This window comes from Triticum urartu, chromosome 7, assembly GCF_003073215.2.
Source record: "Triticum urartu cultivar G1812 chromosome 7, Tu2.1, whole genome shotgun sequence".
Classification (NCBI taxonomy): domain Eukaryota; kingdom Viridiplantae; phylum Streptophyta; class Magnoliopsida; order Poales; family Poaceae; genus Triticum; species Triticum urartu.
In genome coordinates this window covers 50,435,092-50,507,180 of record NC_053028.1, presented here as the reverse complement: position 1 = coordinate 50,507,180, position 72,089 = coordinate 50,435,092, and the positions used below count along the sequence as shown (strand labels likewise).

The 72,089-nt window shown below is 44.0% G+C and overlaps 3 protein-coding genes across 3 annotated transcripts in view; 1 reads left to right on the top strand and 2 right to left on the bottom strand.

Moving 5' to 3' along the window:
* Positions 1 to 40,809: 40,809 nt before the first annotated feature.
* LOC125518321 (ABC transporter G family member 50-like) lies at positions 40,810 to 47,352 on the bottom strand. The gene is made up of 8 exons (XM_048683199.1): positions 47,231 to 47,352; positions 47,010 to 47,133; positions 46,807 to 46,892; positions 46,570 to 46,654; positions 43,877 to 44,036; positions 41,720 to 43,779; positions 41,481 to 41,634; positions 40,810 to 41,098 (listed from the first exon to the last, which is right to left on the bottom strand). Exons 1-6 carry the CDS (start codon positions 47,350 to 47,352, stop codon positions 43,481 to 43,483), a joined length of 876 nt encoding a protein of 291 aa, XP_048539156.1. The 3' UTR covers positions 40,810 to 41,098; positions 41,481 to 41,634; positions 41,720 to 43,480.
* Positions 47,353 to 64,021: 16,669 nt separating this feature from the next.
* Positions 64,022 to 66,133, bottom strand: LOC125519012 (4-hydroxyphenylacetaldehyde oxime monooxygenase-like). The gene is made up of 3 exons (XM_048683895.1): positions 65,629 to 66,133; positions 64,966 to 65,412; positions 64,022 to 64,851 (listed from the first exon to the last, which is right to left on the bottom strand). Exons 1-3 carry the CDS (start codon positions 66,109 to 66,111, stop codon positions 64,237 to 64,239), a joined length of 1,545 nt encoding a protein of 514 aa, XP_048539852.1. The 5' UTR covers positions 66,112 to 66,133; the 3' UTR covers positions 64,022 to 64,236.
* Positions 66,134 to 67,759: 1,626 nt separating this feature from the next.
* The window catches only part of LOC125519013 (L-type lectin-domain containing receptor kinase SIT2-like), a 6,824-nt gene continuing 2,494 nt past the window's right edge, over positions 67,760 to 72,089 (top strand). The window contains exon 1 of the mRNA XM_048683896.1: positions 67,760 to 69,946. Within this exon, the coding sequence (XP_048539853.1) occupies positions 67,955 to 69,946 (1,992 nt within the window). The 5' untranslated portion in view covers positions 67,760 to 67,954. The remainder of the gene's footprint in view (positions 69,947 to 72,089) is intronic.

The following is a 72,089-nucleotide window of genomic DNA, read 5'->3' as shown; positions in this document are numbered from 1 at the left end:
ACGAGTTGGTGGACTTGGAGGAGCGGGAGTCTGCTGACTCGGTGGCAGACTTCGACGAGGAGTAGCCTCACGCGGTGCTGGTGGCCTTCGAAAGATGATGCAATCCTTTCTCCATAGGATGATACGATAGTTGGCCTCTCCCAGTGTGTGCTCCTCGTCATCTCCAGGAATGTCAAGTTCTAGCCCCGAATATTTGTCCACCACCTCATCAACCAAGACACGAACATAGCCCGCTGGAATCAGGTTGCAATGGAAGGTTGCCTCGGGGGGATTTGTAAATGCAACGGCGTCCGCCACCTTCATTGATATGTTCTTCATTTTGAAGTCTAGCTCGCAGTTAGTGTTCTCCATGATGTCATCCACTGGGTAGCTATCCAGCAATGCGTCACCCGGGGCGGAACCCACGCTGCTTCTCGGCATGGATGGGACGGTGCTATCCAATGTTGGATCATCTGCTAGCTGCTGAGACCCCCTTTGCTGGCTAAGTGAGTCGATCTGCTCCTGCTGCCGCTGGAATTTGACTGCCAAGTCCGTGTGCGCTGATTCTAGGCCTTGAAGGCGTTCATAGTCCTGCTTCCTCTACTCCTCCTCCATCTTCCTCTTCTCCTCCTCCACAATCTTCCTTCTCGCACGTTTTCTGTAGTCGGCGTTCCAGTCCGAAAACCCCTCATACCACGGAATAACGCCCTTGCCTCGTGTTCTTCCAGGTGTTCATGATTTCCCAGGGCACACGTAAGCTCGTCGTTCTCTCTGTTGGGATCAAACACCCCCGATCGAGCCTCTTCTATTGCAACAAGTATCTTATCTTCGGCTCCGTTCAGACAAGCCTTCCTCGAAACTAAGCCTGTCTTCGGGTCCAACTCCCCCCATGTGCATAGAACCAAGTCCTGCACCTGGGGGCCAGCTCAATGTAACTGGAGTGACACCTGCATCCTCCATCTCTTTCTCGGACTTATCCCACTTAGGCATTGCCACCGCGTAGCCACCTAGCCCCAGCTTATGGAACTTATCCTTTTTTGCGGCATTGGCCTTGTTTATTCTCGACCGTTCCTTAGATAATTCCGATTCCTTGGATTTCAAAAAATCGTCCCAATGAGCACTTCGCTTCTCTAGTGTTCCCTTGAATACTGGAGTCTTCTTTCCTCCCTTGACGTACTGGTCCCATACATGATTTTTGTGGTTGTTGAATGCAACCGCCATCTTTCTAAGAGCAGCGTCCTTGACTTTCTCCACATCTGCATCTGTGAAATGATCTGCTAGGGTGAAATGTTCCATGAGCATTTCCCAAAGTAGAATTTTTTGTCTGTCGTCGACAAAAGTAAGATCTGGACGTGGCTTTGCTGGCTCTCTCCATTCTTGAAGGGAGATCGGGAGTTGGTCCTTCACAAGAACTCCGCACTGACGAATGAACTTGTCCGCAATCTTCTTAGGCGCTAATGGTTCGCCATTAGGTTTGATGGCCTCGATATTGTACTTTACGCCCTCCTTCAACTTTTTGTTCGGGCCTCGTACTGTCCTCCTGCGTGAAGATTTGCTCGATCCAGATGGCTGAAAGAAGAAAGATCGACTCGCTAATATATATCTTCAAGCCATTTAAAACATGTGATGATCACCAGATGCCTGTTTACATAAATATACCTTGCCGGTCCTTGTTGTTTCAAGATCAACATTTTCTTCGTCATGTTCATAGTTCATGACTTCATCAATTCGGTCGTCACGATCGAATATCATATCACCCTCCCCGGTGTTGTTTAGATATTCGGAGCCATCATAATCTTCTTCATTCTGATCATCATCTGGCCCGCGAGGATTGCATATGATATTGAACAGGGCCTCTTCTCCCTCTCTGCCGGTATTGTCCGCCATAGGTTTTATTAAACTAATCCAAAAGAAATATATTCAAATTACAATGCATGGATGCAATCAATTAATAAGGAAAAACTGAATCAATCATAGTACATAATAAGCATCATTGAATATAATCTCGAATACGTCGTCTCGAATAATAGATATAATCTCAAATACATCGTCTCGAATAATATATATAATCTTATATATCGAATACATCACTAGCTAGCTAGCTAGCTAATAAAGATCGAATACTAGAGGGTAATCTAGGCTACTCGCGGTTCCTGAGGCGCGGGCGGTGGACAACCAAAGTGAAGGAACCATCACTGGATCATAACTCGGGTGATCTCCCGAAAGAACCTGGCAGGTATTGGAGAACCTGACGTCCATAGCAGCCATGTAGCGATGGACGTGCTCGTCCTCCTCCCTGACACGGCGACGTACCACCTCCGGCAGGGCCGGCTCCCTCCGCACCGAAAGTGGCCCACACGAACGCCACCAAAGGAGATCAGGGTCGATGACGGGACCCGGGGCCGGATTCCTCACCAAGCGCCGCGCCCCTGAAGGTAGCACCTCCCAGTGCCAGCCCGGCGGAGCCCAGTCCCAGACATGGGTCCTCTAAAGCAGGACGTCGTCGCGAACTGGTCGACGGCGAGGATGCGGGCTGGGCATCGTCGACAACAAATACTATATGCCGCAAAAGTAAAGTAACATTTTTTAAATGATGCATTGTGATTTCATATATGCAAATTCTAAATTTTATAACTAAAACTAACATTTCTAATATTTCTATAACTAAAAAACATTTCTATATAACTAACATTTCTAATATTTCTATATAACTAACATTTATATATAACTAACATCTCTAATATTTCTATAACTAAAAACATTTCTATATAACTAACATTTATAATATTTCTTTAACTAAAAAACAGAAAAATTGCTAACATTTCTATAACAATGTGTTTGTGTGTGTGTGTGTGGACATGACGGCCGGGGCAGGAGCTCACCGGCGAGGCGCGGCGACGGGGGGCGGCGACGGGGACGGAGACGGGCGGTGACGACGGGGACGGGGACGGGCCAGGCGGGGACGACGGGAGGATGGGGCGGGGCGCGGCGACGGGGACAGCGGCAGGCCGGGCGGGGACGACGGGAGGACGGGGCGGGGCGCGGCGACGGCGACGAGGGGCGGCGGCGACGGGGCAGAGGAGAAAGAAGCAGAGGGAGATATGAGAAACTGAATTTTTTTGAAGTGTTTTCTTATATAGAACCCACCTTTAGTACCGGTTGGAGCCACCAACCGGTACTAAAGGTCTGTTTTGGCCAGGCGAAGCGGCGGGAATCGCACCCCCTTTAGTACCGGGTCGTGGCGCCAACCGGTACTAAAGCCCCCCCCGCCCTTTAGTACCGGTTGGAGCCACGACCCGGTACTAAAGGGTGTGCACATTCTTCTTACAATTAGCCAAATATATACTGTCGGTATCGTCAAAACAATGCGTGCATGCGCGGTATCCCTTGTTTGTCTGTCCTGAAAGGTTACTGAGAGCAGGCCAATCATTGATCGTCATGAACAGCAATGCCTTTAGGTCAAATTCTTCCCCCATGCGCTCATCCCACACACGTACACCTGTTCCATTCCACAACTGTAAGAGTTCTTCAACTAATGGCCTGAGGTACACATCAATATCGTTGGCGGGTTGCTTCGGGCCTTGGATGAGCACTGGCATCATAATGAACTTCCGCTTCATGCACAAGCAAGGAGGAAGGTTATACAAACATAGAGTCACAGGCCAGGTGCTATGGTTGCTGCTCTGCTCCCCAAAAGGATTAATGCCATCTACGCTTAGACCAAACCACGCGTTCCTTGCCTTTTCTCCACTGCGACCCGTCAGCGGCTACTCTCAACTTTCCGTCTTTGTTACGGTCTTGTCTGTGCTATCGCATTGCCTTGGCATGCTCTTTGTTTTGGAACAAACGTTTCAACCGTGGTATTATAGGAGCATACCACATCACCTTGGCAGGAATCTTCTTCCCGGGGCGCTCGCCCTTGACATCACCAGGGTCATCGCAGCTGATCTTATAGCGCAATGCACCGCATACCGGGCAAGCGTTCAAATCGTCGTACTCACCGCGGTAGAGGATGCAATCATTAGGGCATACATGTATCTTCTACACCTCTAACCCTAGAGGTCAGACAGCCTTCTTTGCTTCGTACGTACTATCGGGCAATTCGTTGTCCTTTGGAAGCATATTCTTTATCATTACCAGCAACTTTCCAAATCCCTTGTCAGATACACCATTCTCTTCCTTCCATTGCAGCAATTCCAGTGTGGTGCCCAACTTTTTGTTGTCACCTACGCAATTTGGGTACAACAATTTTTTGTGATCCTCTAACATGCGCTGCAACTTCTTCCCACATGGCCCAACCTAGATCATCAACGGGCTCATCCGATGCCTCTTCTTCAGCTTCTTCCCGCATTGCCGACTCAGCTTCTTCCCGCATTACCGGCTCAACTTCTTCCCTCATTGTTGTATCATCGTATTCAGGGAACCCATGGCCAGGATAGCTATCGTCATCCTCTTCTTCCTCATTGTCTTCCATCATAACTTCTCTTTCTCCGTGCTTGGTCCAAACATTATAGTGGGGCATGAAACCGGACTCAAACAGGTGGACGTGAATGGTTCTTGACATAGAGTAATTGTGACCATTCTTACAGCCAACACACCGACAAGGCATAAAACCATCCGCCCGCTTGTTTGCCTCAGTCGCAAGCAGAAAAGTATGCACGCCATTAATGAACTCGGGAGAGCATCGGTCATCGTACATCCATTGCCGGCTCATCTTCAATACACAGCACCAAAAACACCAAATTAATACAATACATAAAGTTCATACATAAAGTTCATACAACACTTAAATGCAACAAACAAATAACTCTCTAGCTAAAGAATTTAAATGCAACAACAAATGCGATCAAGATCGCAACTAAGGTAACAATTGATCCAACAACATAATGATACCAAGCCTCACTATGAATGGCATATTTTCTAATCTTTCTAATCTTCAAGCGCATTTTCTCCATCTTAATCTTGTGATCATAGACGACATCGGCAACATGCAACTCCAATTCCATCTTCTCCCCCTCAATTCTTTTCAATTTTTCTTTCAAATCCTTGTTTTCTCTTTCAACTAAATTTAACCTCTCGGCAATAGGGTCGGTTGGAATTTCCGGTTCAACTACCTCCTACATACAAATATCTATGTCAGCTTGATGTGAATAATTTGTCATAAACACGAAATGCAACAAATAGTTTTAAAAGAGAATATACCACATCCGAATCATAACAAGGACGAGGGCCGACGGGGACGGATATCAAAACCATGGCACTATGTATAACAAACAACGTATGGGTAAGATAATTATACGAGTAACTATATATCCAAATCACACAAACATCAATTTTTTATATAAAATTTCATGAACAAAAGGCTCGCCACAAGGTGGTGCCGGCGACGGGACGGTGCGGGTGATCGACGGTGGTTACGACGGAGATTTAGAAGGCACTAAGTAAGCCACACCTACATATGCAAACTAAGTGTTATTTTGACCTCAATTTGCATATAAATCAAATACTACCACATATAATTCCTCCCAAATTACTAAAACCCACAATTAATCACTATATAAACCAACGCAAGAGCTAATCTAGCAATGAGAGATGAAAGGATAAAGTTGCTAACCTTTGTGATCATTTGAATGGATGGGGGCCTGCAAATCTTGACAAATTTGGGGCAAATTTTTTGATGAACTCGAGAGGAAGAAGGGAAGAACAGAGGAGAGGGAGAGGGGAAAGGGGGGAGAACAGAGTGCTGGTGGACGAAGGGTTTATATAGGACGACCTTTAGTACCGGTTCGTGGCACGAACCGGTACTAAAGGTGCTGGAGGGGCCCCACTCTGATAACATCCTACCACCACTCTCATTAGTACCGGTTCGTGACACGAACTGGTGATAAAGGTTCGCCACGAACCAGTACTAAAGATCTCCTCCCGCCTAGCCGTTGGAACCGGCACTAATGGACACATTAGTGCCTGTTCTATTACAAACCGGGACTAATGTGTCTCATATTTGACCCTTTTTCTACTAGTGAATATGAGCTGCAAGAAAATTTACTACATGCATTAAAGGCAACTTTCGACTACAACTAGCCCTATAATAAAGAAAATCTATACCCTTTTTGTTACTGTAAACAGAGAAGTAGCAAATATAAACTGTCCATAGTCACGTCGATTTGTGATAAACATATAGTTCAGAAAACCAAAAAATATTCTATTTGGTGACTTTCCAGTATAAGCCCTCAAAATTGATTTAATTCTGTAATCAAGCCCAGAAAGTCCAAATTTTGTGCGATGACAAATTTGTGTCGGTGTGGGCACTTAGCTCAAATAAGAGATAAAAATCAACTGACATTGAACACATAGAAGTTCAAATAATTAAGAGATCAAAACATGTCATTGCATGTTTATACTTTATTCTTCATGCTGACTGATATAATGGGGTTGTTTTTATACACAAAGTATATGCCAAACGTTTAAGGTAAGAAAAGTTCTCCCGAAACAGAAAAAGGCTGCTAGATGCTCCCTGTGTCTCAAAATGTAAGACGTTTTTTGACACTATGATAATGTCAGAAAACGTCTTACATTTTGAGAGAGAGGGAGTAGTAAATAGTTGTTAAGCATCTTACTATGATTTAGATACCAATCCTACTTAGCTCAAACCAATGTTTATATCATAGATATATTATTCAAAGGGTCAAAAACGTCTTACATTTTGAGACAGAGGGAGTAGTAAATAGTTGTTAAGCGTCTTACTATAATTTAGATGCCAATCCTACTTAGCTCAAATCAATGTTTATTCATAGATATATTATTCAAAGGGGTCTGGTTAGGTATTTTCAGTAGAAAATGCTGGATCTAACAAACCAAATAATAGAAGGTTTCAGATAAGCAAAGTTTAAGTTGAAGGGTTCTGTTGCACATAATTGATCATTTGAGGGGACAAAAGTGCAATTTGAGGTCTAGGTTGCGCAAAGTAAAATGGTTGACGCGCTTATATTGCAAATTTCCATACTATTATTTCCTATCATTATTATTTACTAGAAAGGCAAACACGTTTTAAATTTTGAATAACTAATAATGTACTACCTCTGTAACTTAATATAAGACGTTTTTGCAAGTGAACTGCAAAACGCCTTATATTTAGTTACAGAGGTAGTGCATATTAAGCTCCTGCTCTGTTGAAGGCAAGGGCTTTATTTAATCCTAATAGTTTTGAAACTAAACATATTGATGTTTCTCGAAAAATGTGTTGATCGTACTTGATATATATAATAAAAATGTATTTGTGTTCATTGTGTTTAATATACTAATACATTTAGAAACTTAAATTACCTCATCAAATGCCTCAAAAATTTTAGTGGTACAGACTACTGTCCTTCCTGTTTCACAAATATTTTTGACTACACAAATAACAATGGCTGCTGACCTTGTATCTAAACCTATTGTTGGTTCATCCATTAGTATGATTGATGGGTTTGAAACAAGCTCGACTGCAATCGTTAGCCTCTTTCTCTGCTCCATAGACAATCCATTTTTCTGTGGTGACCCCACTAAGACATCTTTTATTTAATCTAGTTCAACAGTTTCAAGGATTTCAGCAACAAATTTCTACGAGAGGAACAAGAAGAATATTGTTAGTTTCTTAGGTAAGCCTCTTTTTTATCCATCTAGTGCTATGCTTATTAAATTCGATATATCTTTGAGACTGATAACATACAGATCTTGTTAGTTCGTCGACATGAGAAGGCAGACGAAGCCACGCAGAATAAGTTACAGACTCTTCAACTGTAAGCTGTGGGGAATGTATGTCAACTTGTTCACAGTAGCCCAAGATTCTGACAAATGTTTCCTGCACCTTGGGATATCCACCTATTCTTGTGTCCCCTTCAATATAACATCATGTTTTCCTTCCTGCTAATACATCTAGTAGAGTTGTCTTCCCATCTCCACTAACACCCATTAGAGCGGAAAGAACACCGGTACGTAAAGCACCAGTTATGTTATTAGTCGAAGTCTTCTTGCTGGATAACCTTGTTTAAACATTTCCTACAAGAGAGTACATTTCTTACATACCTTCATCATCAAATATGAACAAGAAATATATAAAACTACAAAAAACATGCATAGGCACTAGTGTAGAACCGAGCAATAGCACCGGTTCGTAAGGCCCTTTAGTGCCGGTTCGGTAACCGACACTAAATTGTAGGCACTAAAGCCCCCCCCCTTTAGTACCCTTCAGCACGAACCGGTGCTAAAGGGCAACCACATGGCACAATCTAGCTCCGTGGGCACGGAGGATATTAGTACCGGTTCGTAACACCAACCGGTACTAAATGTTTGGGTGTGTTTTGGTTTTATTTTTTATTTTTACTTTAATTTTGTGTTTTCAATTTAATTTAGTGATTGTTTTACATTATAATGAGTTGTTAAATCATTAGGTGAATGTACCACATATTAGTTTGACTGGATGCGTGGATCCTAGCTAAGTCATAAAGTATATCTCATATCCATATTATATATACTTGATCACCTACTTAAGTGATCGAGGTAATATGGATATGGCATATACTTGATCACTTAGCTAGAATCCATCCAGTTGAAACTAATATGCAATTTCTTTCATAAATGATGTAATAACTAATCATCATCATCATCATATTAATATAAAAACTCTTGCATCATATATATCATCACCAACGGTTTTCATAGCAAAGATATCATCGAGTTCAACATGGTAATGATATTATAAGCGTTCATAACACCACAAAAGCAAATCACTTTTTGAGATTAAGTTCAGGACGAAGAACACAGACATGAGAGGACAAGTACTAAGAGCATGAACTAGCTAACTAATCACTCCTGCTGCTCTCTCTCAGGTAAAATAGCATAGAACATGTATAGCTTTGCTGATTCATCATATTGGAGCATGTAGATGAACCTGTCTCCTAATCGTAGGTTGCGCTTCTGATTGCTGCCCCCTAGTACTTCTCTGTGATCGTTCACAATTTTGCTCCAGTCTTTTACTATTAAGCATTCCTCGCTATTAGAAATCCTGAATGCACTAAAGTGCATTGTAGGATATCTTGGCCGTAAGCTAACAATATTCATGGTACCTTTAGTCTCGATCCAATCAGGCACAACATTCATCGGGAGTCCCTGTTGAAGAACATCGTATAGTAACATACTTAGCAATGAAGTTTAGCTTAAAAAATTATGTATGCAAAAGATGCACTGAGGAGAAATAGTAGAAATCTTACCATCTTTCCTAAATATATGTGACCGTAGTTCAGTACGAACACTATTGGTCGCACGTTTTGAGTACTAACATTTCTAAGTGCAGGAAAGAAATTTTTCTTGACAACATCAAGATCCTCAAGCCATGAAACATAATGACTTGTTTCCTCGCAGTTTAGTTCAGCCCCGGGACAGTGGACGGTCCTGTCTACCAAGCCCCGGACATGTTTGCTTGATTGGAAGTAAGCTGTCAATATAAATTGAGATCTATTAATTATTCAACTGGTTCAAATAATCTCATATCGAAGACATAAATATGGTTGAGAAACTCACATAATGGTAGAACTGGAGGCGTCTGCACATCGACCCAGATGTCTCTATTACCTTGAATATCATCTTCCGGACGAATATCAAAGGTGATAACCATATTAGGCTCAAATGCATAAGCCTTGCATAGTGCTTGCCAAGTTTTGCATTCAAAATAGGTGTATGTGTCTGCATTGTATAATTTGACGTTGAAGGTATAACCATGTTCGGTCTTCAAGTAAACTCTTTTTACCTCCATAGTTTCGTTAGGACTAAAACCTATCTTATCAAAGACAAAAATTCTTGCATGGCAGGGGATACGCTAGTAGAATAGTGAAAAATTAAAATTAAAAGTGGAAGCAAATGAAGCATAAGTCATGCTTAATTACGAAAAAGACTTGTCGTTGTGACTTACTGTATCCACTTCGAAGTTCTCATCCATCTTGATCCTGAAGCATCTATCATCAACTAGAAAATTTCTGCCGCACAGGCCGCGCTGGTCTTCGCAGTATTCGCACATAATGAAATCGTGTTCGTCGTCAGACGACATTCCTATGTTCATAGGTGAAACATTAAACACTTATTAGTTCTATTAATTCAACTAATTCTGTTAATTCAACTAGTTCAACTAATTAATTGAACTAATTCAACTAAGCACTTACAAAAAATATACCTAACTAATTGAACTAATTCAACTAACTAGTTCAACTAATTAATTCAACTAATTCAACTAAAGTAGTTCTATTAATTTTCTTACTAAAAATAAGGTAGCTAGTTCTATATAATAAAATGTTAATTAGATAATGAAATTTCATATAACTAAATTAAATATATATCTAACATATAATTTATATCTAATTCATCTAACATTTGACATTAATATCTAACATATGTTCATATATAGGTGAAACATTAAACACTTACTAGTTCTATTAATTCAACTAAATAAACTAGTTCTATTAATTCAACTAAGCATTTACTAAAAATAAACTAGCTAGTTTTATTAATTTCTTACTAAAATAAAGTAGGTAGTTCTATATAGTAATATTTTGATTAGATCATCAAATATCATATACCTAAATTTTCTTAATAAAAATACACTTGTTCTATTAATTTTCATACTAAAAATAAACTAGTTATATTAATTCAACTAGTTCAAATATCATATATATACCTAATTAATATCTAGCTATACTAATTCAACTAGTTCAACTTGTTCTAATTCATGTAAAATTGACATTAATATTTAACATCTTTTCCATATAATTCATCTAACATTAATAGTCTAACATTATTATCTACGTAATTTATCTAACATTAATCTAAACAACAGAAAATAAAAAATAAGTAAAAACAATGTGTGTGTGTGTATATGTGTGTGTATGTGTGTGTGTATGTGTTTGTGTATGTACGAGCGGGGGGGGGGGCGGCGTACGGGCGGCGGCGGGCGATTCGACGGGGACGGCGGGCGAGGCGGCGGCGACGGCGCGGCGGGGTTTACGGCGGTGATGGCGACGACGGGTGGCGGGGGAGACGGCGGTGACGGCGACGACGGGTGGCGGGGGCGACGGCGGTGACGGCGACGACGGGCGGCGGGGGCGGCGAGGGAGGCGCGCGATGGGCGACGGGCGCGGCGAAGAAGTTGGATCGAGAAGAAGTGGTGGTCGATGAAACTGATTTTTTCGTAAGTGCCATATATATAGGAGGGGTCTTTAGTAACAGTTGGAGCCACCAACCGGTACTAAAGGCCAATTTTTGCCACGCCAAGGGGCGGGAAATGACCTCTTTAGTACCGGTTCATGCCACGAACCGGTACTAAAGGCCCAATCATTAGTACCGATTGAAGCCACCAACCGATACTAATGGTTGTGTGCTGCCACCAGCGGTGCACAATGTTTAGTCCCACCTCGCCGAGCGAAGGGCAGCCGCACTGGTTTATAAACCTAACCGCGGCTGCTCCTTTGAGCTTCTCTATATATCTGTCTTCTGGGCCTAACTAGGGCGCGCTGCCCTGTGAGTCTGCTGGCCCTTCTGGGCCTGCATTTGCACACCCTAGGTCTGGCAGGCCCACTGGGCAGCGCCCCAACAAATTTTTTATATAGTTTTTTCTTTTCTGCATTATTTATTTTATTCTATTTATTTTGAGTAATTTTTTATATAGTTTTTTTCTTTTCTGCATTATTTATTTTCTCCTATTTATTTTTGAGTAATTTTTTTGTATAGTTTTATTCTTTTCTGCTTTATTTATTTTCTTCTATTTATTTCTGAGTAGTTTTTTTTACCCTCTCTACTCTGATACTCCGAAATGATAATACCATTGCAAGTTTCAACATTTTTAGAGTTCATTTTGTAGTGATTTTCAATTTCACGGTCATTTAGCTCTCTAAACAATTAGGTAAATGACCGAAAAACAACAAATGATGTCAGAACATGTTGGAAATTGATGACGTCGCTTTGAATGCTGCATACTGAACACACAAAAAGTCCGGAGTTCAAATAAGTTTAAAAAACATTGAAGTGCCCGTGTAACAGATGAGTTCTCGTCCGAAACCCTGATACTCCGAAAGAGTTTGTCTAGTTTGTACACGAAGTGGGTCCAGTTTTTGCCGTGAACCTCTCTACTCTTTCGCACATGCTATGCGGGTGAAATGATGATACCATGCCAATTTTCAACATTTTCAGAGTTCATTTTGTAGTGATTTTCAATTTCACGGTCATTTAGCTCTCTAAACAATTAGGAAAATGACCGAAAAACAACAAATGATGTCAGAACATGTTGGAAATTGATGACGTCGCTTTGAATGCTACATACTGAACACAAAAGAAGTCCGGAGTTCAAATAAGTTTAAAAACATTGAAGTGCCCGTGTAACAGATGAGTTCTCGTCCGAAACCTTGATACTCCGAAAGAGTTTGTCTAGTTTGTACACGAAGTGCGTCCAGTTTTTGCCGTGACCCTCTCTACTTTTTCGCACATGCTATGCAGGTGAAATGATGATACCATGCCAAGTTTCAACATTTTCAAAGTTCATTTTGTAGTGATTTTCAATTTCACGGTCATTTAGCTCTCTAAACAATTAGGTAAATGACCGAAAAACAACAAATGATGTCAGAACATGTTGGAAATTGATGACGTCGCTTTGAATGCTACATACTGAACACAAAAGAAGTCCGGAGTTCAAATAATTTTAAAAAACATTGAAGTGCCCGTGTAACAGGTGAGTTCTCGTCCGAAACCCTGATACTCCGAAAGAGTTTGTCCAGTTTGTACACGAAGTGCGTCCAGTTTTTGCCGTGACCCTCTCTACTCTTTCGCACATGCTATGCAGGTGAAATGATGATACCATGCCAAGTTTCAACATTTTCAGAATTCATTTTGTAGTGATTTTCAATTTCACGGTCATTTAGCTCTCTAAACAATTAGGTAAATGACCGAAAAATAACAAATGATGTCAGAACATGTTGGAAATTGATGAAGTCGCTTTGAATCCTGCATACTGAACACAAAAGAAGTCCGGAGTTCAAATAAGTTTAAAAAACATTGAAGTGCCCGTGTAACAGATGAGTTCTCGTCCGAAACCCTAATACTCCGAAAGAGTTTGTCCAGTTTGTATACGAAGTGCGTCCGGTTTTTGCCGTGACCCTCTCTACTCTTTCGCACATGCTATGCGGGTGAAATGATGATACCATGCCAATTTTCAACATTTTCAGTATTCATTTGGTAGTGATTTTCAATTTCACGGTCATTTAGCTCTCTAAACAATTAGGTAAATGACCGAAAAACAACAAATGATGTCAGAACATGTTGGAAATTGATGACGTCACTTTGAATGCTGCATACTGAACACAAAAGAAGTCCATAGTTCAAATAAGTTATTAAAAATAAAAAAGAGGTGCAATGCTGGTTAATTTGCTTCAAGCCTTTCGGAATAGTCACTACTAGAAAAAGGTCAAACGTGAAGCACATTAGTGCCGGTTTGAATTTGAGCCGGCACTAATGTGTACATTAGTGCCGGTTCCAACGGCTAGCCGGGTCGCTCTCATTAGTACCGGTTCGTGGCGAACCTTTAGCACCGGTTCGTGCCGCGAACCGGTACTAAAGTGAGTGGTGGCAGGATGTTGTCAGTCCGGGGCCCCTCCAGCACCTTTAGTACCTGGTCGTATCACGAACTGGTACTAAAGGTCGTCCTACATAGACCCTTCGTCCACCCGAGCTCGCTCTGTTCTTCCCCTTTCCCCTCTCCTCTCTGTTCTTTTCCCACTTCCTCTCAAGCTCATCACACATTTTGCCCAAGATTTGAAGGCCCCCATCCATTCAAATGATCACAAAGGTTAGCAACTTTTTCGTTTCATCTCTCATTGCTAGATTAGCTCGTGCAATGCTTTATATAGTGATTGATTTTTGAGTTTAGTAATTTGGGAGGAATTATATATATGTGCTAGTATTTGACTTATATGCAATTTGAGGTCAAAAATAACACTTAGTTTTGCATATGTAGGTGTGGTTTACTAAGTACCACTAGTAGAAAAAGGGTCAAACGTGAAGCACATTAGTGCCGGTTTGTATTTGAGCCGGCACTAATGTATACAATAGTGCCGGTTCCAACGGCTAGCCGGGCCGCTTTCATTAGTACCGGTTCGTGGCAAACCTTTAGCACCGGCTCGTGCCACGAACCGGTACTAATGAGAGTGGTGGCAGGATGTTGTCAGACTGGGGCCCCTCCAGCCCCTTTAGTACCGGTTCTTGGCACGAACCGGTACTAAAGGTCGTCCTACATAAACCCTTCGTCCACCCGAGCTCGCTCTGTTCTTCCCCTTTCCCCTCTCCTCTCTGTTCTTCCCCTCTTCCTCTCGAGCTCATCACACATTTTGCCCAAATTTTTTCAAGATTTGAAGGCCCCCATCCATTCAAATGATCACAAAGGTTAACAACTTTGTCCTTTCATCTCTCATTGCTAGATTAGCTCTTGCAATGCTTTATATAGTGATTAATTTGTGAGTTTAGTAATTTGGGAGGATATATATATGTGCTAGTATTTGATTTATATGCAATTTGAGGTCAAAAATAACACTTAGTTTGCATATGTAGGTGTGGTTTACTTAGTGCCTTCTAAATCTCCGTCGTAACCACCATCGATCGCCCGCACCGTCCCGTCGCCGGCACCACCTTGTGGTGAGCCTCTTGTTCATGAAATTTTATATAAAAATTGATGTTTGTGTGATTTGAATATATAGTTACTCGTATAATTATCTTACCCGTACGTTGTTTGTTATACATATAGTGCCATGGTTTTGATATCCGTCCCCGTCGGCCCTCGTCCTTGTTATGATTCGGATGTGGTATATATATTCTCTTTTAAAACTAGTTGCATTTCGTGTTTATGACAAATTATGCCCATCAAGTTGACATAGAAATTTTTTCTAGGAGGTATGTGAACCGGAAATTCCAACCGACACTATTGTCGAGAGGTTAAATTTAGTTGAAAGAGAAAACGAGTACTTGAAAGAAAAATTGAAAAGAATTGAGGGGGAGAAGATGGAATTGGAGTTGCATGTTGCCGATGTCATCGATGATCACAAGATCAAGATGGAGAAAATGCGCTTGAAGATTAGAAAGATTAGAAAATATGCCATCGATAGTGAGGCTTGGTATCATTATGCTGTTGGATCCATTGTTACCTTAGTTGCAATCTTGATCGTATTTGTTGTTGCATTTAAATGCTTTAGCTAGAGAGTTATTTTTTTCTTGCATTTAAGTGTTGTATGAACTTGTATTAATTTGGTCTATTCGGTGTTGTGTAATGAAGATGAGCCGGCAATGGATGTACGATGACCGATGCTCTCCCCAGTTCGTTGAGGGCGTGCATACTTTTCTTCTTGCGGCTGAGGCAAACAAGCAGGCGGATGGTTTTATGCCTTGTCCATGTGCTGGCTGTAAGAATGGTCGCAATTGCTCTACGTCAAGAACCATTCACGTCCACCTGTTTGAGTCCGGTTTCATGCCCCACTATAATGTTTGCACCAAGCACGGAGAAAGAGGGGTTATGATGGAAGACAATGAAGAAGAAGAGGACGACGACAGCTATCCTGGCCATGGGTTCCCTGAATACGATGATACAACAATGGGGGAAGAAGCTGAGCCGGTAATGCGGGAAGAAGCTGAGCCGGTAATGCGGGAAGAAGCTGAAGAAGAGGCATCAGATGAGCCCGTTGATGATCTAGGTCGGGCCATTGCCGATGCAAAGAGAAACTGTGCAAGTGATTTGGAGAAGAATAAGTTGCAGCGCATGTTAGAGGATCACAAAAAATTGTTGTACCCGAATTGTGTAGGTGACAAGAAAAAGCTGGGCACCACACTGGAATTGCTGCAATGGAAGGCAGAGAATGGTGTATCTGACAAGGGATTTGGAAATTTGCTGGTCATGATAAAGGATATGCTTGCAAAGGACAACGAATTTCTCGAGAGTACGTACGAAGCAAAGAAGGCTGTCTTCCCTCTAGGGTTAGAGGTGCAGAAGATACATGCATGCCCTAATGATTGCATCCTCTACCGCGGTGAGTACGAGGATTTGAACGCTTGCCCGGTATGCGGTGCATTGCGCTATAAGATCAGCCGCGATGACCCTGGTGATGTCGAGGGCGAGCGCCCCAGGAAGAAGATTCCTGCTAAGGTGATGTGGTATGCTCCTATAATACCACGGTTGAAACGTTTGTTCCAAAACAAAGAGCATGCCAAGGCGATGCGATGGCACAGAGAAGACCGTAAGAAAGACGGAAAGTTGAGAGTACCCGCTGACGGGTCACAGTGGAGAAAAATCGAAAGAAAGTATGGGAAGGAGTTTGCAGATGACGCAAGGAGCATATGGTTTGGTCTAAGCGCAGATGGCATTAATCCTTTTGGGGAGCAGAGCAGCAACCATAGCACCTGGCCTGTGACTCTATGTTTGTATAACCTTCCTCCTTTGTTGTGCATGAAGCGGAAGTTCATTATGATGCTAGTGCTCATCCAAGGCCCTAAGCAACCCGGCAATGACATTGATGTGTACCTAAGGCCATTAGTTGAAGAACTCTTACAACTGTGGAATGGAACAGGTGTACGTGCGTGGGATGAGCACATGGGGGAAGAATTTGACCTAAAGGCATTGCTATTCGTGACCATCAATGATTGGCCTGCTCTCAGTAACCTTTCAGGACAGACAAACAAGGGATACCGCGCATGCACGCACTGTTTGGACGATACCGACAGTATATATTGGGATAATTGTAAGAAGAATGTGTACCTGGGACATCGTCGATTTCTTCCGAGCAGGCACCCCGTAAGAAAGAAAGGCAAGCATTTCAAAGGTGAGGCGGATCACCGGACGAAGCCTCGCCACCGTACTGGTGCTGATGTACATGATATGGTCAAGGATTTGAAGGTGGTCTTGGAAAGGGCCCTGGTGGACAACCTGTTCCGAATGACGCTGACGGACGCGCACGCATGTGGAAGAAGACATCTATATTTTGGGACCTGCCCTATTGGAAAGGCCTAGAGGTCCGCTCCGCAATCGACGTGATGCACGTGACGAAGAATCTTTGTGTGACCCTGCTTGGCTTCTTGGGCGTGTATGGGAAGACAAAAGATACACCTGAGGCACGAGAGGACCAGCAACGTATGCACGGAAAAGACGGCATACATCAGGGTCATGCAAGCTACGCTCTTACCAAAGAAGAGAAGGAAATCTTCTTTGAATGCCTGCTCAGTATTAAGGTACCGTCTGGCTTCTCGTCGAATATAAAGGGAATAATAAACATGGCAGAGAAAAAGTTCCACACCTAAAGTCTCATGACTGCCACGTGATTATGACGCAACTGCTTCTAGTTGCATTGAGGGGGCTTCTACCGGAAAACGTTCGATTAGCCATTGTGAAGCTATGTGCATTTCTCAATGCAATCCCTCAGAAGGTAATCGATCCAGAAGTCATACCAAGGTTAGAGAATGATTTGGTGCAATGTCTTGTCAGTTTCGAGTTGGTGTTCCCACCATCCTTCTTCAACATCATGACGCACGTCCTAGTTCACCTATGCGAAGAGATTAACGTTTTGGGTCCTGTATTTCTACACAATATGTTCCCCTTTGAGAGGTTCATGGGAGTCTTAAAGAAATATGTTCATAACCGTGCTAGGCCAGAAGGAAGCATCTCCAAGGGCCGTCAAAATGAGGAGGTCATTGAGTTTTGTATTGACTTTATTCCTGACCTTAAGACGATTGGTGTTCCTGAATCGCGGCATAAGGGCAGACTGGATGGAAAAGGCATGCTAGGAGGGGAACAAATAATATGTATGGATGGACATTCTCTCACTGAAGCACACTACACAGTTCTACAGAATTCCGCCTTGGTAGCTCCGTATATGGATGAACACAAGAATTTGCTACGCTCCAACCACCCGGAGCGGTCTGATGACTGGATTACACGTGAACAAACCAGGAGTTTCGCCAGCTGGTTGCAGACACGTACCCTGCATGACACCTCTATTGAAGATGACCTGTACTTGCTGTCCCCGTTACCATCTTCGAATATAATGACTTTCAAAGGGTACGAGATAAATGGTAATACATTTTACACGATCGCCCAAGATAAGAAGAGCACCAACCAAAACAGTGGTGTCCGCTTTGATGCAGAAACCAAGACGGGAAAGGAAACATATTATGGTTATATACAGGACATATGGGAACTTGACTATCGACGTGGTTTGAAGGTCCCTTTGTTTCGGTGCAAATGGGTCAATATGACACGAGGCGGGGTAACGGAAGACCCGCAGTACGGAATGACAACAGTGGATCTCAACAATCTTGCGTATGCAGACGAACCATTCGTCCTAGCCAATGATGTGGCACAGGTTTTCTATGTGAAGGACATGTCTACCAAGCCAAGAAAAAGAAAAGATAAGGAAGCGAATGCATCGTACGATGAGCCAAAGCGGCACATAGTTCTTTCTGGGAAGAGAAACATCGTGGGAGTGGATGACAAGACAGACAAGTCAGAAGATTATGAAAAGTTTGATGAAATTGCTCCATTCATAGTGAATATTGACCCGAGCATCCCGTTAAATGATGAAGATTTTCCATGGTTACGGCGCAAAGGGACACAGGCGAAGAAAAAGTTTCACACCCAAATATCTGGGATGTGATCGGCTTCACTATCATCACTTTCTTCTGTGTTTCACACCCAGAAGGGAATCTCTGTAATAGTTAGGGTAGTTAATTATGTGTTTTGGCATTTGAAACGTGAAGAAATTTTATGTGCAAACAAATTATTTCATGCCTTTACTGATTTTTAAAGTTAAGTTATTCACAAACTAGTGATTCACACAAATTTCAAATAATTCAAAATTTAAACTATTCAAATTTGAAAACTACGGGCACTAACAGAAAGTTTGTAATTTTTTGTACCTAATGCAAAAATATTCACAAAGAAACTCTAAATACACAAAAAAACAACTCAAAAATAAATAAAGCAAAAAAATAAAAAAAGCCCGCCTACTAGGCCAGAGCGGCCTGCATATGACTAGAAACCCAACCTGTTGTTGGGCCAGGATGCAGGCCCGCAAAGGCCCAGTAGGCCCACAGGGCAGCACAGAACATGTAGGCCCAGTAGGCCTGCTTTGGAGAGGAGCTCGAGAGAGCTACCGCACGGGGGTTTATAAACCAGTGTGGACGCCCCTCGGCTAGCGAGGTGGGACTAAACTTGCCGCACAACACCTTGCCAGCGCACCCCCTTTAGTACCGGGTGGTGGCTCCAACCGGTACTAAAGGCCCCCCCTTTAGTACCGGTTGGAGCCACCACCCGGTACTAAAGGGGGTGCGGTTCCCCCCGCTTGGCCTGGCCAAAACAGGCCTTTATTACCGGTTGGTGGCTCCAACCGGTACTAAAGGTCCATCCTATATAACTAAACACTTCAAAAATTTCAGTTTCTCATCTGCTTCTTCTCCTCTGCCCCCGTCGCCCGCCGCCGTCCATATCCCTCGTCGCCGCCCCCGTCGCCCCCCCCTCCTCACAACTTCGTAGTTTCTTCCTTGCTCTCCTCTCCTCTGCCCCTCGCCCGCCGCCCCGTCCCCCCTCGTCGCCCCCCCGTCCCCGTCGTCGCCGCCCCGTCGTCCCCGTCCCCGTCGTCCCCGTAGTCACCGCCCCGTCGTCCCGGCCCGTCCGCCGTCGTCCCCGTCCCCGTCATCGCCGCCCCGTCCCTGTCGTCGCCGCCCCGGCCCGTCCCCGTCGTCGCCGCCCCATCCCTGTCCCCGTCATCGCCATCCCCGTCGTAGCCGCGCCCGTCGCCGTCCCCATCGCCGCCCCCCGTCGCCTCTCGCCTCGCCGGTGAGGACACACACACACATACATTATTTTTAGTTTTTTAGTTATAGAAATAGTTATAAAAATGTTAGAAATTTTTCTTTTTTAGTTATAGAAATATTTAGTTATATAGCATTGTTAGAAATGTTATAGAAAAGTTAGAATTGTTAGGAATTTTTCTGTTTTTTAGTTATAGAAATAGTTATAAAAAAATTCGAAATTTTTCCCTTTTTAGTTATAGAAATAGTTAGTTTTATAGCATTGTTAGAAATGTTATAGAAAAGTTAGAATTGTTAGGAATTTTTCTGTTTTTTAGTTATAGAAATAGTTATAAAAAAGTTAGAATTTTTTCTTTTTTTAGTTATAGAAATATTAGAAATGTTATAGAAATGTTAGTTATATATATATATATATATATATAGAAATGTTATAATTTTTTCTGTTTTTTACTTATAGAAATATTAGAAATGTTAGTTATATAGCATTGTTAGAAATGTTATAGGAATGTTAGTTATATAGAAATGTTAAAAATTTTAGTTATCAAAATCCAATCATTAAAAAATGTTACTTTTTGCGGGCATATAGCTAGTATTTGTTCTCAACGATGCCCGGCCCGCATCCTCGCCGTCGACCCGTCCGTGACGATGTCCGGCTGACCCATGTCCGGGACTGGGCTCCGCCGGGCTGGCACTGGGAGGTGCTGCCTGGAGGGGCGCGCCACTTGATGAGGAACCCGGCCCCGGTCGTCGACCCTGATCTCGTTTGGTGGCGTTCGTGTGAGCCAGTTTCGATGCGGAGGGAGCCGGCCCCGCCGGAGGTGGTACGTCGCCGTGTCAGGGAGGAGGACGAGCACGTCCATCGCTACATGGTTGCGTTAGACACTGGTAGAAAAAGGGCCTACAGTCCCGGTTCGTAAGGGCCTTTAGTCCCGGTTCCTGAACCGGGACAAAAGTGTCGGTACTAATACCTCCCCCCTTTAGTCCCGGTTCAATCCAGAACCGGGACTAAAGCCCCTCCACGTGGGCAGTGCGCAGAGCCTAGTCAGGAGACCCTTTGGTCCCGGTTGGTGGCACCAACCGGGACCAATAGGCATCCACGCGTCAGCATTTCTGTGGCTGGGGTTTTTGTTTTTTTTTGAAAGGGGGGGAGGGTTGGGGGTTTTGGGGAGTTAATTTAGGTGTTTCATATATTGTGTTAGCTAGCTATAATTAATATAGAGAAGTGTCCTCTCTTATGTCCGTGCTTGGTCGACGCTACGTACTATACATACGTATAGAGAGGACTAGACACGCTGGCTAGCTAGTAAAGCAAACGAAGGAAACAGAAGATCGTAATGAACATATATGCATACAGAGAGAAGTGATATCGACCACCTCTCCTTCTCCGAGAGATTGGTCGAACAACAAGTTCTCGTATATCTAGCTGACACTACCGGCTACATATATACAATAATTATCTCTTACAAATATAATCATACGGACTCAGGGTTCACATAGAATTCTCCGTCTTCAAGGATCACGTGGTCAAGAAAGAATGCCGCCAATTCCTCTTGAATTGCTCGCATGCGAGCTGGTGCTAGGAGTTCATCCCGCTTCCGAAACATCTAATTTGAAGAAGGGGGTCAATACATATATATATGAATGAATGAAACTCAACACAAATGATGGTAATAAAATAAAATTGTGAATGTTGTTATTTACGTACTTCATATTGTTCGTTAGAGTACCCGCCCCGCTCACACGTCGTGTGGCGGATGGACTCGCAGATGTAGTATCCACAGAAATCATTCCCTTGTTCCTGCCACAACAACTTTACAAGAAATAGAGGTCAATCAAACTGATAAGCAAGAATACTAAATGGTATTGATGAAACTAGAGCTTGAATCACTAGGAGATGCGCGGAACATGCTACTATAGTACTTACTTTCGGGTGTCTAAATTCCAGCTCCTTCGGCAGTCCCGGAACTTTTTTGGTGAATTTTCTCCAAACCCTGCCGGACAAAGAAAACAATTACTTGATAGCAAGAAATGAACAAAGTTGCTGATATGGTGGATAATGATCGATTTAACTTACTTCTTGAGGATTTCAGTCATGCCTGCATAGTCCTGGGGATCTTTTCATTTTGAGTCTAAGACGGTTACTAGTCCCTGCTCAAGCTTAATCTCTAGGAGAATATAGTGGAAACTGCACACGCATGCATAACTCATGAATTACATTACTATAACCTTGACTAATATATAAGGGAAACCGAATACGCACAAGACAGTAACACTCACTTGAAGTTGTAAGGAAAGAGTATTATATCTTTGTTTTGATTTATTATGAACGATTGTAGCAAGGTGGCCTCGGTAGCTGCGGCATGAAGTTTAACCTGAGTTGCATCTATGAGATATGTGTTAATGAACCCAATATCACCGACTTGTCTTTTCTTCAATTCGACGATCTTCAATCTGCATAATATAGTGAGGATGATTATAAATACATGCAATGAAAGAGCTAAGCTATATAGAGAAACTTAATGACAGAAGTAGTACTACTTACAGACAGTAGCAGGCGACCGCTATTTTATCGAGGGCCAATTGACTGAAAAACTGATAGAACTCCTCAAATGGAACAGGCAACAGATCAATTCCAACGAGGTCATGCTCCTTTTTAACTTTCACATACAAAGTAATCCTCCCCCCAGAGTCTCTGCAGATTTTCAAGTACCAATCATGCAATCTTCGCATCATCGTTGATAGAGATCTTTCATCTTCCACGAGAGGCTTCCCGTACTCGTATCTTTGTATCTGCATCTCCATGGGTTCATAATGTACTTCGTCGGGCAGGTAATCTGCAAGATTGCTATAACCGGGCACCATCCTCGGATCATTAGCGACGTTGTGGCTAGGAACCTTGAGCGGGGGGCATGATTGCTTCGCTTGTTTGCCGAGCTGGGCAATTTGTTTCCCAGCTCGTCGTTCTTTCAGCCTTTGATCACTGACAGTACTTCCCGACCGCTCCGCTTCGGCAAATTCCTCTCTAATAATGCGGTCATAGTTTCCTTCGGCGGTTTTGTCAGGGCAGCCAGAGTGCGCTTCACTTTCACCCGATCTACCTTCTCCTCCGGAGGTGGATGTTTCTTTGCTTTCACCCCTTCAAAGAATTTCCTCACTTCTTCTCGCGCGATCTCGGCATTCTCCTCCTGGGTCCTCTCGTATGGTAACTTCTCTGGAGTCTTCAGAGAAGGACCGAATCTGTATGTCCTCCCGCCTCTGGTTGTACTTCTAGACGCCGACCGAGCAGACGAAGCGGTTGTCTTCTTTACTTGCTTAAGAGGCGGAGGAGAAGGACTACGACCCGCCGGAGCAGCTAGAGTGGCGGCAGGTCTCTTCCGCCCTTGCTGAAGAGGCGGAGAAGGAGGAGGCTGGCTGCTCGGGCGCGTCGGCGCAGGCGGAGACGGGGGCGGAGTGCCGCCACGCGCCGGAGAAGGAGCCGGCCGAGGGCCCTGATCGTCACTCGCCGGAGGAGGAGGCGGTGGAGGAGGCGGAGTGCCCTGACTCGCCGGAGGAGGAGGAGGAGGCGGAGGCGTCCAGTTCGGAAGGTTGATGAGCTCCTTCCGCCATGGGCATGGAGTCTTCAGAGAAGACCCCAGCCGAGTCTCCCCTTCACCGGTAGGGTGGTCAAGCTGGAGGTCCTCAAATCCCTCCGTTATCTCATCCACCATCACCCTAGCATATCCTTCTGGAATCGGCCGGCAGTGAAAAGTTGCGCCGGGTTCAGTAGGATAAACAGAGCCAACAGCCGCCTTGACCTTCAAATTCATCCATTGCGTCATAAGGTGGCAATTTTGAGACTCCGTTATAGCATCCACAGGATAGCTGGCAGGAGCCGTCAAGGCATGCTCCGGCTGAAGCAGCTCGGTGGAAGCCACGCTGCTTCTGCGTTGAGATGGCAGGGTAGCTTCGGGGGAGGCTTCGGCAGTACGTTTGCTGTGATTTGCTTCTCGTTCCTCTATCGCTTGTACCCTTGCGTGCAGCGCCTGCGGTTCGGTCTGCTGCACTTTTTTCCTCCTCTCATGGGATTTGTAACCGCCTGCGTCCGGAAACCCAACCTTCCACGGAACGGAGCCTGGCGTGCCTCGTGTCCGTCCAGGGTGCTCAGGATTCCCGAGGGCCATTGTGAGCTCGTCGTGCTCTCTGTCTGGAAAGAACGTCCCTTCCTGCGCTGCTTCGATATACTGCTTAAGCTTACTGACTGGTATGTCCATTTGTTCGTTCGTCCAAATGCACTTCCCTGTTTCAGGGTCCAAGGTTCCGCCAGCCCCGAAGAACCAAGTCCGGCAACGGTCTGGCCAGTTATTTGTCTCTGGTTCGATCCCTTTATGAACCAGATCATTCTCAGTCTTGGACCACTTAGGCCGGGCTACGAGGTAGCCACCTGACCCCGTGCGATGGTGAAGCTTCTTCTTCGTAGCATTTTGCTTGTTTGTCACCGACATCTTCTGACTCTTTTCCGATGTCTTGTGGGCCACAAATGCGGGCCAGTGATCTCTGATCTTCTCATATCTTCCCTTGAATTCTGGTGTCTCTTTTTTATCGACAAACCTATTCAGCTCTTTCTTCCACCTCCTGAATAGATCTGCCATCCTCTTCAGAGCAAAAGACTTGATTAATTTCTCTTTAATTGGGTTCTCTGGATTATCCTCTGGCGGTAGGGTGAAATTTGACTTCAGCTCAGTCCAAAGATCATTTTTCTGCATATCATTGACATAAGACACCTCAGGGTCTTTTGTAGCCGGCTTAAACCATTGCTGGATGCTTATCGGGATCTTGTCCCTAACCAGAACCCCACACTGAGCAACAAATGCGCTCTTTGTCCGGAGGGGTTCAATAGGTTGGCTGTCGGGCGCGATTGCTGTGATCTCAAGCTTTTAATCCGAGCTCAACTTTTTCTTCGGGCCTCGTCTCTTTACCGAAGTTGTGCTCGATCCGGAGGGCTAGAAAAAAGAACAAAGACTTAATTAATATGTGTACATACCAAAACAATGAATGCATCAATCAGCTAGTCACAATAGGCTTAACTAATATATATACCTGGCCGGACTCGGTTCGGTCACCGGAGCCGTCATCACGGTCTCCTTCTTGCACCGGCATTGGGTCACCGGAGCCGTCCTAATGTTCTTCTTCTTGCACCGGCATTAGGTCACCGTAGCCAGCTTGTTCACCCTCTCCTTCCAGACCATCGGTTTCGTTGAGATAGTACGAGACGACATCACTTCCTTGTGCGATTATCTCCCTCAACAACGCTTCTTTTGTTGCTTCGTCTAGGGCGGTGTCCATAGTTTCTACAAATATTTACAACATGGCAATTATTATTCAAACATGACACATGGATATATTAGTGCCAAACGTATAACTAGCTACCTAATCATAGTAAGCTATCGGGAGGGGGTATATATCGACAACGACGACACTACATCTATGTCCCTCGACGACCCTCGTTCCCGATAAAAAAAGAGGAAGAAGAATAAAAAAAGAGGAGAAGAAAGAATAGAGGAGAAGAACCCTCGAACCCTCGAACCCTCGACCCCTAGACGACCCTCTTCTTCCTCTCATGTTCGAGAGGATCGCCGAGGGGTCGGGAGGTTTCCTAGTGTCAAAGGATTCAACAAAACCATGTCTTCATGATTAGGCGAAAGTAACATGTGCATGATGGTACGAATCTCTTCAAAGTTGTTCTGGAACGGAGTCCTAGATAGGATAATTCGCTTTTTGGTACAAAGTTCAGAAAGAGCCTTCCGAATATCGCTATTTGGAAGGCCTTTGCTGAATTCGTACCAAAAGGCGAATTATTCTATCCGGGACTCCATTCCAGAACAACTTTGCAGAACTTCGTACCAACATGCCCTGGTTACTTCCGGCTAATGATGAAGGCATGGATTTCTTCAATACTTTGACACTAGGAAACCTCTCTTGACCCCTCGGCGATCCTCGACCCCTCGAACCCTCGACGACCCTGGAACCCTCGACCCCTAGACGACCCTCTTCTTCCTCTCATGTTCGAGAGGATCGCCGAGGGGTCGGGAGGTTGCCTAGTGTCAAAGGAAACCCTAAATAGCTAGCAAGTATCGTGGGTGTGAGATACATGTGGCCTTCGGTGTCGGATACTACATCCACGTCCCACAAGTGACGTGGGCGTCGAAGCCCGCGCCACTTGTGGGATGTGGATGTAGTGTCCGACACCGATGGTACATCTATCTCACACCGACGATACTTTCTATTTAGGGTTTCTCCTCTACCGCTCGGCGACCCTCTCGACGACCCTCGTTGCCGATAAAATAAAGAGGAAGAAGAAGAAGAAAAAAGAGGAGAAGAAAGAATAGAGGAGAAGACTTCCTCTTCTTCCTCTCCTCTTCTTCCCCTTCTTCCTCGCCTCTCTCATGAATGTCCGGCGTTCTCGACCCCCCCCCACGTGTCGAAGAAAAAAAAGAAGAAAAAAAAGAGGAGAAGAAGAGAAAAATAGAATATCTTCTCCTCTATTCCTTTCTTCTTCTCCTCTTCTTTTTCTTCTATTTTCTTCTTCTTATTTATTTCTCCTCGTCTTCCTCTCCCCTCTCGGCGACCCTAGACTCCCTCTCGACCCTCGACCCCTAGGCGACCGTCGACCCCTCTCTTTTTTTTCTTCCTCTTCTATTTTATCCTCTTCTTCCTCTACCGCTCGGCGACCCTCGACGACCCTCGTTCCCGATAAAAAAAGAGGAAGAAGAAGAAAAAAAAGAGGAGAAGAAAGAATAGAGGAGATCTTCTCCTCTATTCTTTCTTCTCCTCTTTTTTCTTTTCTTATTCCTCTTCTTTTTTTATCCTCTTCCTCCTCTCATGTTCGACGACCCTCGACCCCTCGGCGACCCTAGACCCCCTCTCGACTCCCTCTTCTTCTCCCTCTTCTAATTCATTTGTTCATATGAATATACAAACATTTTCATATTTACAATAATTAATATCACCAAAAAAATCTATGAACAGAAAAAAATCCTAATTTTTCTAAAAAACTATCTTTTGCATATATACATGAACATAGATATATACACAGAGAACATATATATACATATATATAAAAAACAAGCATATATATGAAAAAAGCATATATATGAAAAAATGCTAGCTAGGGCGCCGGCCGGACCAGAGGAGGACCGCGGAGTCGGCGGCGAGGATGGCGACGGATTCAACAAAACCATGTCTTCAATCATTAGGTGAAAGTAACATGTGCATGATGGTACGAAGCTCTTCAAAGTTGTTCTGGAACGGAGTCCCAGATAGGATAATTCGCTTTTTGGTACAAGTTCAGCAAGAGCCTTCCGAATATCGCTATTTGGAAGGCCTTTGCTGAATTCGTACCAAAAGGCGGATTATTCTATCCGGGACTCCATTCCAGAACAACTTTGCAGAACTTCGTACCAACATGCCCTGGTTACTCCGGCTAATGATGAAGGCATGGATTTCTTCAATACTTTGACACTAGGAAACCTCTCTCGACCCCTCGGCGATCCTCGACCCCTCGAACCCTCGACGACCCTGGAACCCTCGACCCCTAGACGACCCTCTTCTTCCTCTCATGTTCGAGAGGATCGCCGAGGGGTCGGGAGGTTGCCTAGTGTCAAAGGATTCAACAAAACCATATATTCATCATTAGGCGAAAGTAACATGTGCATGATGGTACGAAGCTCTTCAAAGTTGTTCTGGAACGGATTCCCAGATAGGATAATTCGCTTTTTGGTACAAAGTTCAGAAAGAGCCTTCCGAATATTGCTATTTGGAAGGCCTTTGCTGAATTCGTACCAAAAGGCGGATTATTCTATCCGGGACTCCATTCCAGAACAACTTTGCAGAACTTCGTACCAACATGCCTTGATTACTTCCGGCTAATGATGAAGGCATGGATTTCTTCAATACTTTGACACTAGGAAACCTCTCTCGACCCCTCGGCGATCCTCGACCCCTCGAACCCTCGACGACCCTGGAACCCTCGACCCCTAGACGACCCTGCTGGAACCCTCGACCCTCGACCCTATAGAACCCTCGAACCCTCGACCCTGAAACCCTCGACCCTTGACCCCTTAACCACCCTCGACCCTCTACCCTAGTTCCCGACCCTCGACCCCTCGGCGATCCTCGACACCCTCGTTCCCGATAAAAATTAAGAAGAAGAAGAAGAAGAAGAAGAAAATAGAGGAGAAGAAGAAAGGAATAGCTAGAGGAGAAGATCGAAGAAAAAAAAGAAGAAAAAAAGAGGAGAAGAAGAAAGGAATAGTGGAGAAGAAGAGAAAATAGAATATATTCAATTTTCTCTTCTTCTCCTCTTCTTTTTCTTCTTCTTTTTTCTTCTTCTTATTTATTTCTCCTCTTCTTTTCCTCTCCTCTTCTTCTTTCTTTCCTCTTCTTATTTTCTTCTTTCCTATCCTTCTATTTCTAAAATTGTAACTTTTGCATATATAAAACTTTTCTAAAATTGTAACTTTCTATATAAAACTTTCCTCTCGGGAGGGGGAGAAGATCGAAGAAAAAAAAGAGGAGAAGAAGAAAGGAATAGAGGAGAAGAAGAAAAATAGAATTTTTTTCTATTTTTTCTTCTTCTCCTCTATTCCTTTCTTCTTCCTCTCCTCTTCTTCTCCTTTTTCCTCTTCTTTTTTTCTCCTCTTCTTCCCGACCCTCGCCCCCTCGAACACTTGGCGACCCTCGACCCTCTACCCTAGCTAGTTCCCGACCCTCGCCCCCTCGATCCCTCGAACACTTGGCAACCCTCGACCCTCGACCCTCGGCGACCCCCTCCCCCCATCATGTCGAAGTTATCGTATCGACTCCCCTCATGTCGAAGTTATCTGGTACACACATATACATACATACACATATACACTACACACATGCATACATACACATACATACACATACATATACATATCTGCATGCACACACATATACCACTGCACACACATACACATACATACACATATATATACACTACACACATGCATACATATATCTCAAAAAATTAACAGAGGCGGGCGGCGGCGCGGCAAGCGAAGCGCGGCCAGGCGGCGGCGTCGAGGCAGAACACGACGGGCGGCGGCGGCGAACCAGTGGCGGCGCGGCAAGCGGAGCACGTACGGGCAGAGCACGGCGGGCAGCGGCGTCGGGGCGCGGCAAGAGCACGGCGGGCAACGGCGTCGGGGCACGGCTGGCGGTGGTGGCAGGGCGCGGCGGGGGGAGAGCAGGAGAGGAGGGGAACGGCACGGCGGCTCACAGTGGGAGCGGGCCGGGAAGGCATCGGGGTAGGGCTCGACGGCGGCGGCGAGGACGGCGAAGTGGAGCAGCCTGACGGCGTCGGGGCAGGGCTCGGCGGTGGCGGAGGCGACGATGAGGGGCAGGGCTCGGCGGCGGCGACGGCGACGAGGAGGACGAGCAGCCTGGCGGCGTCGGCGATGGGGAATGGAGCAGTTGGCGAAAATTTCGCAAGGGTTGGCTTATATAGCCAGAGCAATGGTCCCGGTTCGTGGCACGAACCGTGACCAATGCCCCCCTTTGGTCCCGGTTGGTGCCACGAATCGGGACCAAAGGCCAATTTTCAGCAGCCCAAAGGGCGGGAAGCGGCGGCCTTTGGTCCCGGTTGGTGGCACCAACCGGGACTAAAGGGGGGCATTGGTCACGGTTGGTGCCACGAACCGGGACCAATGCCCCCTTTAGTCCCGGTTGGTGCCACCAACCGGGACCAATGCCCTTGTGCGCCCCTCGCCCAAAAGTTTAGTCCCACATCGCTAGCTGAAGGGCGCCGATACTGGTTTATAAGCGCTGCTCTGCCTCCCCATTCGAGCTCCTCTCTAATGCAGGCTTTCGGGCCTAAACCTGCTACTGCCTGTGGGCCTATTGGGCCTTCTGCGGCCTGAATCCTGGCCCATGTAGGGTTTCTAGTCGTATTCAGGCCGTGGAGGCCCAGTAGGTGGCATTTTTTTTGGTTTTTTCTTTTCTTTATTTCTACATTTTTTGGTTTTTTATTTTTTTATTTCTACTTAAAACTAAATAATTACAGTTTTTTAGTGATTTCTTTTTGCTTTTAGGTCACAAAAATTATAAACTTTCTGTTAGTGCCATTAGTTTTAAATTTTAAATAGTTTAAATTTGAATTTTTAAAAATTTGTGTGAATCACTAGTTTATGAATAACTTTACTATAAAATTAGAATTTTTTTTCTATTTATTTTTTATTTCTACTTACAACTAAATACTTACAGTTTTTTAGTGATTTCTTTTTGCTTTTAGGTCAACAAAAATTATAAACTTTCTGTTAGTGCCATTAGTTTTAAATTTTAAATAGTTTAAATTTGAATTTTTAAAAATTTGTGTGAATCACTAGTTTATGAATAACTTTACTATAAAATTAGAATTTTTTTCTATTTATTTTTTATTTCTACTTAAAACTAAATACTTACAGTTTTTTAGTGATTTCTTTTTGCTTTTAGGTCACAAAAATTATAAACTTTCTGTTAGTGCCATTAGTTTTAAATTTTAAATAGTTTAAATTTGAATTTTTAAAAATTTGTGTGAATCACTAGTTTATGAATAACTTTACTATAAAATTAGAATTTTTTCTTCTTTGCTATTTATTTTTTATTTATACTTACAATTAAATACTTATATTTGATCTTAGGTCACAAAAATTATATTCTTTTTGCTATTGAAGAATATTATAGTTTTATTTTAGTTGATCATAACATAATATTTTAATTGATTGTTTTTATTTTCATAAAAGTTTTGTAGTTTATTCTGTTTGCTATTAATTCATTCTTTGAGCTAAATGACTCTGAAATTGGAAAGCATTTCAAAATGAACTCTGAAAAGGTTGAAAGTTGGCATGGTATCATCATTTCACCCACATAGCATGTTCCAAAAAGTAGAGAGGGTTACGACAAAAACTTGATGCACTTCGTGTACAAAATGGACAATCACTTTCGAAGTATCAAAGTTTCAAACCATAAGACATGAAAGCATTTCAATGAACTCTGAAAAAGTTGAAAGTTGGGATGGTATCATAATTTCACCCACATAGCATTTGCTTATTGCGGGAGAAAGTCTTCACTTTTTCTTCGCTTGTGTCATTTGCTTATTGCGCCGTAACCATGGATAATCTTCATTGTTTATCAGGATGCTTGGGTCAGCCTTGACATTGAAGGGAGGAATTTCATGAAACTTTTCATAATCTTCAGACATGTCTGTCTTGCCGTCCACTCCCAGGATGTCCCTTTTTCCTGAAAGAACTATGTGGCGCTTTGGCTCATCGTATGATGTATTCGCTTCCTTATCTTTTCTTTTTCTCGGTTTGGTAGACATGTCCTTCACATAGATAACCTGTGCCACATCATTGGCTAGGACGAACGGTTCGTCAGTGTACCCAAGATTTTTCAGATCCACTGTTGTCATTCCGTACTGTGGGTCTACCTGTACCCCGCCGCCTAACAGATTGACCCATTTGCACTTAAACAAAGGGACCTTAAAATCAGGTCCGTAGTCAAGTTCCCATATGTCCACTATGTAACCATAATATGTGTCCTTTCCGCTCTCGGTTGCTGCATCAAAGCGGACACCGCTGTTTTGGTTGGTGCTCTTTTGATCTTGGGCGATCGTGTAAAATGTATTCCCATTTATCTCGTATCCTTTGTAAGTCAATACAGTCAAAGATGGTCCCCTGGACAACAAGTACAACTCATCACAAACAGTGTTGTCACCTCTGAGACGTGTTTCCAACCAACTGCTGAAAGTCCTGATGTGTTCACATGTAATCCAGTCGTCGCACTGCTCCGGGTGTTTGGAGCGCAGACTGTTCTTGTGTTCATCGACATACGGGGTCACCAAGGTAGAGTTCTGTAGAATTGTGTAGTGTGCTTGAGACCAAGAATATCCGTCCCTGCATATTATTGAGTCTCTTCCAAGAGTGCCTTTTCCAGTCAGTCTCCCCTCATACCGCGATTTAGGGAGACCTATCTTGTTAAGGCCAGGAATGAAGTCAACACAAAACCCGATAACATCCTCTGTTTGATGGCCCATGGAGATGCTTCCTTCTGGCCTAGCGCGGTTACGGACATATTTCTTTAGGACTCCCATGAACCTCTCAAAGGGGAACATATTGTGTAGAAATACGGGCCCCAGGATGACAATCTCGTCGACTAGATGAACTAGGACGTGCGTCATGATATTGAAGAAGGATGGTGGGAACACCAGCTCGAAACTGACAAGACATTGCGCCACATCACTCCTTAGCCTTGGTACGATTTCTGGATCGATCACCTTCTGAGAGATTGCATTGAGGAATGCACATAGCTTCACAATGGCTAATCGGACGTTTTCCGGTAGAAGCCCCCTCAATGCAACCGGAAGCAGTTGCGTCATAATCACGTGGCAGTCATGAGACTTTAGGTTCTGAAACTTTTTCTCTGGCATATTTATTATTCCCTTTATATTCGACGAGAAGCCAGTCGTGACCTTCATACTGAGCAGGCATTCAAAGAAGATTTCTTTCTCTTCTTTCGTAAGAGCGTAGCTGGCAGGACCTTTATACTGCTTCGGAGGCATGCCGTCTTTTTCGTGCAAACGTTGCAGGTCCTCCCGTGCCTCAGGTGTATCTTTTGTCTTCCCATACACGCCCAAGAAGCCTAGCAGGTTCACGCAAAGGTTCTTCGTCACGTGCATCACGTCGATTGAGGAGCGGACCTCTAGGTCTTTCCAGTAGGGTAGGTCCCAAAATATAGATTTCTTCTTCCACATGGGTGCGTGTCCCTCAGCGTCATTCGGAACAGCTAGTCCACCGGGACCCTTTCCAAAGATTACGTAGTGTAAATCATTGACCATAGCAAGCACGTGATCACCGGTGCGCATGGCGGGCTTCTTCCGGTGATCTGCCTCGCCTTTGAAATGCTTGCCTTTCTTTCGACATTGATGGTTGGTCGGAAGAAATCGACGATGGCCCAGGTACACATTCTTCCTGCATTTGTCCAGGTATATACTTTCAGTGTCATCTAAACAGTGCGTGCATGCGTGGTATCCTTTGTTTGTCTGTCCTGAAAGGTTACTGAGAGCGGGCCAATCGTTGATGGTCACGAACAGCAACGCCTTAAGGTTAAATTCCTCCTGTCTGTGCTCATCCCACGTACGTACACCGTTTCCATTCCACAGCTGTAAAAGTTCTTCAACTAATGGCCTTAGGTACACATCAATTTCGTTGCCGGGTTGCTTAGGGCCTTGGATGAGAACTGGCATCATAATGAACTTCCGCTTCATGCACATCCAAGGAGGAAGGTTATACATACATAGAGTCACGGGCCAGGTGCTGTGATTGCTGCTCTGCTCCCCGAAAGGATTAATGCCATCCGCGCTTAAAGCAAACCATACATTCCTTGGGTCCTTTGCAAACTCATCCCAGTACTTTCTCTCGATTTTTCTCCACTGCGACCCGTCAGCGGGTGCTCTCAACTTCCCATCTTTCTTTCGGTTCTCACTGTGCCATCGCATCAACTTGGCATGCTCTTCGTTTCTGAACAGACGTTTCAACCGTGGTATTATAGGAGCATACCACATCACCTTCGCAGGAACCCTCTTCCTGAGGGGCTCGCCGTCAACATCACCAGGGTCATCTCGTCTGATCTTATACCGCAACGCACCGCATACCGGGCATGCGTTCAGATCCTTGTATGCACCGCGGTAGAGGATGCAGTCATTAGGGCATGCATGTATCTTCTCCACCTCCAATCCTAGAGGGCATACGACCTTCTTTGCTGCGTATGTACTGTCGGGCAATTCGTTATCCTTTGGAAGCTTCTTCTTCAATATTAGTAGTGTTGCCATCTTCGCAATTGGGGTACAACCCTTTTTTGTGATCCTCTAACATGCGATCGAACTTCAGCTTCTCCTTTTGACTAATGCATTGCGTCCTTGCATCGACAATGACCCGGCGGAGATCATCATCATCGGGCACATCGTCTGGTTCCTCTTGATCTTCAGCAGCTTCACCCGTGGCAGCATCATTGGGCACATCGTCTGGTTCCTCTTGATCTTCACCAGCTCCCCCCGTTGCAGCATCACCGTATTCAGGGGGCACATAGTTGTCATCGTACTCTTCTTCTTCGCCGTCTTCCATCATAACCCCTATTTCTCCGTGCCTCGTCCAAACATTATAGTGTGGCATGAAACCCTTATAAAGCAGGTGGGAGTGAAGGATTTTCCGGTTAGAGTAAGACCTCGTATTCCCACATTCAGTGCATGGACAACACATCAAACCATTCTGCTTGTTTTCCTCAGCCGCATCGAGAAACTCACGCACGCCCTTAATGTACTCACGGGTGTGTCTGTCACCGTACATCCATTGCCGGTTCATCTGCGTGCATTATATATAATTAAGTGTCCAAATTAATAGAAGTTCATCATCACATTAAAACCAAAGTGCATACATAGTTCTCACCTAATAACATATAGCTCTCCAGAGCATCTAATTAATTAAACCATACATTGAAACTATGTAAAACATTTCAATGCGAAAACAAATGCGATCATAATCGCAACCAAGGTAACAATTGATCCAACGGCATAATGATACCAAGCCTCGGTATGAATGGCATATTTTCTAATCTTTCTAATCTTCAAGCGCATTGCATCCATCTTGATCTTGTGATCATCGACGACATCCGCGACATGCAACTCCAATATCATCTTCTCCTCCTCAATTTTTTTATTTTTTCCTTCAACAAATTGTTTTCTTCTTCAACTAAATTTAACCTCTCGACAAGGTCGGTTGGCATTTCCGATTCACATACATCCTAGATAAATAAAATCTATGTCACGTTGGTCGGCATAATTTTCATAAACAATAAATGAACCAATAGTTATAAAGATAATATACATACCAAATCCGAATCATAGACAGGACGAGGGCCGACGAGGGCGGATACCAAAACCATCGCACTATATAAGATGCAATAAAAATGTAAGAAAATGATACAAGTATCTATCTAAACATACAAGTAAGAATATTTTTCCTCGATGAAAGAAGATAAGAACAAGAGGCTCACCACAGTGGTGTCGGTGATGAGATCGGCGCGGGTGATCGACGGCGGTGAAGACGGGGACGGGGCGTGACGGACCGCTAAATCTAGACAAATCTCGAGGAAATTGGAGCTTGGAGGTCGAGCTTCGAGAGGAGAAAGCTTAAGTAGTGTGGCTCGGGCATTCCATCGAACACCTCATGTGCATAGGAGGTGAGCTAGAGCACCACAAAGCCCTCTCCCCCTCGGCCAGAAAAAACAGAGCACTGTGCTCTGCTCTTGCGCGAGGGGGTATATATAGGCACCTCATTGGTCCCGGTTGGTGACATGAACCGGGACTAAAGGGGAGCCTTTGGTCCCGGTTCAAGCCACCAAACGAGACCAATGGTGGTGGGCCAGGAGGGAGGCCCTTTGGTCCCGGTTCATCCCACCAACCGGGACCAAAAGGTCCAGATGAACCGGGACCAATGGCCCACGTGGCCCGGCCGGCCCCCTGGGCTCACGAACCGGGACCAATGCCCACATTGGTCCCGGTTCTAGACTGAACCGGGACTAATGGGCTGATGCGGCCTGGACCATAGCCCTGTTTTCTACTACTGAGAGGGCGACAGGTTCTCCAATACCTGGCAGTTTCTTCAGGGATCTCACTTCAGCTATGATCCTGTGAGGGTTCCTTCTCTTTGGGTGTCCACTGCCCGCGCCGCATGATCCGACGATGTATTCGAGATTATATCTATTATTCGAGACGATGTATTCGAGATTATATGTATTATTCGAGACGATGTATTTGAGATTATATCTATTATTCGAGATGACGTATTCGAGATTATATTTGATGATGCTTATTATGTACTATGATTGATTCAGTTTTTCCTTATTAATTGATTGCATCCATGCATTGTAATTTGAATATATTTCTTTTGGATTAGTTAAACAAAACCTATGGCGGACAATACCGGCAAAGAGGGAGAAGAGGCCCTGTTCAATATCATACGCAATCCTCGCGGGCCAGATGATGATCAAAATGAAGAATATTATGACGGCTCCGAATATCTAAACAACACCGGGGAGGGTGATATGATATTCGATCGCGACGACCGAATTGATGAAGTCATGAACTATGAACATGACGAAGAAAATGTTGATCTTGAAACAACAAAGACCGGCGAGGTATATATATTTATATAAGCAGGAATCTAGTGATCATCACATGTTTTAAATGACTTGAAGATATATTAACGAATCGATCTTTCTTCTTTCAGCCATCCGGATCGAGCAAATCTTCAGGCAACAGGACGAAACGAGGCCCGAACAAAAAGTTGAAGGAGGGCGTAAAGTATAATATCGAGGAAATCAGACCTAATGGCGAACCATTCGCGCCTAAGAAGATTGCGGACAAGTTCGTTCATCAGTGCGGAGTTCTTGTGAAGGACCAACTCCCGATCTCCCTTCAAGAATGGAGAGAGCCAGCAAAGCCACGTTCAGGAGTTACTTTTGTCGACGACAGACAAAAACATTTGCTTTGGGAAATGCTCATGGAACATTTCACCCTACCAGATCATTTCACAGATGCAGATGTGGAGAAAGTCAAGGACGCTGCTCTTAGGAAGATGGCGGTTGCATTCAAGAACCTCAAGATTCGTGAATGGGCCAAGTACGTCAACAGAGGAAGGAAGACTCCAGTATTTGAGGGAACACTAGAGAACCAAAGTGCTCATTGGGACGATTTCGTGAAATTCATGGATTCGGAATTATCTAAGGAACGGTCGAGAATAAACAAGGCCAATGCCGCAAAAAATGATAAGTTCCATAAGCTGGGGCCAGGTGGCTATGCGGTGGGAATGCCTAAGTGGGATAAGTCTGAGAAAGAGATGCTGGATGCAGGTGTCACTCCAGAAACATTGAGCTGGCCCCCCCAGGTGCAGGACTTGGTTCTATGCGCATGGGGGAGAGTTGGACCCGAAGACAGGCAAAGTTTCGAAGAAGGCATGTCTGGACGGAGCCGAAGATAAGCTACTTGTTGCAATAGAAGAGGCTCGATCCGGGTTGTTCGAGCCCAACAGAAAGAACGACGAGCTTACGCGTGCCCTGGGAAATCCTAAACACCCGGGAAGAACACGAGGCATGGGCGCTATTCCGTGGTATGAGGGGTTTTCGGACTGGAACGCCGACTACAGAACCCGTGCGAGAAATAAGATTGCGGAGGAGAAGAAGAGGAAGATGGAGGAGGAGCAGAGGAAGCTAGACTATGAATGCCTTCAAGGCCTAGAATCAGCGCACGCGGACTTGGCAATCAAATTCCAGCGGCAGCATGAGCAGATCGACTCACTTAGCCAGCAAAGGGGGTCTCAGCAGCTAGCAGATGATCCACCAATGGATAGCACCGTCCCATCCATGCCGAGAAGCAGCGTGGGTTCCGCCCCGGGCGACGCATTGCTGGATAGCTACCCAGTGGATGACATCATGGAGAACACTAACTGCGAGCTACACTTCAAAATGAAGAACATATCCATGAAGGTGGCGGACGCCCTTGCTTTTACAAATTCCCCCGAGGCAACCTTCCATTGCAACCATATTCCAGCGGGCTATGCTCGTGTCTTGGTTGATGAGGTGGTGGACCAATATTCGGGGCTAGAGCTTGACATTCCTGGAGATGACGATGAGCACACACTAGGAGAGGCCAACCATCGTATCATCCTATGGAGAAAGGATTGCATCATCTTTCGAAGGCCACTGACACCGCGTCATCCGACTCCTCGTCGCAGTCCGCCACCGAGTCAGCAGACTCCCGCTCCTCCAAGTCCACCAACGCGTCAGGCCACTCCTCCTCCAAGTCCGGCACAGCTTCAGGCCACTCCTCCTCCAAGTCTGGCAAAGCGTCAGGCCACTCCTCCTTCAAGTCTGGCACAGCTTCAGTCCACTCGTCCTCCAAGTCCGGCACAGCTTCAGGCCACTCCCCCTCCTCCAACTCAACCACGTCAGCCGTCTTCGCCGCCTCAGCAATCACGGAAGTGAGCCGCCTCAGCTATGGTGCGTAGCGGTACAAGTCGAGGTAGTACTGCAGGTACAGGCGGAGGCAAGCGATTTCAATATGGTCCAAGCCTCGCGCCTCTTCCGCAGAGGCCTTACGACAAGTCCGAGGAGGAAAACGTAGCCATATCGAAGGTCGAGGTGGAAGCCCATTTTGCACTGAAACCGCCACCTCCGCCAAGGGAGAAAGTGCCTGTGGAAAAGATTGACCACTTCATTCGTATGGCTAGACCACCAGCTCCCAAGCTTGTTGACACAGACTATGAGCGCCACCTCAGGAAGTTAAATCGAGCACGTCTACAGAAAGAGGCGAGCTCAAGCTCGAGCAAATCAGCTGGCAAAAGGAGCGGTAAAACCGTTCCCCAGCTGGGAGAACAGGCGGCGCAATCAATCCCCCCGCTTGTTGTGCCAACAACACATGAGAGTAGGCGCGCCCAATATTATTATGGGCAAACCGTTAACGTTCCCGGGGTGGGCGATGTGGTAATAACCGAGGAGCATATTGCGCAGGCTGAATCGATCGGGGTCACTGTTGGACAACTCCTCGATATCGAGCCCATGTCTTCGACTAGAGAGGAGGAAATAAGACGGAAATATGCTCGGGGCCAACCTTTGGTCGAGCCAGAGGAGGTCAATAAGCTCCCAACGAGAATGTATGAATTGCATCAATGGTACATGGACATTACCAAGATTTACAATCGAGAGTCCCTCATGGTGAATGTCAACGAGGAGCATTACTACCATAAGAAAGCTGTGACCGTTGAGTATTCAGAACTATTTCAGCTATACAATAAAGACGCACTCGACAAATCTATCGTCGGTTGCTATTGTCTGTAAGTGATTTCTTTCTGTAATTTAAATCTCAAGCTAGCTGATCATTTTGATCAATCATTACCTGTAATTATCCTCACTATATTCTTTTCTGTGGTATTATGCAGGATGAAGATTTATGAAATGAAAAAAGGTGGACGCTATGGCATTGGGTTCGTTGACCCAAATACCATTAATGAATACACATGGAAAATAGATCCATATCACGAAAAATGTGTAGAGGAAAGCATGCTACAGTTCTTCAAGGAACTCAAATACAATGAAGATATACTACTTCCTTACAACTTGCAGTGAGTCACACTGTCTTGTACTACAAATTCTGTTTTTTCCTACTAGCTATAGCTACATGTTTTTGCTTATATATGCCCGCTTAATTAAGACATGCAAACGTGTGTGCATGCAGATTTCACTGGATCTTATTAATCATTAAAGTTGATGAAGGAACAATTAAAGTACTAGACTCGCTACTTAAGAAAGCAACTGACTACACCATCGTGAAGGGGATAGTCAACAGGTAATTTCAATCATTATTAACTATATCTCGGCCTATTTAATTAGTTCGTCATTTCCTGATAACAACTATTTAATAACTCATTTATTCATTTTCTTTGTCGGCGTGGCAGGGCTTGGGCAAAGTTCATCAGGGCCACTCCAGGCGCATGGAAACAAAAGCTAAAATGGTATCGACCCAAGGTAAGTAATTAAGTAGTACTAGCTAGCTGCCTTCTCTTTAATTATCATGATTGATTAATTATTATCTGATCAAATTCCATTCTCGTAAAAGCCCTGAAGCAGGCGCCGGGGAATGATCTATGTGCATACTACGTTCGCGAGAACATTCGCATGATGGCGTCCAAAAAGGGCAAATCTCAAAGACAGGAGTGGGTACGATATCGATTGTCAGAACACTATTCACAATTTTTACACCAATATCGATATCTAGTCACACAACTAATACACATGCATATTGATCTCCTTCTTAACAGTTCAAAGAGGTGCGGGACAAGCTCCTAGCACAGGACCGCATAGAAGCAATTCAAGAGGAAATAGCGGGATTTTTGCTCGACCAGGTCATAGATCCCAAAGGAGAATACTATTACCCGCTACCGCCCCCATGAACCACTTCCAATTGTTATCGTGCTCCGAAGGCACCAATTGGCTAGGCTAATGCCACTGGCTCCGAAGGCACCAATTAGGAGAAATTGTATATATATATATATATATATATATATATATATATATATATATATATATATTATGATCGGTTCTACTAGAAATTCTATTTATATATATGCATAACGTGTACAATATGTAGTATCGTAAAATACCAGCAAACGAAAAAGAATTAAATGGAAAACACAAAATTGAATGAAAAATAAATCATAAACCCAACCCCCCCCCCCCCAACATTTTAATACCGGTTGGTGACACCAACCGGTACTAAAGGGCTCCCTGCCCCCGAAGCTGGCTCGTGCCACGTGGTTGCCCTTTAGCACCGGTTCATGCTGAACCGGTACTAAAGGGGGGGGGGCTTTAGTGCCTACATTTTAGCGCCGGTTACCAAACCGGCACTAAAGGGCCTTACGAACCGGTGCTATTGTCCGGTTCTGCACTAGTGATTGTAGACTGCATTGCACATAGCTCAGTGCAATCTATGCTATTCCAAAAGGCTTGAAGCTAATCAACATGCAGGTGAGCATTGCGCCTCTTCGTCATTGTCTCTGCACTCACGGCTTATAAACCGCTCATACTGCCTCTCTCTTGGCGAGGTGGGACTAAAAATCAGCTTACTAAGAAACTCTAGTACCGGTTCATGCCATGAACCGGTACTAAAGGTCTTCGTGGGGGCCCCAGCCTAACCACAGCCGCACTGGCCTCATTAGTACCGGTTCATGGCATGAACCGGTACTAAAGGTTGCCCACGAACCGGTACTAATGATGCCCGCCCGCCTAGCCGTTGGAACCGGCACTAATGGTCACATTAGTGCCAGCTCAAATTCAAACCGGCACTAATGTGCTTCACATTTGACCCTTTTTCTACTAGTGAGGGGGCTTGCTTAATTACCGGTGGGGTATCAATGTACTAGTTCAGATCGTGGAATGTGATTGGAAGATGCATAACTGGTATTGTAATCTTTGCTGCAATAAGATGAATGCATTGAAGAAGCATGCACTTTTATGGGACCTTCATTTTTTTTACTATTAATTAGTATTGAGATGTTTATGTCTTTACCTTTGGAAATATTTGATTGATCATCAGACTCATTTTCAATAGTGGAATCTTTTTCCTGCTGTTGACATAAGCTCTTTGTAGGCCTGCTTCCGTGATATTCTTCTGTAGCTGAAATTGGCAAAATTATAGTAGGATTCTAAAGTAAGTAACATAGGTGTATAAAGTCTAATTAACTGGTGCTCCATAGTGCCTCGGCACTATATTCCCGTATCTAGATTCATCGAGATATTTGTGAAGTCTAATTTATTCCAAACTAGTTTGATCTTTTCAGTCTGTACTTTGTTTTGTTATTGCTTGGATTGTAGGTACCTGTATGTTTATAAAACTACTATATGGATGAGTTTACCCAAAACTATTTGGGATCGAGTGGATATTTTGAAATTATACCTAGCAATGGCAACCAGTTATATTACCCAAATTTGCTGTATTTCAAATCACAGTGCCTCTTACTATAATATAGATGTACTTTCTTCATTAGTAGCAAACTTACGAGTTTTGTAATCTAGTGCCAATCCAAAAGCGATATAAAATAAAAGAATAGATCCAAGCAAGGCTCCAAAGGATATCCAATAAAAATCCCAACTGTAATATAGGCGTTGATTAACCAGGATTTGGTTCCCAATTTTTATGTTTTGAATACTTTCCTGAAAATAATGCAAGTAGCAATGGTGTTAGATGCTTGACATCAGCTGATCACTCAATATTTTATTTGGAAAAAAATCATTTCACCTTCTGCCATCTTGGTTCCAGGAATTCGTTAAGAACTATGCTGATTTCTGCATATGTCATTGGCGATATCCAAAATCCCCAGTTTAACCATCCTGGCATGGAGGCTGGGACAATAAAGTAACAAAATTTGTTTAGATTTGCTAGGGCTATAAGTTATATGCATTTAATGAGCAAAGGTTATCTTACTCTTGGGAAGAATGAAACCTCCGAATGTAAGGAATACTGTTAGAGCAAGAAAAAGGTAGAAGAAGGACACAATAGGTGTTTGGAAGTATGAAGCAATAAATCGATACTGCGAGGTGACTGAATGATGGAGAAGACAAAGTATCAGAAACTGGCAGAAGAACCTAGAAATGAATATAAATAAAATATGTTAGAGTTTCTCAATGTTTGTTCTTATCATTGTAAGCTTGAGAAAATTCCATAATTACCTCGAAACAGTAGGTGTATAACTAATACCATAATATGTGATAGATATTCATACAAGCGAATCTAGTATCGAAACAGGGACCTTTAGGACTGAAGCTGGTATTGCATATGCCCATGATGAATAGAAATAGTAGCTCTTTTGCTTGTAAAAACTTGGGAGTCTCCCAATCTGCATGCTCATCTCTGGTATGCCATTTAGCATAATCATGAAGATGGAAAAAAATAATGCTCCAATGTAGTAATTTGCATGAGTGAAACTTATTGTCATGCGAGTTCGAAGGAATATAGACATTGTTACGAGTGCAATAATGGCAAGCTGCATCAAGGAGTAAATCTCAGTTTGGACTCATAATTTACTTTGTACAGGAAAGAGTGCCTCAGAATGAAGTGTAACCTGGCCTGTTTTGAAGACATAAACAAACATATTACTTTTCATTAGGAGTGCTTCCCTTGCTCCACAGGCTTTCAACATTTCCAGTTCTCGTAGCGAATACTTATTGAGTGCTAAAGCTTCCTTGCCCAACTCGCTTATCGGAGGTACACTTTGCTCATGTAGTTTTCCCCCCCTGTGATTCTCCTTGAACATGCTTGATAATTCATGATGTGAGATATATCTGTATGATTCATGTGGACCCAACCAGTACTGTTGTTGGTCCTTCCAGGACAAGATCTAATGATTTCAAAATTAGAAAACAAAACTGGTTTCATCAACGTGCAAATCATCTCAGTTGCTGCAGTTATTTTTGTGATTGAGAACAATTACCTCTTGGAGAAAGTCAGCTACCGCTTTTCCTTCTGGGCATATGAACCCACACTCCTCAAAAAAATTGAGAGCTTCATTTCGAGGGCCATGGTAGATAATCTTCCCTTCTGCCATTAGTATGAGGTCATCAAAAAGATCAAATACCTCAGGTGTTGGTTGAAGAAGTGAAATAACCATCGTGTACTCGCTGATGTTTGTCAGTTGCTGGAAACAATTGATTATATGAAAAGTGGTAGAGCTATCCAGACCATTTGATATGTCATCCATAAAGTATGCTTTTGCGGGGCCCACAATCATCTCGGCTGGTACAAGTAGGTGAAAGATTATATACAAGGTGATCCCTTGTTGGTTAATGTATTTCCCATTGGCTTTACTATACCTGTGGTTAATCTTTTCTTCTGCCCCCCTGATATTCCTCTTCTCATTGCATCCCCAACCATCGTGTCTGCGCATATCTCTAGCCCCATGATCTACAAATAAATCAGTAGTGTGATGTCTGTAGGCTTCGCTCTGAAGCTTCAACTGGTACTACCTGCATTAGCCGCTTTACTTTTGAAAAAGAGTTATGTTTAATTTGTAGAAACAGAAACAGAAGTGTTGACTAATAAAAATTGAAAAGCTAGCTTAGCTTTAATACAACCAAATATTATTCTGCTAGAGCAGTTCCAATATTCATTCGACGTTGAATTACCTTGTTCTTTGTAACTCAGATAAGCAGGTCTGCTTTTTTTTTTAATTGTAAAGTGAGAAAGGATAATGCCAGCCAGTACATAGGATACACGATTTTTTACCTTCATGTATAGATCGATGTCCGCATCAGGTATTATCCCAGCCACACTCTCCCTTGTGTTCACCTCCTTGAGTATTTCTTTGGGCAAACAAATTTAGTGAGCAACAAATGTTGTGATTATTTAAGAACTTATTTCTGATCATGAATTCTTGTGAGGACTGTCCAATAGACTTACTTGGTCTTCTTCCAACACCTTGGCACTGGGCTGAGAAGTCTAAAGTTTCCCTCACAGTCATCTCAGCTATGTGCAGATCATGTTGGTTGATATACACAGCTGTTTTCTCAGGTACAAATTCATGAAGTTCATAACCATTATAAGAGATATCCCCTGTTACCTGTAAAAGCTTGCATCGTTACATTCAGTTTGCCATTTTTTTTCTTCTTTTGTTCATGATTTTGCAAAATTGTAGCTTTGAAACTAAGTGTAGTGTCAATGGCTAAAGGGCATTTGTGCTGTTCTGCTCTGCTTTTCTGTGGTTATATCTCTAAGCAGGAACACCCAGCAGTACCCATAATCTATTGTGTGCTGTTATTTACTCCCTCCGTTCCAGAATATAAAAGGCGCACCAGTGTTCGTGCAAGTCAAACTTATGTATGTTTGACCAAGATTATAGAATAAAATATTAATATCTGCAATATAAAATAAATAAAATATGAAAAATACTTTTCGTGATAAATCTAATCATACAAATTTGGTATTGTAGATACTGATATTTTTTTTTCTAAAAAATTGGTCAAACATGAACATGGTTGCCTCTTGAAAAAACTAATACACCTTATATTTTGGAACTGAGGGAGCATTAATTAGAAGCTGATCTGAAAATAGTTCTCTGAAAGTACTTGGATCTGAAAATAATTAAAAGCTGTTATTTATTAGTATTCAGCAGTCAGTATCTTCATGATGAACTACTCATTTAAGCCAGTAAATAGTGCCGGTTTCATACATGTGCAGACCATGCCAATAATTATATGTTTTGACATGTTTTGGGACAATATAGGTGGCTTTGCTGGGGAGTTGGGACAGTTCAATTTGAGAACTCCAGCATCAGTTGTTGGCTTGTTGCTGTAAAAAAGCAACTTAAGTATACGGATATTCGTCATTCAGTGCAAGGCATTGTCGAATTTCAGCCTTTGTCAGAGGTCGTTAACCATGTGCAACTAATGAAAACAATAGACTATCAGGTGATGGACAACTTTTGCTTTTGATGTGAGTAGTGTTATTCTGTCAGTTGTCTGACACTCATTCAGATGACAGCCTGGTGCTTACGGAAGCATCACAATGATGTACTCCCTCCGTCCGGAAATACTTGTCCTCGAATTGGATAAAATGGATGTATCTATAACTAAAATAAGTCTAGATACAACCATTTCAAGGACAAGTATTTCTGGACGGAGGGAGTATCCTTCAATAGGGCTAGACCTAGCGTAGTGCGGAGGTGACTTGCTGGGTTTCGCTGCTGCGGCGAAACTCCAGCTCCTCCTACCTGGCGTGTAACCTTCGTTTAGGAGTTCCATGAGTCCTTCTTAGGGCTTGTAATCCTGAATGTCTGTTATTCTCTTTCCTTTTAATGCATCGAGACACGCACAAGCATTTTCTCGAACAAAAGAAAAATCTGTCAGTAGGATTGATTCTTTGTTTCGCACAGTCAAAAGTTTGGGTTAGATTTCGGTAAATAGGCTTAATGGTAATATTGCCCATATTTTCTGCAAGGTAATCATGCTAATTTACTGGCAAGTATCAAGCAGGCGCCCATCTTTGCCCGCCGCTTGTTCTAGCAGGACAAGTAGTACGTTAACGCTGCTAGGGCGTATACACAGTTAAAAAGATGGAACATGGGCCTGAGTTTTATATCCAAACATGGTCCAAATTTGACCATCGATGTATATAATTGGTCTGTAAGACTGTGAGATACATCTGATAGGTATCTTCCGCTGGAAGGCAAGGTTGTTGTCTCCCTCCTCTTTCTTCTCTCTAGCTTGCTCTCACTCTCCCCGTGCAGTAGTAGCAAACCTACCTAGGAAGTAGGAATTGGATGAGAGCGCTGCCCTGAAGGTGACTCACCCTGCCGCCACAGTGATCGCCTACTTTAGGGGGATCCAGCGGGTGAGATTCTCTTTCCTCGCTGCCGCGGATGCCATGGAGGAGAGGGCGGCGGAGGTGTCATGTGTTGAATCTCAGGATGCTGCTGGAGGTTGGGTCATATGCGGATGATGGTGGCTCGTTCCTGTCACCAGAAGACGGAGGAGGATGTGCAAGAGTTCTAGGAGGAGGTTCTTGACGTCGGTGTCATGGTTAGGGGACAGGAGCGCCGGTGTGTTCTCCTGCGTGCGCGGTGCCAATGAGTAGTTGGGCACATGTATGTGTGGCAACACTATGTATAGGGATTAAGGTAATTGTGTCGTCTTCCCTGGCAGCGTCAGCGTCGTTGCCTGTTCCGGTATCAGGATTTGGGAGCACTGGCGTATGACCACGAGTGTCCCGACGAGTCCGAGTTAGAATTGTCAGTGCGACGGTACCAGAATGGTGCTGCAAACACTTGAGCATGTGCATGAGAGCTTGCTGCTTGTCGGAGCTCTCAAGAGGCACGAATTTATTGTTTGTGGGGTATTGATAAAAAAATTAAGTTTGGCTCTTTGGCTATTCATGAATGATGTAGATTTTGAGAAAAGATTGTAGGTTATACATTTATTTATGTGTTGGCTTCATATGTGGTCTATTCTGTAGCAGCCGGCTGAGATCTTAATTTTGATTTTCTTTCATTTGGCCAAGTATTGAATAATCTTGAGATCTTTATAGGAGCAGATGCAATCAGTGAAAACAAATACATGCATTTTTCTTTAATTATGAAAGGAAGACAGTATTTGTACCTTTAGAGATTTATCTAGTTTCCCGGCAAGAACTCGCAACAGAGTGCTTTTGCCACATCCAGGAGGTCCCAGTAGAAGAGTCAATCTACAAAGATGGGAACATATGGAATCAGAACTAACCTTAATCTCTACAGCGAGAACTATAGACACTTGATGCAGTAAATTTCACACGTTTTCTTTTGTATGTTTATGGTTTCTTTTCCATTTTACTAAACACTCCTGAAACATGGCACATACCTGCAGGGTTTGATGATTCCACTGACATTTTCTAGACCGTTGGTTTTTGCTCTTTCCGTTTCGAAGCCTAGCAACTTCACGAGGCCCTGTAACTCAAATGAAAAACTGGTAAGTTAGTCAATACCATCCAACAAATAACTGTGTCTTATCAGTTCCATTCTCATTGATTCGTCGAAAAAACAGTAGCTTCGGAGGTTTCTTACCGAGAAGGCACCTTTGGTACTATTCCATAGAGACGGCAGGTGATTTCCTTTAGTAACTCTGCACTCTGCTTCCACAAACAGATTATTATACCTCACCTCTATTGCTGGCAACTTGACATCAACCCTGGACACGGATCACATGGGAAAAATAAACAGTTGCATAGGCAGAGTCTAATCTTCACCCAGATACTTAGAACAGTGTTCTGAAAAAGAAAACATGCCTGTCAATTCTTTCCTTTTGTCCGCGCAGAAAGCGGAGGTGGTCGTCTTCGAGGTTCTTTAGCAGGTTGTCGAAGAACTCGCGCCTCTTGAGAGCTCCGAACTTGCTGCCGTCAAGCAGCATGTTCTCACTCACATTCTGGCGCCGTCGCGATGCCAGTTCTAACTGGGACTCATCCGGGGGCTCGTCACTCGCACAGGAGGTGAAATCTTGATGGTGGGATGATGAGTTGGTCTCTCTTGTAGCGGGGCCCTCCATCTCAAGATGGGCGAGTCAAATCGACGCCCTTTGCTAGTGCCTAGCCGTAGTATAAGCAGTTATTTCCTTCTCTTTAGAGTATATATATCTATAAGGTTTCGGCTGAGTATGTACGCACGCTTTTTCCCCTAGGGACATCATCAGTCAGAAGAGTTTGAAAGACCAGTCATGTGTTGACTTCAAATTAACTATTAGCATGGAAATGCACATTCTGGAACATGACAGCCATAAGTCATGTATTATATACGGTACTACGTACTAGTGACTTCGCATCGCAGCACCTCTGATTCGGAGACCTGATTTGCCTTATTTTGGGTTTTCTTTGTGACGGGAAAGAACCCCACCACACTTTTTTTAGATTGTAAATTGGATATATGCCACCGCAAAACGGGACTTCGGAAAAAGAGTGAAGTGCATTTTTAGTCATGGATTAGAAGGGGAGTAACCGAAAATGTTATGTTACGCAGGGATTCACATGGATAGGGTTATTGGGGGCTGGATGACAAGCATGGATTATGAGTCGAAGGACAAGTATATGGACTAGTCGTTGCAACTCCAGGGCCGACTACACTTCGGTGTCGATTAGTATGTGAATCGCAACTCCAGTGTCGACTAATCACGATTAGTCTATGAGTCTCAACCTTAGAATGACTCGTTGACTCGTAAACCTTTGTGGCAAGTCGTGGATCACCCATTCTCCGGGAGGATAGAAACCACTCGTTTGGAAAGACCCCCTCAGCTGGTCATCCTTGATGTTGCTCTTGCTCGTTTGGAAAGACTTCACGAGACCTCTGCTTGGATGCGTGCATGTGGGACACTCCATAGGTTGCACATCACCATCTTGGAACTTTGAACTTGTTACTGGCAGGCACGGACCCATGAAAGTTGAAATGGTATCTATCTATCTATCTATCTATCTATCTATCTATCTATCTATACCTATACTAATTACAGACTCCCAAGAAATTACCACGTTAATTAGTAATTAGGAGCCGTTAATCTCGGTCCCAGATCGTTGCTTCTGCATCGCGTGGCTGCCGCATCTTCTTTCTCTTGGTGCGAGACTTTTGTAGTTTGCTTCTCGCCGCCATGATTTCCTCGCGGTATCCCACAGTCACACTTTGCGAGATGCACGGCCGCCAATTGATAGATGTGAGGCCGCCTTCTTTTGTCTTCTCACCATCGTGAAATCTGCCACTTTTAGGAGGAGGAAGGAGGTGCGGCCGTTCTGTCGGGGGCCGGATCATGAAGGCGCAGAGGAAAATGATATGTCTGGTGCAAGCATCAGACCAGCTACATGATGAGACATGCACCAGCACCACACACATGTCTTGCACGTGGCCAGACTTGGGTATGTCTAGCTGATTTCTACGATGGCGAGATCGACCTGGTAATGCGATACTCAGTCCAGCCAACAATATACAGTACTTTTTTTTTCTTAGGTCTCTTCCTCTACCAGTCTGAATCCAATCTAATTCTTTCTATTTGACAATGCATTCAAAGTGTTCGATGAATTGTTCTTTTTCATGTACAGTCAACCAGCAAGCGCTTCGCAACCAGCGACCTAGCGTCCACCCACTAGTAGAAAAAGGGTCAAACGTGAAGCACATTAGTGCCGGTTTGAATTTGAGCCGGCACTAATTGTACCATTAGTGCCGATTCGAACGGCTATGCATTAATGCCGGTTCGTGTTGAACCTTTAGTACCGGTTCGTGCCACGAATCGGTACTAAAGGGGTGATGGCAGGCTGGCGTCAGGCCGGGGCCCCACGATCACCTTTAGTACCGGTTTGTGACACAAACCGGGACTTTCAATTCTGAAAAAATCAAAAGAAAATGATAAAAACTTCAAAAAATAAAATCCTTCGAGAGGTAGTTATATTACTACTCTACTAGTTAGGAAAATTTGAAAACTTAAATTTGGACATGTTTTGCAAAAAGTGTAGGGAAAATGTAAAACGGCTATAACTTTTGCATACGATGTCAGAAAAAAACGTATAATATATCAACAAATTCAGCACGAAAATCCGCATCCGATGGAGACTGCCTACGGCCTGTTTGGAATTTTTTAGAATCCTCAAATTCCAAAAGGAAAAAAAGCTATGGTCAAATTTCAGTTTTTTTTAAATTTTTTGGTTAAATCTAGTCAAACTACTTATTCAAGAAGTATTAATGTTACTACATAATTATTCAAGAAGATTAGTGTTACTAAATAATTATTTCAATTTTTTGAATTTTGGTCAAATCTGGTCAAACTATGGTCAAACTATGGTCAAACTTATTCAAGAAATATTAGCGTTACTAAATAATTACTATTTTTTTAGAACAATAGTTTCAAAATCAAACGGTGAAATGTGTGACTTCATGCTCAAGCTAAACTCCTGAGGGTTAATAAGATTAACATCTTACTATTGTCAGGAAAACAACAAGTGCAGACTTGGAAACGAAGGAGAATATAACCAAAAGTTAAGCGTGCTCGGGCTAGAGTAGTGAGAGGGATGGGTGACCGGTCGGGAAGTTAGATGATTTGGAATGAGTGATCCACACTTGAGCAGTTAAGAGAGGTGATTAGAGACTAAATCATCAAATAATTCAGAAAAATTAAAAATCAAAAAAAAAATCAAATTTTTTTTCCAACATTTTCAAAAAAAAAACCTTTAGTACCGGTTGGTAACACCAACCGGTACTAAAGGTCCCCCATACCAGGGCGTGAGCTCACGCCACGTGATGGCACTTTAGCGTCGGTTCGTGCCGAACCGGTACTAAAGGGGGGGGAGGGCCTTTAGTGCCGGTTCCATAACCGGCACTAAAGGGCCCTTACAAACCGGTTTTAAAGCTCCGTTTTCTACTAGTGACCCTATTCCGTTTTCTCTAGACATAACCCAACTCCGCTGGATCCACTATGTCTCAAAGCAAGCCCTAGAGGAGAACTGGATTATTTGAGTGCTGATCTCCTTTCGTCACCATCTGTCCGTGCCGTTCTTGGCAGTAACCGAGCTTAGCAGTTGATGCACATGCAGCACGCTGCAGAGAGCATCGAGCACATTTGGAAGTCTGCTCTTCAAGGCTACAGTCGAATACATAGCGCCGGTGGCCCTGAACCAGATCCTTGGCGTGACCAACAATAAAGAATTGCCATCTAATCTATCCATCAAGGTATGTACAGCTATTATCAATTCACGTACAGTTGTTTAGTTCAGCCTTTCATCATCCCAAGCTCTTTTCTGTACCAACAAGAAGTTCTTAATTATACACAACAGATCATAATGAGGTAGTATTCTCTTAATTCATAAAAATCTCCAGTAATTTTAGTATTTTTCATGTAAGACATTAAGGGACAAGGAAGCTGCAGTTTTTATTTCACTAGGTTGCCTCCTCTAACTCGCAAAATCTGGCGACGGACTTATGGTGGTGATGGTGTCTAACATTGGTCATATATCTGAGTAGGGCAAGGAGATAGATCTCTGTGTTTGATCGATCAAGAATTCATGATTGATGCAAGAAGATGAAAGCAACTTCTACAGATATATCTCAATGTTTGCATGGTGTACGTGTTACTTCTTTGGATATCCAAATATCTCATCAGTGATGTTATGTTTCGGCACATGGAGTGATACCATTACCATTCACCTTGGAAAATAGTATTTGTAGCTTCTTATTTCCCTTCAATTTATACCATATTAGCAAGAACAATAGCACTGTTCAGGTGTCGATATATGTGTTCCCTTCTGACTATGGTTTTTCTGAATAGTGGATCAAACTAAAGGTAGACCAAAAGATTCAAAGATCAGGTAGCATCGCTTCCTTCCTTAGTTACTAGAACATATCTCTTCTCTTGCAGCATGGTTACGAGAAATATACGAATTCTAATAATCATAGTCAGTTTCTCCAGTTTGTATTTGCACATGCTTTTTGTAAAGGACCATGTTAATATTACAGACTTCTGTAGTTTTTTTTAATCAAGGTATTGATGGTAGCCAACTATATATTGGCCACTCCAAAGATAGCGTTATTTCTTCATGTATCAATGAGGTAAGGCGATGAGAAGAATTATGGACTGATATCATTGCTTGCACAGTAAAATAAATTTTCATAAATACGAAGATCTCAATAGTTATTAGGTTTGGAGATGATTTTCTTTGATACTTCTATATGATAAGACAACGATAGTAGTTGCCTATTTTTCTTTCTACAATATTAATTAGAAAGGACTCAATCAGAAAAAGCGACCAAGTGTTTGGGGGTTGCCGCAAAATGAAAAGAATAAAGAAAATAATCTCCATACTTTCATGTTTGAACATTCACTTCTCTCTCTTTCAATAACATGTTTCTAGACTTGGATTACTTTCTTCTGCCAGTCCTTTTCAGTTAATCTTCGTCTCATATATAGTCCGTGCATTTAGAGGAATGCTAAGGTTTGCTATGTCCGTATCCATATTTTGTTTTTGGATTAACTACGGGACATATAAATAATTAATGATGAATTATCAGGGTTAAATATTATTCCGAAGAAAAAACAATTAATGTTGCATTCTCTCTCTCCAGTGGTTCGTGCATTATATGATGGTACATTTGCTCATTTCATTATCTGTATGTAGTTAGCAAAATTTAGGTGTCCTCATTTTACGTTTGATTTGTACTTTCAGACTGGGTCGGTGTGTACGGTATCTCTATTCTCCATGTTCCCTGGAATAATAGAGATGAATGTAAACATGGGATTTGTCCTATTTTTCTTCAATTTGTCAGCCAACTTGTGATACATCTATCATGAGCTAATATTTAGCTAGCTTTATTTTTTCTAAATAGTCCATTTCTTTTTAGGAAAATCCCGATGATGTTTTTTTTCCTATTATCGGTCAACCCAATTCTCCTTGGATAATTTATCCACAATCAAACACCTTTTATTGTGTTTTATCGTGCATGATATGTATCATTTATCAACATTATAATAGATGCTACTAAAGAAGTACACATCACTAATTAGAAATTGAATTTAAGCTTCACACTTATTCCAGTTTCAAATTTTAAAAAGTCTGTCCAGCAAAAAAAATCTAGATCAGAATTAATAAATAACATGATGTATTCCTTCTATGTTCTTCCATACTAGCTAGCTCTCCTTTTTTTTCTCTATAAAAAGGCGGGTAGAAATTGTGTTATGCCCATCTTATTGTGTAAGGTGTCAAAATACTTCGCATATGAATTAACCCAATGCAGTTGCATTGTTTAGATGTGCCCTCGACATGTTTGGAGCAAAAGATTGTCCTTTCTAATATGGTTGCGTCTAGATCCTTCCATGATACCCAACTGTCAGACAAAATTATTAGAGGTTCTAAATATATAGAGATTTCAGATGATAAAGGCATCAGATTACAATTATCCTCTGTGAGTACTTTTCTTTTCAACGGGCAATTAAATAAGTTTGCTTCATTGGTGTTTAGTATATCTATTGGTACCCTACCATATGTTTGAGAAAAAAAATACTTGAATCAATTTTACAATGCCTATATTAATATAATTTTGGTCATTGCCAATATTTTGCAATACGATGTAGACCTCCGAGCGAGATTCCAGTATGTTGACCATCATCCCGTTCCAATTCAATGGACTATTATATTTAGTGCTCACCTCCATGATTCATTTTCATGGCCATGAAAAATCGATCAATATATTTTCCTAATATTTATTTATATAAAATCTTACATAGTAATAAAATTATTAACTTCATTTTATAATTCATATTTTTTAATTGCTAGCCGGTGTGGATGCACGGGTTGACGACTAGTTGTAATTAATTGATGAAAGAGCCTTCGACGACATTGACCACATAGTCGCACTCGGCAACTTGAAACTGCGATATGTGCAGTACGGTTTGCTTGCGCTCTTGCGCGGAAAACTCGCAGGGGCACGCAGGCACGAGGCACGCACCTGCCCGGCTGCTCGATTGTTCCGCACGACGGCACATCAAGTTTTAAGTTTCAGTTTTGAAACATGTGATTTTGCCGTTCGCTCGCATCAAGTTTCATGATTTTGTCGTTCGCTCATACCCAGCAGTCAGCAGTTGAAACTTAATGATTCAAATCCTATTAAAAATGGATCTTATTTGAAAGCCCTTGTAACAGAAACACGAATATGCAACCAATACTCAATTTGGAATTTTGGTTGTAAAGATATAAAAGATTACGATTGCTTTCTCCCCCTTCTCGGAAGACGACTAGAAAAAGCCTTCCTCCCCTCGATCTTCACCGGCGAGCCCGGGGAATCGCCTCCCCTCTGCTTGCCACTCCGGTGGCTGGTGGAGGGGAGGGGATTTCTGATGCCTTGTCTTCGGCTAGTAGATATGTAGGGTTTTTGTTCTCGCAGGGGCGGTGTTTGGACAGATGGCGACGTTTTTTCTTCAAATCAGTCTTCCAGGCTCCGATCATCCTCAAGTTTGTCCGCTAGTACGGATTAGATTGAGCTCAGGCGTAGATTCCTGCTAGCTCCTCAGGGCGGCGAGATTAGGGTTTCTCGCCGTGCGTATGCAACGACGATATTTGGTGTCAAATTATTCAGATCGATTCAAGAATTCAACGATGACGGTTGCGGCTTTGGGACGCTGGTCCTTAAGGGCACGTGCACAAAGACTTCCCGGTTGTCATCGACAAGGTCAGGCCGGCAACGGCGACAGAGCGCGTCGGCGGCAATGGTCGTTCTGTGGTCCATGAACCTCGATGTAATTTTTATTATGTTTGACGTGTTTTGTACTTCTGGTGAATCTTTATAATAGATTTGATCTTTTCGCAGGGTGGGGCGTCTGGGACCTCGATGTGGAAGAAGCCCATGCCCTTAAGGCCGTGCCCTTATATCATCATCAACTCCTCCGAAACCGGCCGGTTCGGGCACGACAGAGCGGGATGCCCGAGATCCTTACACAAGTAGCACATCAGATGATTGGGCCAAGTGACATGGAAGTGACTAGGATCCCACAGTTGAAGCAAGGTGGCCCATCATGGTCAGAATCGACGACCGGCTCGGTGGAGGCAACAATAGCCGCAGAGGGAGGGGGAGCTTGTTGGCACCCGACGGTGCGCGCCGGCCCTCTCTCCTTCTTATTCTTGGCGCCTGGGCGCCGCTTGTTTCCATTGCCCCCTTTCAAAGGTGGAAGTGCGAATAGTTCCGAGGCGTCTAGTACCGCCTTTGGGTGGAGGCCGGAGGCTGTTGAGGGCGCTAGGAGGGGGCCGATGAGCGAGTGTGTAACAGCCCCAGACCGACGTTCCAGATGCCTTCCCGTTGCGTCGCACTCTGTTGCCGTCATTTTTTGAAACTTGCGTCGATGTGTAGTTGCCGGTTCTCCCCGTTGTCATCGTTGACCGTTTTGAGACCAACCACACTTCCACACGATCACCTTGTCTATCTGCACAGTGCACAAACCCCCTTGCATCCTAGCCCAAACAATTCCCCGAACCCGAACCGCCCGGTCGTGACCGATGGGTTCAGATCAACCCCAAACATCTTCGGTTTCTTATTTGGACTCCCCTAAGCATTTTATCTCGACCGTCTGATCTAATCGGAGGGTCCGAACCTCGTCCTATTTCCCTATATAAAGCTCCCCTAGCCCTATTTTGGACCAAACCCTAGATATACCCTAAAAATCCTCCCACCGTCGCCACTTCCCACGTCCATCTCCATCGGGATCCTCCCAAGATGCATCTGCAACCTCCACCACCGACCTTCCTCGTTTTTCGCGCCGATGCAACCTGTCGCCGCCAAGTGTCGCCGCCTCTCCCTCAGCCATCGTGGCCCATATGAGCCCATCTGGAATGCCCCGCCGCTCCTTCTCTCTGACCCATAGAGACATGATCGCACCTCTGGTTCTCGACCTCGCCGACCCCGTCGGCCTTCTGCGCCACCGCCGGAGACCTCTGACCTCCCAAGCAACGTTACCGCTCCTCTCCCTCCTTTCACTCTTTCTACCCCTCTTCCTCTCACCTTCCCTCTTGCCTCATCTCCCGCAGGGGCTTGCCGCCGCCATGGAGCTTCGCCACCTCATACCAAGGCCGGGAAGGACCCGCTGCCTCGACCTCCATCGGATCCGCTGGATCTTGGCCTCACCGACGCTACTCCATTGCCCCAAGACACCGCCGCCATTACCGCCCGATGGGAGCAGCGTCGAGCACTCTTGTTGGCAGTCTTGCTCGCCCCCGCATCGTGACGTTCTCCGATCCAAACAGAGCCCTGCACCATGACATCCACAACTCTGACTTGCACCACGCCAACCGGGGACCCCCTCGTTCCCCGAACGAAACACGCCTGCCATCCCTGGATCTCACCGTCCCGTTCCACTTCGAACCACGTGGTGATTTCACTAAGTCCCTGGAGTTGTCTGTCTTAAACATCATGTAGGCATATGCAAGTTGTTGTGACTTTTCACATGTGCATTCGATGGAAATGTTCCATATATGAAAAATGATCTACTCTTTCTGTACTACATGATGGTGGCGTTTGCATCCATGTTAGGATCCATGCGATTGACGTAATCTCTGTTGCAATAGTGCATCATAATGTTAACTGCAGAAACTAATAAAACTTGTCAACTTTGCTTGATGATCGCCATTGATCTATAGCTTATATGCATTTACTTCCTTCATGTGTTCTGTACTACATCATGTGTACTTTCATGCCATGCCCTTGTTTCCTATGATAATCATCATTAGCATGTTCATTGCTTGCTCTAAAGTAGATATCTTGTTATAAATGCATTCCTGTTAACAGAAAGTTGCATATTGTAAAATTCATAGTAATTAATCCATGCATCCTATGAACATGTGCCAATGGAGTAAAATGAAGGTGTCATGTCTATTACATGTACATATCATTCTCATAAATATTAAAACTGGTTTACTTGCTATTTTGTGCATCCCAAGTCAACATCATAATGTCATTATTTTAAAACTCAAGATTTTTTCTAAGTCCCTAAACCTTAACAGAACATTGCATTTTAAATCATATTAAATTAATCTTGATGCCTATATGAACTTGAATACTACTCCCTCCCTCCCACAATGTAAGACGTTTTTGCAAGCTATGTTAGCTAAACGTCTAACATTATGGGACGGAGGGAGTATATTTTAAATGTAGCATTTTAACTCTACTATCAGTGCATGTTAGGGTCATGCATATTGATGTTTTATTGCTCTCAAGTAGGCATCACAATGTTTGGGCAGATTATATTTAAACTTCTGTTGATTGTATCTTTTGAACCGTGGCTCCATTTTGATCATGTCATATATGAAAATTGCTTAGAATTGCATGTAGTTTCTTAATATACTTTTGCATCCATGATTAAAATGTTTATAATTGTTGTATGCATTCACTTTGCATTAATGGCATGCTAAACTTGTCTAGCTCATATCTTTTAAACTGTAGCTCCGAATTAAATAAATTATATATGTAAATGGCCTAGAAAAATGTGTAGATTAACATGGTGCACTTACTTTGCATGTTTAATAACTATAAAATTGTGTTTAGATCAGAATAGTACAAGATTGAAATTTGCATATGGAAAATTTCAATGTTTTAAATAGCGGGCTATGCTAAATAGCGGTGGACCTCTAAATCAGCTATAGCAGAGCTATAGCGGGCTATTTGTACATGGGAGCATTTAGCGGCACCCTGCTGAAAAGGCTAGTGCGGGCTATAGCGAGGCTATAGCTGGCTATTTAGAACTATGGAAAATTTTCAAAATTGTTATGTGATGTTTCCAACCTCATTTAAATTGCCTAGATAGGTAGTTTACATATGCTTCATCTCTTGCCATGTTTAACAATATTTAATATTTTTGAGTGAATAACTGGGAGCGAACTAAATAGTTGAGCTTCACTTAATGTATAGTATTGGTTGTTGCATCTTGCCATGCCTCATTAAACCGGACATGCATCATACTTGAGTGTGCATCATGTCATGGTTATGTTATGTTTGTTTACCATGTTGTTTGCTTCTTTCTGGTTGTACCTCTTCTCGATATTTACCTATAACATTGCGAGTGAGGATTCGTTCGACTATGCAAGTTCGTCTACTTCATGGTTTCCATCTTCTTCCAAGCGAGATTCTAGGCAAGATGACCATTACCTTGAATATCACTACTATCTTTGCTTGCTAGTTGTATCGTTGCTACCGTTCGGTCTTGCTAACTAACACTGGTTTGTAAACCTCCCAAATTGCCATGATACAGCCTCTAACCTCCACCATCCTAGCAAACCATTGTTTGGCTATGTTATCGCTTTGCTTAGATCCTCTTTTAGCATTGCTAGTTGTAGGTGCAGTTGTAGGTTGTTCCATGTTGGGACATGGATATCATTGTGATATCATGCTATCTTGATAAGGCTGGCCATAGTGAGGGTATCTTAGCCGGTATCATGCACTCGGGAATAGCAAACATGGTGATATGGTAGAGAATTAAAGAAAAGAGAGAGGGTTAGAGTAACATAGGTAGATACCATAACATAATAAATGATATACTACTTTGTGTCATGCATGGCCATAAATAAGATTATCTATGATACTAGTCTATGATAGTATGCAACTATGAAGGTAGTATCATACACTAGTATCATATACATGATACTACTATATGATACTCCCCTCTATGAGCAGCCTAAGAAGTTTCCCATATTACAATTAGGACCAAAATACAAGCCAAGTCGTTTCTTATGGGAAATACAAGCCAAGTCTTTGCGTACACTGGTCATCATCTTCGTCATCTTCTTCTCTGTTGTCCTGTCCCATCAAACCGTTTGCAATGTCTTCATGAATGCCATTCATGTTGCCATGCTCAACACCCACATGAAGACCATGAAGTGGTGTAGATTGCTCAGATTGAATGTTACCCGACATATAGTTCTCATCTTGATCACGCAGATCACACAAGTAAAACTCCTTGTCAAGGTTGGCAAAATAACTAGAGAAGTCACACAGAACCAAAAGCAATCTAGTGGAGAAGTCATGCAATGAAAAAACGGTATATAGGGATATTACCCTCGGGCAGGTCAAGATGCGTAGACCCCCTCCGCTGACAACTGGTCGTGCTTGATGTTGTCTCGTTTGAAAAAACTTCACTAGAGATCTGGTTGGATGTTGATTTGGGACTACATATCCTTTCCTCCCAATCCCCAAATGCTACCATGCTACCTTCTTTTAAAAAACATTTTTTATTGATTTCAAACATTAGGAAAAAACGTGAATGTTCATAAGACATGTGTCCACATTACCTAAAAGATACAAATCTAAATTGAAATACACAAGGAGAAAACAAAAAAAGAGAAATCTGGATTTGATTTTTTTAGGCATTATAGAGACATGTCTTGTGAACATCCATAATTTCTTTCACATTTTTCAAACATTCAAATTATTTTTTATAATTTTGGAGCATGGAAATATTTGAGGTGTGGCCTGTGAGAGCACCTGATATTTTCAGGTGGATGTGGGACGCTAAAGTCAGCTGTACATCGCCATCTTGGAACTTACTGGCTATGCTGAAACTTACAGGCGGGCATGCCGCATGCACCCTTGAAATTTGAAGAGGTCTTGTAATTAATTGATGAAAGGGCCTCCGACGACATCAGCCACACAATATTCCATGAACCATAGCCGTACTCGCCCTAGTTCTCACCTAAGACTAGCCATAATGGAAGTAACTTCAGCAGTAACATCAAGTCTAACCCAGCAAATTTGCTTATGTGGCAATGAGTTAATAAGGAGAGAGGTGGTTTTAATAACTTAGCTAGTTACTGTAATATCACATGCCCAATGCAATATGAGTCTATAACCTAATAAATGAAGTTTTGCATGACATCACATTTTTGTTACTACCGACTGTGAAGATAGTAATATAGTCTAAGGATATGTGTATGTTACTGGTGTATGTTACTCTCCATTGTGGCTAGTCTAAATCAATGCTCAGATTCAAGTCCACCTGAAGGCACAGAAAAGTATCTAGTTCTCACCTAAATCTAGCTTCACTCGGCCTTACAACACTGGTCATTGTTTTCTTCCTCAAAAAGTTATTACCAGCCTCCGTGACTTCGTTACAACTTTTCATTCATGGTGTGACGACCGACGACCAAGACTATTGACCGTAATCTTGTTTAGGAGACATGCTGCACTGTTGACTGGTATGGGCCTAGACATCTCTGTCCAGCGTTCCTGTTGGGTTTACCGGGAAAATTCTACGGAACTGTTCGAGCCGCGATACACAACACTCGTTTATAGTCAGGTTGTGAGTCTTGCCTAAACACGTGCACGACTTTTGCCACCTCTTTGTTGGAACCTGCGTGCTATTACATCCTTTCATGTTTCTTCACTTCTTATTTGTATCAAAAACTTGCAGAGGCACACCCTAGACTGTATTTAAAATGCATCTTGTTTGAAAGCCCACTACACAAAAAACACGAATATGCAAACGGAACTTAATTTGGACTATTGGTGTGTGTGCCGCCTTGCGTTTGCGGCGTAGCGATGTGGCTTGCCCCGCCGTGAACAGCCCACCCTAGCCCCACCTCACCAGAGTTTAAGTCCTAGACTTGACATTGGTGCTCGTAATTTTTGAATTTATTTCATCCCTTCGAGCGATATGCGTTCAATGGAAAGAGATGTTCCTGTCAACTATGAAGACGTCCGTGATGACTTTGTCAATATCAAAATAATGTGTCAACTCACTCTTGGAGATGCTCATAGCAGTAGGGTGTGCATGTGTGTATGTATGAGCGTCTATGTATGTACGGTGTTAAAAAGGCAGAAATATTCTTTCAGCGGGAGCCGACGTTTCCGTCGATAGCGAGACTACTGTGGTGACTTCGCCAATCTCAAGACCCGCCGGCGCAGTATCTCGGAGGTGCTCATAGGTGTATGGTGTGCATACGTGTGTTCCATGTTTATGAGCATCTATGTCAGTACCGTGTTTCTCAAAAGTAATACAAATGCTCTTAAAACTTACCTAGAAACTTAAACTAATACTGGATAATTACCTGTGCGTTGCAATGGAGTTTATATATTCTAATACAATTAGTCCATGATTTACCTGCCATATTAATGTTATTATATACATAAATATTTATCAAATCCTGCCATGATTTACCTAACAATAACTTTTAGGATTTTATTGCATAACCACATATTTGGAAAGAACTTATTGACTTAAAAAAAGTTTATTTGATAAGTCAACAAAAGGTGAGGCGATTAAGATGGCTTTCAAGAAAACCGATGAAAATACTAGAGATAGGAGAGAAAATCCCAAAACGGAGAGAAGAAGGGTAACGTACGTAAGGTTGAAGAAAGCACCCTGCCTGGCAGGAAAAGGAACACTACTCTTTTCCTTTTTTAACATAGTACAGAGCAGGCATTCATATACACGCGTATACACTCATCCATATGAACCCAACACACTCTACCCCTGTGAGCACCTCTCAGAGACCAAGCCGATATATCATCTTGAGATTGACGAAGTCACCAAAGGCGCCTCGTAGTAGATGGCAACGTCTCCTCTCATTGAAAGCGCATCACCAAAAATCCTTAAATAAACCCATGAAGCAATAGGACTTGAACCCTAGTGGATTGTACCACTGCCCTCCTAACCATCCAACCACGGTTTGGAGATTATGTCTTCTATGATATGCTGCCATGTGGGCTACAATCGTAATACAAACCTGGATAATAACATTTAGTTTTAGCAATTCATAGAAACCAAATGGGCAAAAATGATACATCTAGGTGTTATCGTAGATTCAAAGATATTACAAGAGATGACATTGTTCTTTTTTAGGAAAGGTCATCATGGCTAGCTTTATTGAGTAGAAATAACGTTTACATCATCCACGAGCTCCTTAACCAAACAGCCAGGAGGCTCATCCAACCAACTAAGAGAGTACTTATTACAAAAACTAAAACTCGCTAGCGCATGAGCTGCTTGATTACAAGAACGTAAACAATGCATAAAGATATCCTTTCCAATTGAAGAGACTATCCACACACTCCACAAACACTGCCGCTACTTCGTCCCACTATCATGTATAACCAATGCAAAAGTTAATAACTTGGAGAGAGTCGGATTCCGCCTTTGTCCGATTAGAGCCAAGAGAACTAGCAAATAAAAGACCATCTCTCAATGACAAAGCTTCAGTAGTGATTGCATCAACTGTGAAAGGAATAAATTTGCATTGGCAGGTGATGAAGTTTCCCTTCTGTCTCGAAGAACAGCCGATGTCACCCCCATTCCTTCGTCTACAAATAACGTTGCATCCACATTAGTTTGGTGAATCCCGGATGTGTTTTTGACCATTTTGTTTGAGGCAAATCCAATACCCTAGTAGATGATGATTGGAAATTCTGAATAATGGAAAGAATTGATATTTTCCATCTCCAAGAAGGTGGGACTACTTCAGTGTGCGTCATTTTTTTCCTAATCCACCATAGGTACCATACCCCTATAGCCAAGGCTTGCTTCAAATTAACATTCGAGTGTAAAGATATATAGGACGATGAGGTAGCGATAGGATATGCTCAAATATAATTGAACCCGATCTATCAACTGAAATCGATTGTTCAATAAGCTCACAAATGCCCAGCCGACGCCAAAGATTCTTCCCATGCATGCACTGAAATAATAAGTGTCTGATGTCCTTCGTCCCCTTATGATAGATTGGGCACGCTCTGCTCCGTTCGAACAACATATCTGTTCGTCGGGATAGCCATTAAAGGAATGATTACATGCAAAACCATCCATCCGAATACCTGAACTTTACATGGCACTGGTACTTTCCATAGCGTATTCCGTACTGCCAAAGGTGTGGAACCACTCGACCACTCCATCCTATTTGCATGCGCCCTGAAAGGGTGTAACCATTGCAAATGGTAAGCTGTTCGGACCGAGGAGAAACCTGAACGGTTGGGTTGCCATGCTATGAAATCATCGAATGCTTGATGGTGAATAGGAATTTGTAGTATTCTTCGAGCATCCACTCGATAGAATATATCTCTCACAAGGTCCTTATCCCAAGTGTCGGATACCAATCTATAAGTTCACAAACCCTTGAGAGAATTGTTTGGTTCCTTGGCGTGATTACTGTCATGTCCAAGCTAGAAGGAATCCAAGGGTCCTTCCTAATGTTCACTTCCTCTCCTGTATCGATTCTCAATCCTAATGTACCTTGAAGGTTTCCATTCCTTTTAGGATACTTTTCCATGTGATAGAGGACCCTTTCTTTGGTGTAGCACTTAATATATTTCCACTAGGATAGTACTTAGCCTTCAAAACTCTTGCCACCAAAGAGTCTGGTTGAGTAACAAGTCTCCAACATTGTTTTGCGAGCATAGCTAGGTTGAAAGAGTATAGGTCACCAAACCCCATGCCTCCTTCACTCTTAGGAATACAAAGTTTCCACCATGCCATCCAGTTCATCCTCTTATGAATTTCATCGTCACCCCACCAAAACTAAGCAATAATACCTGTAATTTCCTTGCATGTCCCCTTAGGAATACTAAACGCTGAGATTGCAAAAACAGGACTAGCTTGTGCGACAGCTTTTGTCAATATTTCTTTGTCCCCAGTGGACAATTGTTTCTCCATCCTGCCTAATAATTCCACCTTAAATCTTTCAACAAAGTGCCTGAAACAATCACTCTTATCTACCCAACTATAGCTCGCATCCCAAGATATTTATCTGATAAGGCTTCTGTCTCAAATAAAAGGTGTGAAACCGATGGTCCATTTTTGCACACCCTAATCCCATCCATGCCACCAACTTCTTCTTCAGACTGCAACAAACTAGACAGACCTTTTGCACATATAAGGAACAAATATGGAGAGAGGGAGTCTCCCTGCCGAGTTCCCCTAGAAGGGATAAAAATGTCAGTTTCATGGGAATTAAATCTTACTTTGTATCTCACAGATGAAACACATGCCATGATCTTATCAATCCAAAGGCTATGCAACCCAAGTTTCTCCGTCATGCTTCTCAAGCAAATCCACTCCACACGGTCCTAAGCCTTATGCATATCCAACTTGATTGCTCAAAGTCCTGCCTGCCCTAGTATTCTTGATTTTATGAACACATTCATAGGCAATTAGAACATTGTCAGTGTTGAGTCTTCCAGGGACAAATGCACTCTGAATTGGAGAGATGATATCAGGTAAAATCCCCTTATGTCTAGCAGCTAGCATCTTTGAAATTGTTTTGTACAACATATTACATAAGCTGATAGGTCTATAGTGTGTAATTAACTCAGGGGAGTCAACTTTGGGAATAAGAACAATGAAGTGTCATTCCAATCTGTAGGTATTTGCCTTGAATTGATAGAAAATAGGACCTCTTGAGGACATCGTTTTCTAATTAAGATAAATAAATAGGTTTGCTTTATTCCCGTTTTAGTGAAAAGTGACTTTTTTGGCCATGATGCACTATGCCATCCATGTGTCGCATCATTACGAAAAGATCCACATAGCCAAATCATTACAAAAAGGAGGGGAAAGAAAGCAATGATGATCCTAACACAAAATAAATATCACCAAAAAGGCGAAGAACATGCCATTATATTTCATTACATTTTACACGAGCAATACATAATTATAAACTATTTTATTTTTATTTGGTTTGGATTAGCCACCAAATTTATTTGCTGCATACACGAGTAATTCTTTTTGTCCTGCTGGCACCAACCTTTCTAGGGTGTGCACACAACTGCACCTATTCAAATTATGATCACTCGCTTTTTATTCAAGTCAGTGGTGGTATGGTTTGGGAACTAGCACTAGTGGCGTCTTGCGGTGGAAGATGAGCCTCCCTTCTTCCTCCATGTTCACATCGTCCGCCGTTGTCCCCTCCGGAAGCGTCCACTGGAATTTGAAGAGCAGATTGGCGAGTGTAAACTCGATGGTGGCCACAGCCATGGACATGCCTGGGCATATCCGACGCCCCGTGCCGAATGGCATCAGCTCAGGATGCTCGCCCTTGAAGTCTATCTCATTCGCTTCAAACCTATCAGGGTTGAACTCCTCCGGGTCGTCAGGCCAGCTTACCGGGTCTCTGCCAATTGCCCATGCATTCACGTAGATCTTTGTCTTGGCTGGCACGTCATACCCACCAATTTGTATGTGTCGCATGGTCTCCCTCGGCAATAGCAGTGGTCCCGGCGGGTGCAGCCGTAGGGTCTCCTTCACCACCATCCTGAGGTAGCTGAGTTTCGAAATGTCATCTGATTGCACACTTTTGTTGTCTCCCACCACGTCCAAGATACTGTCCTGCACCTTCTTGAGCACGTGTGGCTTCCGCACTAGCTCTGACATTGCCCACACAATGGTCGCCGCATTTGTGTCAATGCCAGCAACGAAAGTTGACTGCACATCATAAATGCAACTCATGACGGATTAATATAATTATCAATGATGATACCTATTTTTTCTTCTGTCAGAATCCATGAATGGAGTGTAAGTGTGGAATTATTGACATACAAAGATTATGGCCTTGACGTGGTCCTTGGTGAAGATGAATGTACCACGCGGCCTCTTCCAAAGATCGATGAGGACATCAATGAGGTCGCCGCCATTTTCAGGCAACACGCGGTTAGGGTCCAGGTGTTGCTCGATGACCATCTCGAAGAAGGCATCGAGCTGCAAGAAGATCCGCTCACGCCGGGCGATGAAGCCGGTAAGGCGATCGACGAGACGGCCGACAGCTATTGGGAACAAGTCTTCAGCGGAGGAGCCAGAACTAGATAGCATCTCCATAACATCGTCGAGTGCATCCTGAAAATTGTTATTTTGGGAGAACTTATCGCCTCCATAGATATTGCCAAACGCCACTGTGCCGATGATACCGTCGGAGAGGCTCAAGATGTGCTCATCCAAGGCCACCGGCTTTCCTTCCGCACGGTTGAGGGTGCTTATGAGTTTCTCCACCTAACCATGAATACAATATACATTATGGTATTTTTATATAAATAGTTGTGTGCATCAACGGACGCAAAGGTCAAGGCCTTTAAAAAAAGAAAATATACATTATTATTTTATTATATTATAATTGAAGTAAAATAACTAACTAGGAAGACTATTTCAGCACAGCATGAGCCATGTCTGGTGAGTAGGCATGTGACACATGGATTGAATTGTATGTACCTGGTCATGGCGTGCGTACCATGCAGCCTTAACGCGTTGCGCGCTGAGGAGCTCGACGGTGAGGAGCTTGCGCACCTCGCGCCAGTAGGCGCCGTAGGGCGCGAACGCCACATTCTTGAGGTCATAGGTCAGCCGCCTCGTCCCCGCGGACACGGGCCGCGTGCAGCAGTCGAGGTCGTGAGTCTTGAGCGCCTCCCACGCCGCCTGCGCCGACGACAGCACCACCGTCGGCGCCTTGCCGAGCTGCAGCTGCATCACCGGCCCGTGGACCCGCGCCAGGTCTCGCAGGGCCCGGTGCGGCAGCGGGCCGAGCTGGTGCAGGTTGCCCAGGACGGGCACCGTCGCGGGGCCTGGTGGCAGCTTCAGCTTCAGCCCTTTTCTCCTGGTCAACAGCAGGAGGGAAAGGACAGTGACAAGTGCTAGGAGCACGGGCTGCCATTGCTGGGGCAGGGAGAGGAGCAGCGAGGTGAGTGAGATGGCCATTTTTGTTGGTGGTAGATAGAGAACTAACTGCTTCAGCTAGCTCGAGTATGTGTGATGAAAAATGATCGATGAAACAAATACTAGACATATTATTCCCCTAATGTTCTCGCTGAAGCCAAACTTCAGAGTACAGTCACCCAAAGAGCCATATTTGTCTAAGTTCTAAGTACTACATGCCTTTCAGTAGGTAGGTTCTGTGGAGTGAGGACGAAACAAATACTAGACATATTAGAAAGATATATAAGCATAAAACCATTGCATTGATCGATATCACAATAGAGTCATACAAGCAAATTAACAATTCGTAAGGTATGCATAAAGTCGGACCATCAGATTGAGACTACTAGTACCATATACTATGATAACATACCAACTTCAGTGGCCTCCAGTGCGGCGAGCCGCGAGGCGTGCTGAGCGGCGGATAGGTTCATGCACAGGGTAGTCGTTAGCCTCAAGCGGCATGGCTATAATGCCGGGCTGCGGCGCAGCAACTACCATCTCCACCGCCCTACATCATCGGCATCATCCACCACCTGCATTCCTTCTGGATTGGCGCCGTCATCCATCATCTCGTCATCATAGTCATGCTCCATAATGATGGTTGGTGTGGCTAGCGGTGCCACCGCCTCTGCCGGAAGATAGATAGTTTGTCATTTCTAGTAAGTTCCTTAAGTTATAATATCTTCTTTTCTCGAGAGAACGTATTCCCCTAATGTTCGTGTTTTAGAAGACCTTAGTTCCAAATAAGTATACTTTGTTCCATCATCTGGCTTATGTTCTTCATGTAGCATTTAGATCAAATGACTATCAAATTATGTCAATACTTCCACATATCATGGGTAATGTATGGAGACATCCCTATTTCCCAAGGTGTCTTAGTTACCACTGTTTTCAAGTCTAAAGATTAATCATATATACTCTGGCAACTATACATTAGGCAGAGTTGGGTTTTGGGGGGTTGATAGTGAAAAAAAAAAACACATTTTCTAACTGACTCAGTTTTGAAGTGTAGTTCTGTTCAGGCCAGTCAGGCTTATCAGATTTTTGAATTTAATGTAGTATTAATCCCTTTTATTTTTAAAAACAAGGAGCAATGAATCGGGCCCGGTAGCATGTTTTTCGAACAAGCTGTAAAAGGAGCTCTATGAACTCTTAATTTTTGTTTGAATACCATGTTACATTTCCATATGATCCATATGATTCATTAAAAAACACAAGGAACAATGAATCGGGCCGGAGACTGCCGCAGCCGTGGGCACAACATAGATGACTCTGGCGATGGCGGCGCAAGAGATGGGGGCAGTGTCCGTGAGCGTGGTGGCGGCCCCGATTGGGATGCCTTTTTGAAGGGCCCCGCCACGTCTACCCATAGCTTTTTTGTTACAAGTAGTAATTACATGTGACATTGTTGGGGCTCTTTTATTGTGTTATATAGTGCAATAGGTCATAGAAAACCGAAAATCCGCATCTGAGCCCTCCCGCTCAGAAAACAATTCAAAACCAAATACTAGAAAAATCCGCATCTGAGCCCAGACGGGGAGGTTGGTCTCGCTGAACCCCTTGGTCGCCTGGCCGCTCTTTTCGTTGCTTTCAGTAGGTAGGTTCGTGGAATGAGCGACCAACCCCCGCTAGCCACACCATGCACACCGTTGATTTTTATTCCTCCACCATTGATCCCCGTGACATGACCATGCCTTTCAGTAGACACTGGCAAGAGAGCTTCCTCTTGCTAACTCCCGGGAAGCACACAAACAGTTGATTTAGTTAGTATTACAAAAAGCTAAATCAGTCGAATACCAAAGAGACAGACGCCCGATCGAGCAAGCAAACGGATGCACAAGCCATGCCTCTCCAGCGCTTCCACTTGGTCGCTCTGCTCCTTCTCCTCGTGGGTGCTGGCCGAGCTCTCACGGCCACCGTCGGCGCCGACGACGGTCGGCAGTTCGCCTACAATGGCTTCGCGGGCAGGAGCCTCGACCTCGACGGCGCGGCCGAGGTCACGCCCAACGGCCTCCTCATGCTCACCAACGGCACCATCCAGCAGAAAGGCCACGCCTTCCACCCGTCCCCGGTGCCGCTCCGCGCCGCGCGCTCCTTCTCCACGGCCTTCGTCTTCGCCATCTTCGGGCAGTACATCGACCTGAGCAGCCCCGGCATGGCCTTCTTCGTCACCACCTCCAAGGAGGTGCTCGCCACCGCGCTGCCGGGCCAGTTCCTGGGCCTCCTCAACGCCACCAACAACACCAACCCCAACGCCCACATCTTCGCCGTGGAGCTGGACACCCTCCTCAACTCCGAGTGCCGCGACATGAACAGCAACCACGTCGGCGTCGACGTCGACAGCATGGTGTCGCGCGCTTCCGCCGACGCCGGCTACTACGACGACGCCACGGGCCGGTTTCAGAACCTCAGCCTGATCAGCAGGCAGGCGATGCAGGTGTGGGTGGACTACGATGGCGCCGTCTCCGAGATCACGGTCACCATGGCTCCCCTGGGCGTCGCCAGGCCCAAGACGCCCCTGCTGCGGACCGCAGTGAACCTCTCAGCCGTGGTGCAGCACCAGGACACGGCGTACGTCGGCTTCTCGTCGGCCACGGGAATCCTCTTCGCGCGCCACTTCGTCGTCGGCTGGAGCTTCGCGCTGGACGGGCCGGCGCCGACGCTGAACATCTCCTCCTTGCCCGCCCTGCCGCCCACCGGGCCCAAGCCACGGTCCAGGGTGCTGGAAATCGTGCTGCCCATAGCGTCGGCGACCGTGGTTCTGGCCGTCGGCATCGCCGCGTACATCATCGTCCGACGGCGACTCAGGTACGCGGAGGTCCGGGAGGACTGGGAGGTCGCCTTCGGGCCACAGCCCTTCTCCTACAAGGACCTGTACCAGGCGACCAAGGGGTTCAGCGAGACCAACCTCCTCGGGGCCGGCGGCTTTGGAAGCGTCTACAAGGGCGTGCTCCGCAAGCCCGACATGGACACGGAGGTGGCCGTGAAGCGGGTGTCGCACCAGTCAAGGCAGGGGATGAAGGAGTTCATCGCCGAGGTCGCGAGCATGCGCCGGCTGCACCACCGCAACCTCGTGCAGCTGCTCGGCTACTGCCGGCGAAAGGGGGAGCTTCTCTTGGTCTACGATCACATGCCAAATGGTAGCCTCGACAAATACCTGCACGATCCCATGCCTGGCAAGGCTACATTGGAGTGGCCTCGGAGGTTGCACATCATCAGGGGAGTCGCTTCCGGGTTATCTTACCTCCATGAGGGTTGGGAGCAAATCGTCATCCATCGAGATGTCAAGGCAAGCAACGTGCTCTTGGATGCCGAGATGAACGGGCGGCTAGGGGATTTCGGCCTAGCAAGGCTCTACGACCATGGGTCCGATGCGCGGACCACACATGTGGTCGGCACCATGGGCTACCTAGCCCCTGAACTAGGCCACACCGGCAAGGCAACCCCATCTACCGATGTCTTTGCCTTCGGTGCGTTCCTCCTGGAGGTCACCTGCGGGCGGAGGCCGATCGAGGAAGACGAGGGGAACAACCGCGTCATGCTCGTCGACTGGGTTGCCGAACATTGGCGTAACGGTTGCATCACTAAGGCGGCAGACATTAGGATGCCAAACAACTTTAGTCTTGACGAGGTCTCTCTAGTGCTGAAACTCGGGCTTCTGTGCTCCCATCCTTTGTCCAATGCAAGGCCAACCATGCGACAAGTCATGCAGTACCTCGACGGCGACATGCCCCTCCCGGAATTTTCGTCAGAGTACCTCGGCTCAACCATGCTGGAGCAGATGTACAGCGCAGAGTTTTTTAACAAAAATGTAACGTCATATGTGTCATCGGGTGTCATCTCTGATCTCTCCGGAGGAAGGTGACAAAGGTGCATGCCGTGCCAAAATAATTGAGTTGGACTTCTAATGCTTTTATATCCTTGTAAGATGTAACTAGCACTTTGTAGAAGTTTGTTTGACGCTTTGATATTTAATTTTGAATGATTGTAATGGTTTACTTTCTTTCGGTATAGATGTATGTTTATAAAAAACAGGTGAATCATCCATTCTACCTGCTTATGATAGATGTTCCTAACCGATTCATGTTTATGCATGGTAGATGTGCGTATATTAGAGAAAACATTTTTCCTCAGCCGGACGTGCTACCATCGGATCGGGTGCGATTGCACGGCTGCCTAGTGCTCGCTCCATCGCTTTGCATCTTATCTCCACGACAGCCACTCATTCCCTTCTGTATCTCTCTCTCCTTGACGAGGTTTCTTCTTCCTTCCGATCCAGCGCCTTCCTCGGTCTGCTGCCCAACAACGTGGCTCCCGAACTGGTGCCTTCCTCAAGATGCCAACGTTGTAGACTGGGCCTAGGATGCTATAAGCATGTGTCGCTCACCATCGAGGTGTGGACTAAATCCACGAGCTGATGCTACAAGTGTTTCAGGTGGAGTTCTTGTGGCGGTGTTGCAAATCGGCCATCAACAACGGCGACATTATGGAACACGACGATGTCTGCAACATTAGGGATATTGTGGGATGTGTCGATATTCGCAGCATCACATTTGTTGCATTTTTTGCGACAACAAAAATGTTGCGGGAATACAAAGAAGAGTCTTGAGATGTTGTTGTATTTTTTGCAACAAGGGTCTTGTCGCAGTAGTTTTGCAACAAAAGTCTTGGTGCACGAGTATAGAGAAGAGGTCAAGGATGTCACTGCAATTTTTTACAACAAGAGTCTTATTGTAGGAGTTTTGCAACAAATGCCTTGTTGCAGGAAAATAAAGAACAGAGAATAGAAACGATTGGAATGCTTGCGGCACACAATCGGACGGCTCACGACCCGGCTGATCTTTTAAAAAGATCAGCCGGCGGACGCGTAGCAGGCCCGATATATTACTACTTCTTATATGTTTCCAGTGAGTTCATGACTCTTTTCAATAGAATATTTTATTTGTTGAAAGCGATGCTTTTCCTATCAGACCAGAACTTTGAATCCCTTACTTTTCTACGTTCCGACTTTGATTTCAACATCTGACAAGGACTGTTTCATTTATCTACTTCGATTTGATTGATGTTAAATTGTTAATACGTTGTATCAAACAATGATCGTTCGTCAACACTACTAGAGCTATGACTTTTGGCCGCTAGATAAGGTGGTTGGTTGCTAAAAGTTCAAACTTGGTTACTACCAACACTACTTGGTCTCTTCATGGCGGCTATAGCATAGCTAGTCGCTACAGATATTTGGGGACCACCATTGTGATTACTAGTCACTAAAAGTCATATCAATAGCTACCGAACTACAGCTTGGTGAGACTAAGTGAAAGCAATAGCTACCAACCAAATGGTGGTTACTCATAGCATCTAGTGACCAAGGCGCACTTGGTAGCTTAGCCGCCATGCACATGTTCGGTGACTAGACATCTTGCAAGAAATGAACTCTTGTTGACTAAAAATATTTACACCATGCAATGTTGAATGACTAGACAACTTTCAAACAAAACATACTTGCAACCCTTGGTGACTAAAGTCATGACAAAAAATTAAAACATCGTTACAGTATACACACTGACATTTGCACTCTGCAAGAAATCTTACAATTACAGACATCTGTCCATATCACATGTAGATGAATTGGAGTTATGCCCCTGAAATTAACAATTTTGTAGAGAGAATGGAGAATAAATTCGACTAGATTCATTTTGGTAGATAAGAAACTGCAAGATATTTCATCCGTGGTGAACAGCTATGGTAGTTGTCCTCTTGCCGGCAGCATCAAAAGATCAGCGCGTGGGTTCTTTGACCCGCCAGTCATGCATCTTTTTCCTACCATCCCTACGCAGTGACAGCCATCTCACCCAGCAATGCAGGGCACGGCGCCTGCCCAGCTTTTCTCACAAGATAGGATTCTACTTGTAAACAAGTAGAACGGCAGTTGAAAAATGAGCAATCTGTGATGGTAACAACGATGGATCGCATAATTTTCT

Excerpts from the sequence above, each read along its gene's own strand:
- LOC125519012 (XM_048683895.1), bottom strand. The coding sequence starts at position 66,111 with ATGGCCATCTCACTCACCTCGCTGCTCCTCTCCCTGCCCCAGCAATGG. Across the intron at positions 65,413-65,628 it reads GGTACGCACGCCATGACCAG|GTGGAGAAACTCATAAGCAC; the intron begins GTACATACAATT and ends ATTCATGGTTAG. Across the intron at positions 64,852-64,965 it reads ACGTCAAGGCCATAATCTTT|TCAACTTTCGTTGCTGGCAT; the intron begins GTATGTCAATAA and ends TATGATGTGCAG.
- LOC125518321 (XM_048683199.1), bottom strand. The coding sequence starts at position 47,352 with ATGCTGCTTGACGGCAGCAAGTTCGGAGCTCTCAAGAGGCGCGAGTTC. Across the intron at positions 47,134-47,230 it reads CAAAAGGAAAGAATTGACAG|GGTTGATGTCAAGTTGCCAG; the intron begins GCATGTTTTCTT and ends ATCCGTGTCCAG. Across the intron at positions 44,037-46,569 it reads AACTAGATAAATCTCTAAAG|GTAACAGGGGATATCTCTTA; the intron begins GTACAAATACTG and ends AAGCTTTTACAG.